This window comes from Myotis daubentonii, chromosome 5 (assembly GCF_963259705.1).
Source record: "Myotis daubentonii chromosome 5, mMyoDau2.1, whole genome shotgun sequence".
In the NCBI taxonomy this organism is placed as follows: Eukaryota; Metazoa; Chordata; class Mammalia; order Chiroptera; family Vespertilionidae; genus Myotis; species Myotis daubentonii.
Window position 1 is genome coordinate 22,398,362 of NC_081844.1, and position 72,089 is coordinate 22,470,450.

The 72,089-nt window shown below is 41.7% G+C and overlaps 4 protein-coding genes and 1 pseudogene across 4 annotated transcripts; 2 read left to right on the forward strand and 3 right to left on the reverse strand.

Annotated features, from left to right (window-relative positions):
• Nucleotides 1–2,641: 2,641 nt before the first annotated feature.
• Nucleotides 2,642–3,595, forward strand: LOC132234139 (olfactory receptor 7A5-like). Its single transcript, XM_059695189.1, has one exon. It carries the CDS (start codon nt 2,642–2,644, stop codon nt 3,593–3,595), a length of 954 nt encoding a protein of 317 aa, XP_059551172.1.
• An 8,528-nt stretch (nt 3,596–12,123) lies between these two features.
• Nucleotides 12,124–13,077, reverse strand: LOC132234140 (olfactory receptor 7A17-like). Its single transcript, XM_059695190.1, has one exon. The coding sequence runs from the start codon at nt 13,075–13,077 to the stop codon at nt 12,124–12,126; it is 954 nt and encodes a 317-aa protein (XP_059551173.1).
• Nucleotides 13,078–33,293: 20,216 nt separating this feature from the next.
• LOC132234141 (olfactory receptor-like protein OLF4) lies at nt 33,294–34,247 on the reverse strand. Its single transcript, XM_059695191.1, has one exon. The coding sequence runs from the start codon at nt 34,245–34,247 to the stop codon at nt 33,294–33,296; it is 954 nt and encodes a 317-aa protein (XP_059551174.1).
• A 19,055-nt stretch (nt 34,248–53,302) lies between these two features.
• Nucleotides 53,303–54,253, forward strand: LOC132234142 (olfactory receptor-like protein OLF4). Its single transcript, XM_059695192.1, has one exon. The coding sequence runs from the start codon at nt 53,306–53,308 to the stop codon at nt 54,251–54,253; it is 948 nt and encodes a 315-aa protein (XP_059551175.1). The 5' UTR covers nt 53,303–53,305.
• Nucleotides 54,254–69,947: 15,694 nt separating this feature from the next.
• On the reverse strand, nt 69,948–70,899 carry LOC132234143 (olfactory receptor 7A10-like; annotated as a pseudogene).
• Nucleotides 70,900–72,089: the final 1,190 nt, after the last annotated feature.

The window sequence follows — 72,089 nt, forward strand, 5'->3', positions numbered from 1 at the left end:
GAGATCAAAATTCAAAGCCAAAAAAAGCAAAGGAAAGATGCTATTGAGCCATATAAACACCAGAGTGATCTAAACATGGAATAGGTGCAGGAATCACAATTAGATCAGAGGCTGGGAGGACGCTGTGATGAGGTCAGTGGTGCAGTGAAGGTCCAGTCTGTGTGTGGTTCCTTGAGTCTGAGGTAACTTCAGCACCCACGCTGGCTCCCTCTTCTCGCTGCACCTGGCTCTCTGCAGGGGTCTTCACTCTTATTACTTTTCATTCATTAGTAGTAAATGGCCTTTTAAGCAGGTCTTGCATTGCTTGTGTTGAATTCCAGATCTGTTTTACTGTGTCTCAAAATAAGACATGACTTTTACATTGTGATCCAGCCTTTTTGTGCACACACACACACACACACACACACACGAGGAAAAAAAGGGAACCATGAAATGATTATGTATGTACCCTCACTGTGTATGACACACTCTAATGCTTTCTTTTGTGCCTCCTTGATTCCATTCTATTTCATTCTTACAACTGTAATCTGCAAAGGGCTCCTGATCTCAGAACATAGAGAACATTCCTCAAGCATGTCCTCCACACCTAACTTCATAGAATCCTGTCATAGAATACATGTTTATCAGCCACACTAAAGTAAATCTAAAGGGGGAGAGAAGGTGTTTGTATAACATGCTATATGCCTCAGGTACGCACAGTCTAGCAAGGAACAAAGACATGGGATTAAATAAAAAAATCTCACCATGGGTGCCCTAACACTTAGATTAAGAGCATGAGAAAGTGACCTTTTCCTGTGCTAATCTTAGAAAAAGAAAAGGTTCATGAAGGAGAGGATCCAGTCTCTCTGAAAGAGGAGTTGGAGTTTGGAGGATGGAGAGGGGGTGAAAAATTCCAAAAGACCAGTGGGGAGACCCCAAGCAGAGGAAAGCAAGCCCATAAAGGCTCTGAGCCCTGCAGCTGTGGTGTCAGGTGAAGTGGACTCAGTTCAATGTTTAGGAGACCAGTGGTAAGGAGGCCAGGGCTCTGTGAGGGTGGAGCTGGCCCAAAGTTCACAGACACTCGTGATTGAAGCTATAGAATTTTGGCCTCTATCTCCAGTGAGTTATCACTAGGGGAGGAATTTAAATCAGAGAGTTCAATGATCAGCTTTAAAGTTCTCTCTGAGTCAATGTGAATATTTGGCTAAAGGGGTGTCTGCCTGTTAGATGGGAGAGATGACAGGGAACTGAAATATGTCTGTGGAATTGGCGACCGAGATGTTAGGAAGCAATAAAGACATTTGAGAGGAGGAAGAAAATAATCAGCCTCATCCCATCAGAGTGGTAACCATTCATTTACCAACAAGAAGGAAGTACACCAAGTTCTTTACATACAGTATATTGATTATCTGTCCACCATCATAGGCTGTTGGATACTATAATCCTCATCATCAGGTGAGGTTATTAACAATTATTAAGCTGTAGCCCTAACTGGTGTGGCTCTGTGGATAGAGCATGGACCCAGGACTGAAGGGTCAAGGACACATTTCTGGGGTGAGGGCTTGATCCCCAGTAAGGGGTGTGCAGAAGGCAGCGGACCAATGATCCTCTCTGATCATTAATGTTCCTATCTCTATCTCCTTCTCCCTTCCTCTCTGAAATCAATAAAAATACATATTTGAGAAAAAGACAAGGGGAGAATCTTAAAAGCAGCAAGAGAAAAACAGTTAGTTACCTACAAGACAGCATCCATATGACTCTCAGCTGATTTTTCAGCAGAAAACATACAGGCCAAAAGGGAGTGGTAAGAAATATTCAGTGATGAATATCAAGGACCTATGACCAAGAATACTCTACCCAGCCAAGCCACCATTTAGAATTGAAGGTCAAATAAAGAGCTTCACATACAAGAAAAAGTTAAAGGAGTTCATCACCACCAAAACAGTATTACAGGAAATGTTGAAGGGTATTCTAAAGAAGAAGAAAAAGAGGAGGAAGGAAAAGAATAATGAGGAGGAGGGTCAGCAGGAAGAGGAAGAAGATGGGAGGAAAAAAAGGAGAAGAAAAAGATAGCAAATATGAAGAATAGAATGGCAATAAAAATATATCTATTAATAATTGAAACTAAAATCAAGGCAAATGAACAAGGAATCTAATGAACAAAATAAACTGATGAGTAAAATAGAACCAGAGGCATAGAAATATGGAACAGACTGACAAATCTCAGAGGGAAGGGGGAAGAGTAGGGAAGAGATTAACCAAAGAACTTATATGCATATATGCATTACCTCTGGACACAGACAATAAGATGGTGAAGGCCTGCATTGGGATGGGAACTGGGTAAAGGGGGTAATGGAGTTGAAAAAGGAGGACATCTGTAATACTCTCAATAATAAAGATTTTTTAAAAAAACGAACAACAACAACAAAAAAACCTGTGCAGTCCATGGCCACCTCGGGGAAAAGGTCTGAGGAGGACAGAAATTCCTAATCAGAATGTCATGGGTTAGGGTGTGTGTTGTAAGGGGATGATATGTTCAAAAAAATAGATATTGATTACTTTATTGCAAAGTATAATTGTAGCATTTCAATTATGTTAGTAATATTCAATGATTTAAGAATGATCATGCTACTTTTTCTTTTCTACTAGTCACCTACACCACATGGGACGAAACAATGATACCCCAATTTCAGAATTTCTTCTCCTGGGATTTTCAGAGGAACCAGCACTGCACCCCCTCATATTTGGGCTCTTCCTCTCCATGTACCTGATCACTGTGTTGGGAAACCTGCTCATCATCCTGGCCGTCAGCTCAGACTCCCACCTCCACACACCCATGTACTTCTTCCTCGCCAACCTGTCCTTGGTAGACATCAGTGTCACCTCCACCACCGTCCCAAAGATGCTAGTGAACATCCAGACACAAAGCAGAGTCATCACCTATGCAGGCTGCATCACACAGTTGTATTTTTTCATACTCTTTGCAGCACTGGATGACTTTCTTTTAGCCGTGATGGCCTATGACAGGTATGTGGCCATCTGCCACCCCCTGCACTATATGGTCATCATGAACTCCTGGCTCTGTGGACTGCTGGTTCTGATGTCTTGGATCATGGGATCTCTGAATTCCTTGTTACAAAGTGTGATAGTGTTGCGATTGTCCTTCTGTATGGACTTCAAAATTCCCCACTTTTTCTGTGAACTCAAACAGGTCATCCAACTTGCCTGTTCTGACACCTTTCTTAATAACATGGTGATGTATTTTGTATCAGTGCTTCTGGGTTGTGGTCCCCTTGCTGGTATCCTTTACTCTTACTCCAAGATAGTGTCCTCTATACGTGCAATCCCATCAGCTCAGGGTAAGTATAAGGCATTTTCTACCTGTGCATCTCACCTCTCAGCTGTCTCCTTATTTTATGGTACAGTCCTAGGAGTGTATCTCAGCTCTGCTGCTACCCACAGCTCACACTCAAGTGCAGCAGCCTCAGTGATGTACGCTGTGGTCACACCCATGCTGAACCCCTTCATCTACAGTCTCAGGAACAAAGACATAAAGAGGGCCCTGAAAAGATTCTATGGGATGGCAGGTAGAAAAGGGACAACCATCCTGAGGTAGAAAAAGTGCTCCAAGACTCAAAACCAGAAATTGAGATTCTTTCATCAGATTGTAGTTTTCAAACTTATTCCTTGTATTCTGTCCTTGAAATTCCTTTGTTTGTTTCAATTCTTCTATACAATTTAAGTGACCATTTTATTAAGCTTTCTGCTTTGTCTGTTATGTAGACAGTTGTTCCCTTTGTCGTTTTTTGTACCTTCACAAAGTTTTTTCCAACCCAGATCAGAAATGTTTGGAAGTTGTCATTTAATTCATTGGCAACATTGATGTCTTAACAATAATTTCTTCTCAAATGACTTATATCATTGTAAGTAATTTGTTCTGTGTTCTTCATGTGTCCTTCATTCTTTGTACATCGGTACCTTAACTGATCTTCCTGATACTGTAGATTTTATGGTTGTTCCCTATAAGTCTCAGTCTATTGATTGTGATGGAATAGGATAGGGATGCCTGGGCACTGGCCTGGGTCCTACCACTTGTTCCTCAGACCAGAGTCAATGTTGTGACTAGATGGATCTTTATGGTCCTTATGATTTCAACAGCCATCATGGAACTATGAACATGTAAGTTTTATTACTCACAGGTCCAGCTTGCCCAAATACCACACATGAGAGTTGGAATTAGAGCAGGAGGAGGAAAAGCAGGATCACCCCTGTGGTCAGTTATCCAGGTTACCCAGGGTTTTCTACAAGGGGAATTTTATAATATGTTAATCTTGTGTAAAAATCACAAAATTTTTGTGTTTAATTCCAAATAAACTTTGCTTCCTAGATATATCCATTTCTTAATGTGAATGTCCTTCCTTTGTTTATATTAAAATTGCTTCTAATTAAAAATAAGATTGCATATATTTCAAGTTCCAAATCAAATCCTATATAATAAAAGGTAATATGCAAATTTACCCTAACAGCAGAACCACTGAGAATGACTGGTCACTATGACACACACTGACCACCAGGAGGCAGATGCTCAATGCAGGAGCTGCCCCCTGGTGGTCAGTATGCTCCCACAGGGGGAGCTCTGCTGAGCCACAAGCCAGTCTGATGGCTGCCAGCACAGCGGTGGTGGTGAGAGCCTCTCCCACCTCCTCAGCAGCACTAAGGATGTCAGACTGCAACTTAGTCCTGCTCCCTGCTGGCAAGTGGACATTCCCTGAGGGCTCCTGGGCTGCCAGAGGGATGTCTGACTGCCAGCTTAGGCCTGATCTCCCGGGAAGTGAGCCTAAGCCAGCAGGTGGACATCCCCTGAGGGGTCCAAGACTGCTAGAGGGCACAGGCCGGGCTGAGGGATCCCTCTAAGTACACAAATTTTTGTGCACCAGGACTCTAGTTAAAAATAAAAGGGGAACTTCGTGGGTGGTGGCATCATGAGTGCTTATGTAGTAGCAGTGTCATACATCTGGCAATATGATTATCTGAGATGAATGTCTGTGAAAAAAAGCTTAGTCAGGTACTAGTGCTATAAAAATGCTACTGTATTTCATACATAATTTTCAAGTTTTACTTTCTTATTTAGCTGAGGGTCCACTTGTGGCAATTATAATAAGGACCAGAAGGGTCCATCTAGTCACATAGGGATTGGTCTCAGGAAAAAGTAGTAAGACCCGAGCCAGTGCCCAGGCATTCCTAACCTATTGCATCATTATCAATAGACTGAGATTTATAGGGAACAATCATAACTACCATAGTTAGTGGCAAAACTTAATTACCAAATATCTCTCTCCCAGTGAAGTCTACGTGGAAGCATACATGAGAGGTTCAGAGACAAAAAGAGACAGCAAGGTACCCTTTATATGACATTCTGAGCTAAAGATGAGGTAAAGCACCTGGAGCTACAGAAGGGAGGAAGGACATTGTAGGACAATAAGAAGAAAAGATGCTCAGTAATTAGAAATTTGCCCTGCCCTCGATATATGTCATAAAATGTTATCTCTGATGATAACTCTTATTATTGGAAAGACTCAAAATTTAAATTCTTTAAGGGAGAGGTAAAAGTTCCTATCTGGAAACTAAAGGGGAGCTCAGAGGGGTGTACAAAATAGAAGGTTTTTATAGGAAACAGGGAGGGAAAGAAGGAGCCATTAAAAACAGAGAGAAAAAAAGGATTATTTGGGGGCCATGACATCTTTTCTTTGGGGGAAGAGGAGAGAAAGGATTTCTATCAGACAGATTCCCTCTTGTTTCTGTGGGGGATGGGGAGACCCCACATGACAGATTACCTTACTGGTGCTTGACCAGAAATTCAAGGCTGGTTGATTAAAATTAAGCTTCTGGGAGAGGTGGAAACTTCCATTAAATCCAGTATGAAATCTAGATTTAGCATCATGGGTTTTTAACTGGAGTGATGCCAAATTGGGCATATGGTTTTCTCTTTGACAATAGTATGGACATTCACAATATTAAACACAGAATATCGATAAACTTGTCCACCAGGCACCATGAGATTTGTAGTGGAAAGATTAAATTCACTTTATTGGTAGCACTGTGCATGGAGAATGGGAAAGCTAGTGCTCAGAATATCTTCCCATTTATTTGTGCCTTTTTCAATATTTTTAGCAATGTTTTATAGTTTATTTCTAGGTATTTAATTCTTTTTGATGCAATTAGAAATGAAATTGTTCTCCAATTTCTCTTCTGACTGTTTATATAGATGCAAACAATTATTATGTGTTGATTTTGTATCATTATTAAACCTGTTTATTGGTTCTAAGAAAATTTTAAAATAATTTATTGGAGGATAATAACATAAAATAAAGTGAACATAGTTAACAGCAATATTTCTAAATTAAATGAGTTATACAAAAATTAAGAGTACGTACTGCACAGGTTCATATACATAACTCAAAAAACACAAAAGCTTTAATATCTTTGTTATAGAATTGTAAAAAATGTAATTAGCCTGATCCGCTGTTTCCTTATTTCTGCTGCTGATGTGGAATCATAAACCTAATTCCAGTAGATATTGGTAGAAATAAATAAAATGTTTTTTAAACATAGAGTATGTCTAATAACACTTCCATAGGTAGGAAGTATATATATATATATATATATATATATATATATATATATATATATATATACAAGTATGTACATTTGTACATGATTTTCTTTCAAATAAAAACACACAAAGACATAACACAGACACACTAATATTCTCACCTTTAATGTTGAAAGAAAATTTTAAAGAAATTTGGTGACAATAGAAATTAAAGGATGAATGATTAAATTAATATAAAACTAAAATATTAGAAATTTAGATGCAATGGTGTAACGTAGAAGGTTGACCTTAATTGTAGTAATAAATTACATTTCCTATATTAATGCACAAGGACCTCAAAGTCAGAACCACATTTACCTCCGTAACTGAAGAGTTTGTCCACCAGGCACCAAGTGAGTCACACTGAACATGAGATTTGTAGTAGAGAGATTAGATTCACTTTATTGCTAGCACTGGGCAAGGAGAATGGGAACGTTAGTGTTCAAAACTTGAACTCCTGGTTCTTTTACTGGCAATTGGTTTTAAAGGGTGAAATTGGGGGTAGGGGTTTTCAATGGGTGATCAGCTCATGGGTATATTCTGATTGGTTAGAGCTGGTGTTACAATGAGATATTTTAGGAGTTGTGATCATCAGTCATCCAATGTCAGCTAGCCTGGGATTTATGTGACTGTGGTCCATGAGAGTCAGTGGTTTTCTATCTGGTAGAAAAATTTAGTTCTTTTAAAACCAACTCAAGATATGTGTCTCTATGTTATCACAGATTCCAGATGGGGGACTAGTGCCACAAGACCCTGATTTATGTCTGAAAAAGTTACTTTGGTGAATATAAGGAAAAGGTACTCAGGTATGTTTCCTTGCAAATGAGACATTGGGGGGTAGAGGGTTTGGTTGAGAAGGGATTCGGCTTGGTTTCAATTTTATGAAATTGGGAATTCACTAGATCAGTTAATGGAGCAGAATCACCAAATTGACTTTGGATTTTTTTTTCTTCTACTTAATGTAAAATTTCAACACAAATTCCTTTACCAAAGAAAGTTAATAGAATAGATTAACAATGATGGGGACTGATTGCATCAATGACCCCTATCAATGGACTCCTTGTACCCTCTCACTTTCCAATATAACTTTCACCCCTATAACAGATTGAGTCTGTTTGCCCACTACTTGAATCTTATGGGTTTCTTTGACCAGAATAATGTGGTAGAAGTGATGTTGGGCTAATTCTGAACCTTGCACACATCTGTCTCTTGGAACTCTGCCATGGCTGTGTAAAGAAGCCCAGAACATCTGGAATAAGCCTCCAGGACCAGTGTTCCGGCTGAAGCCACTAGAAAAGCCAGCCACCAGTCAATCCAATACTTGTGTGAGAGACTCACCCAAGGTCAGCCGAACCACTGCCCTGACCAGACACATAAGAGATACCAGATCTACCAGTCATCCCTACATACACACTTTAAGTTATGGAGTACCCAGGCAATTTGATACACGAAAATCACTAACTGACACAGTAACTTTATTAAGTAAGATTGAGAAAATTGAGGAAGCAGAAGGTTAAGCAAATTGCCCAAGGTCACACAGCTAGTAAGTGCTGAAACTAGGGCACAAACACAGGCTACTTAGCTCCAGAATCTGCTCACCGAATCAGTATTCTATGTTCTGCTGCTATAGCAGTGCATGAACAAGTATTCTTATTTCTAAGATATTGTTCAACCAGTTATACACCCACATTTAGAGGCAGATTCCAACCTGGGGCAACTGATTGGCCCCTACTATGGCCACCTTGACCAGCTATGAGAGCAGCAAGATCCCAACCTGGCTGGATGTGAGGCACTTTATATTTTCAAGTCAGTAGCATTTAGAAATAGAATTCCACTGTCTTACACCTGAGGGCTGAAGAGTCATTTTTCACACAAAAAAACAAACGTAAAATTGGTGTGGAACTGCATAAGACCCTGATTAACCAAAGCAATTCTGAGAAAGCAAAACAAAGCTGGACTCAACCTATTCCCTGATTTCAAGCTATATTATACAGCTATAGTAATGAAAGCAGCATAGTACTGGCATAAAAACAGACACATAGATCAATGGAAAAGAATAGGGAGCCAAGAAATAAGCCCACACACATAAGGTCCTTAATTTAGGAGAAAAGAACCAAGAATGCTAAATGAGGAAAGGACAGTGTCTCCAATAAACTGTGCTGGAAAAACTGGACAACCACAGGCAAAAGAATGAAACTGGGTCACTATTGTAAGGGTTCAGAATGAGTCACCCCAAGACATGTACTTTGATTGATTTTGAGCTGAAGGCACCTGAGACCCTGGGAGTTCAAGAGAAACTTTTACCTCTCCCTTAAAGAATTTAAATTTTGGGTCTTGCCAATAATAAGAGTTATCATCAGAGTTACTAGTCACATTTTATGACCTGTATAGAGGGCAGGGCCAATTTCTAATTACTGACCATCTGCTCTTCTCATTGTCCTGCAATGTCCTTCCTCCCTTCTGAAGCCTCAGGAGCTTTACCTCATCTTTAGCTCAGAATGTCATATAAATGGTAACTCACTGTCTCTTTCTGTCTCTGAACCTATCATGTATATTTCCAAGTAGATTCCTCTGGCAGATAGATATTTGGTAATCAAATTTTTCAAGTAACTATGATAGTTTTTCTGGATGCTCAGCTAAATACAACACTGAAATCTGGAAATTAGGTATAAAATACAGTAATGTGTTTGAATAAGCTTTTATTTCAAATACATCCATCACAAATAACTGTTTTTCCAGGTGCATAACAAAGCTACTACATAAGCACGCATGTTGCCTTCACCCATGAAGTTTCCCTTTTATTTTAAACTAGGGGCCTGGTGCATGAAATTCATGCATAACAGCGGGGGCAGGGGAGGGGGGGAGGTCACTCAGCCCGGTTTGCACCCTCTCACAATCTGGGACCCCTCAGGGGATGTTCAAATACCGGTTTAGGCCCTGCAGGATCGGACATAAACCAGCACTCAGACATCCCTCTCACAATACGGGACCACAATCTCCTAACTGCTCATATGCCTACCTGCTCGATCACCCCTAACCACTCTGCATGCCTGCCTGATTGCCCCTAACTGCCACTACCTTGGCCCCCTCCACCACAGCTTCGTCCAAAAGGATGTCCAGAATGATGTCCATAAAAACGTTCGGATGTCTAAATTAATTACCATATTATGCTTTTATTATTATAGATTTCGTTGTTTTGTTTTGGAATAATTAATATATGCAATTTTATTTTTAATTAGAAGCATTTTTAAAACAAGCAAAGGGAGAAACTTTACATACAATGGATACATCTAGGGAGCAAAGTTCATTTGGAATTACACACAGGAACAGACCCAGAATTTTTGTGATATTGACACAAGAATTAACATGTTATAAAATTCCCCTTTTGAAAACCCTGAGTAACCTAAACAACTGACCACATTAATAACCCTGCTTTTCCTTCCTCTGCCTCAATTCCTGCTCTTAGGTTTTAAATAAAAAACAAACCCAAAATATATAAAGTACTCATACAACTCAACAAAAGGAAGACAAGCAGCCCAATCAGAAAATGGGCAGGAGACCTAAATAGACACTTCTCCAAAGAAGGACACACAAATGGCCAACAGTCATATGAATAAATCCTCAACGTCACTTATCATCAGAGAGATGCAAATTAAAACACAGTGAGGTGCCTCCTCACACCTGCCATAATGGCTGCTATCAATAAATCAACTAACAACAAGTGCTGGTAAGGATGTGGAGAAAAGGGAACCCTAGGACACTGCTGGTGGGAATGCAGACTGGTACAGCCACTGTGGAAACAGTGTAGAGGTTCTTCAAAATAATTAAAAATGGAACTGCCATTTGACCCAGTCATCCCACTTCTAGGAATATAACCTAAGAAGTCTGAAACACTAATCAGAAAGAATATATGTACATAGCAGCATTATTTACAATAGATAATATCTGGAGACAGCCCAGGTGCCCATCCATTGAAGAATGGATAAAAAAAAAACGGTGGTACATTTACACAATGGAATACTATGCAGTTGTGGAAAAGAAGGATCTCTTACCCTTTGAAATAGCATGGAGGGGCCTGGAAAGTATTATGCTAAGTGAAATAAGGCACTAAGAGAAAGACAAGTGTCACATGATCTAACTTAATTGTGAAATCCATGAACAAAATAAAGTGACAAACAAAATAGGCCCAGAGACATGGAAGCATGCAACAGAGTGTGAATCTTCAGAGGAAAGAAATGGGAGGGAAAAATTAACCAAAGAACTCATATGCATATATGAATAACCCATGGACACAGATAATAGTGGGGTGAAGGACTGGGGAGGGGAAAGGTGAGGGGAAAAGTGGGATCAATGGGGGGGGGAAGGAGGACATCTGTAATACTGTCAATGATAAAGATACATTTTAAAAAAAAACAAGCCCACAAAACCATAGCCATCATACCCTTGGTCCCCAATAGAGGCAGAGTCCTTCAGCCCAAGTCCATTTCTCTCTCTTTCGCACACACATGCATACACACAGCTTCCAGTGTGGCTTTTGGGCATACAGGACTGTGAGTAATAAACCTTACATTTTCATAGTTCCATGATGGTTGTTGTAATTATAAGAAGGACCACAAGAGTCTATCCACCCAGGACGTTGACTCTGATCTCTATCCCCAGGAGGGGGTATGCAGAAGGAACAAGTAGTAGGAACCAGGCCAGTGCCCAGGCATCCCTATCCTATTGCCTCACTATCAATAGATGGAGACTTATAGGGAACAATGATAAAATCTATAATATCAGGAAGAGCAGTTAAGGTACCAATGTACAGAGAATGAGGGAGACATGGTGAACACTGAGGTTTCAGATTTTATGAAATGAAATTATACAATGCATTAGGTAGCCAAGTGCAGTTTTTCTACATGAGTAATACTACTAATTACTATTCTACTTACAAAACAAGAACAAATTTTTTACAATGATATAAGTCATTTGAGAAGAAATTATTCTTAAGACATCAATGTTTCTAGTGAAGTAAATGAGAACCTCTCACTATTTCTGGCCAAGGTTGGAAAGACTTTGTGAAGGTTAAAAAAGGACAAAGGGGAAAACTGTCTATATAACAGACAAAGCAGGAAGCTTAATAAAATGGTTACTTAAATTGTATAGAGAAGTTAAAATAAACAAAAAGAATTCAAGGACAGAATAAAAGGGAAAAGTCTCGCCCAGTCTGTGTTTCTCAGTGATTGAGCAGCAACCTATGAACCAGGAGGGCTCCGTTGAATTTCTGGTCAGGGCATATGCCCGGGTAGTGGGTTTGATCACCAGAAGAGGGTATACAGGAGGCAACTGATCAATACTGTACTCTTACCATTGATGTTTCTCTCCGTCCATCTCCCTTCTGCTCTGAAATCAATAAAAAGATGTTTTAAAAAACAAAAGGACAAAAACACACACACAATGTGATTAATTTCTGGTTGTAAGTTCTGTAGTCCGAAAATCAAGGGCACTTTTTACCTCAAGATGATTGTCCCTTTTGTGCAGGTCATCCCATAGAATCTTTTCAGGGCCCTCTTTATGTCTTTGTTCCTGAGACTGTAGATGAAGGGGTTCAGCATGGGTGTGACCACAGTGTACATCACTGAGGCTGCTGAACTTGAGTGTGAACTTTGGGTAGCAGCAGAGCTGAGATACACTCCTAGGCTTGTACAATAAAATAAGGACACAACTGAGAGGTGAGATGCACAAGTAGAAAATGCTTTATACTTTCCCTGAGCTGATGAGATTGCACGTATGGAGGACACTATCTTAGAGTAAGAGTAAATAATACCAGCGAGGGGACCACCAGCCAATAGCACAGTTACAAAATACATCACCATGTTATTAAGAAAGGTGTCAGAACAGGCAAGTTGGATGACCTGTTTGAGTTCACAGAAAAAGTGGGGGATTTCCAAGTCTGTACAGAAAGACAATCGCAACACCATTAAACTTTGTAACAAGGAATTCAGAGCCCACATGATGCCTGACATCAGAACCAGCAGTCCACAGAGCTGGGAGTTCATGATGATCATATAGTGCAAGGGGTGGCAGATGGCCACATACCTGTCATAGGCCATCACAGCTAGGAGGAAGTCATCAAGTCCTGCAAAGAATATGAAAAAATACATCTGTGTGATGCAGCCTGCATAGGTGATGGCTTTGCTCTGTGTCTGGATGTTCACCAGCATCTTTGGGACGGTAGTGGAGGTGAAACAGATGTCTACCAAGGACAGGTTGGAGAGGAAGAAGTACATGGGTGTGTGGAGGTGGGAGTCTGAGCTGACGGCCAGGATGATGAGCAGGTTTCCCAACACAGTGATCAGGTACATGGAGAGGAAAAGCCCAAATATGAGGGGCTGCAGTGTTGGTTTCTCTGAAAATCCCAGAAGAACAAATTCTGACATCAGAGTATCATTCCCAAGTCCCATGGGGTGGAGGTGACTAGTAGGAAAGAAAAATTAGCATGATTAGTTTTTACACAAATGGCCATTACAAACATAGTTGAAATGCTACAATTACACTTTGTAATAAAGCAACAATATTTATTATTTGTACATCTCATCCCCCATGACATCTCTGATTAGGAATTGCTGTCTTCCTCAAACTTTCTTTCAAAGGTGGTCGTGGATTACACTGTTTTCATGAGAAATGCTTTCATGCACTTGAGGAATATTTATTGACATTTCCTACCTCTAGGGAAAGTGTATAAGATGCTCAGAAACAAAATTCCTAGAATAAAATGGTAGTGAAAGAACATAAACTACAAATATGTCATATACCAAGTTAGATGGTGTCATGTGAACAAAAAAAAGTAGGTACAAAAGAGAGTGGAATGGGTGATATTTTATATTGGGAGTTCAGGAAGCCCTGCCAACAAGGTGACAATTGAACAGAGACCTCAAGGAAGATGGGGGGGGGGGGTGACACAGGCTTAGCTGAGGAAGGAGGATTATGTAAGAAAAGAGGCAGTGTCAAAGCCCTGAGATGACACTGGTTTTAGGTATTAAAGGCTCAAAAAGGATCCAGAATGGTGAAAGAAAAAAGTCAAGAAGGCACAAAAGAAAATATGAGAGTACATTGTACATATTTAGGGTATATGGCTCCCTTTGTTCAGGTGTGTGTGTGTGTGTGTGTGTGTGTGTGTGCGCGAAGGCGCGCACGCACAAAAATTGTTGGATCACAATGTAAAAGGCATGTCTCATTTTGAGACACGGTAAAAATAATCTGGAATTCAATCAATAAATGTGAGAACAGTTTGAAAGGTCAGTTCCTGCTAATGAGGGAACAATAATAGGAGTGAGGAACCCAGCAGAGAGCCCAGTGCACTGGTCCTGGGCACTTGACCCCTGGCACCTGTTCCTCCATGAGCATTCTCTGAGATCTCCTTATACTCACTCTTGTGCTGATCAGAGAAAGCCCCACAGGATGTAAGAAAAGTTCCATGTCCATCAGGCACCAGCTGTAGAAGAGTGAATTAGAACTCAAAACTCCTGACGCTAAGTCAGTGCTTTTCTGCTCTGCAAGGCTGCCTCACTCTGTCATTGCTTCACAGCGAAAAGGAAATGCTAAGGTTGAAATAAAGCAGAATCCTGAGAGCTGAGCAGACAGAAGGGAGGGTCTGTTCCTGCTGTGGGAGGAGAGAGGCTGTGGAATTGTGCTCTGAGATGGTGAGAAGAAAGGGGCTGAGAAGGAATAATTTGCAAGAAAGCCCTTCAGACCTAAGGACATCAAATGTATGAGATCTTGAATCCATTCCTTTCACTATATCATCAGCCTGACTGTTCCCCCAGAAGACACGGTTATTAAAAGCTTTGCTTCTCCCCACGATGCTTTCCCACAGCGCTCACTCTGGCATCCCCTGTGGCATCACTCACTGGATTTGGCTCTACTGGTCCTTCCTTCCTTGGACAATTGATGTGGAAAGGGCAAGAAATGAAGGTCAGGTGCTCTTTATCCAGAGCAGATGAACATCTTAGAGAGGCACAGAGAGGATGCTCTTAGCCTGTGGCTGAGGAGCTGCACGTGAGTCTGCAGAGGGAGGTCCAGAGGCTGAATTCTCAGAGCTCCTCATTAAATGGACTGTTTTACTGTTGCTCAGTTCTCTAAGCAAGTCAGCTCCCTTGAAACCAAGGGACCATAAATAAAAGGCAACTTTTCTGCCAGTTTTGGTCTCCATGGGTTCACCTTGGGGGCCAGATGCATATCCCCTTCCCACTGATGGGTCCACCTCCCCTGGAATGAACATCTCCCCAGGGAATGTAAGTGCTCATGCAGGACACATGGACAGGATAACATCATGAGCTTCTGAGCTGCTGTGAGTCACATGGAGTGTCTGACCCAGAGATTTAGTGATCTCCCTGACCACACCCATCCCAAACAGGAACCTCCCAGAAACTTCCCCTTGACCTCAACTTTGAAAACCAGAGATCAATTCTGAAGATTCACTTGATGGGGGTTAAATTATGTTGGCTGCAGAGATAGAGTTTCCTTTGTTCAAGTTCCCCAGATCCGATTATTCAATTTTTTTCCTCTGGGGTAAATGCATTCACATCGTTAAACTCACATAGGTACATATTTTTTTCTGGCCAGCAAGGCTATTCAGTGCATTCCTTTACGATGGATGGGAAACAGTACTGTGAATATAAAACCAGTACCTGATAGTGACTTAGAGCAGTCACTGCCGAACATATGTGTAAAGAACTAGATACAGATTATTATTGGACCATCAGTGCTCTGTTGCAGCTACTTAACTCTGCCATTGTAGTGTGGAAGCACTGGTAGGCAATACCCACACAGATGGGCTTGACTGTAGATATTCATTTTCTGTGGATTCTGTAACAACTAAGCCCAAATGTGTGGCTTAAAACAACAGGAATTTATTTCATCAGGTTCTTGATGCCAGAAGTCTTTTCTCAGGATGTCAGAGAGGCTGCACTCCCCAGAGGCTCTAAGGGAGGCTGTGCTCCTTGCCACTTCCTGCTTTTCATGACTGCAAGCATCCCTGGGCTTTGTGGCGGCATCACTCCAATCTTGGGAGACATAGAGTCTTCTTTTCTCTGTGCCTCTCCACTGCATCTACACTAATAAAAGACAAACATACAAATTGACCTTACCTTCGCTATGCCTTAAGCCACGCCCACCAGCCAATCAGAGCGACTATATGCTAATTAACCCAACCAAGATGGTGGCCGGCAGCCACAGAGCTGGAGCAAGCAGGAGGCTTGGTTGTTCCAGTGATGGAGGAAGCCAAGCTTCCCGCCTTCGCGGCCAGCTCTGAGCTCCACTCAAGGCAACAAAGTTTCAATTATAGAAGATAAATATGCCGAAGCTGGTTTGGCTCAGTGGATGGAGCATCGGCCTGTGGACTGAAGGGTCCCAGGTTCGATTCCGGTGAAGGGCATGTACCTGGGTTGTGGGCACATCCCCAGTAGGAGATGTACAGGAGGCAGCTGATCGATGTTTCTCTCTCATCAATGTTTCTAACTCTCTATCTCTCTCCCTTCCTCTCTGTAAAAAAATCAATAAAATATATTTTTTTAAAAAAAGATAAATAAACCCCAGATACCTGCTTTCAGCCGGCCGTGGCAATGGAGCTGGAACAAGCAGGAGGCTTGGGTTGCCCCTGGCGATGGAGGAAGCCTAGCTACCCGCCTGCCCTGGCCGGCTCTGAGCTCCACTCAAGGGTACAAAGTTTCAATTATAGAAGGTAAATAAATCCCAGAATAAAAAAAAAAAAGAAAAAAAGGAGAGGTTGGGAGCTTCCATTGCCAGGGGGTTTGGCCAGCCTGAAAATACCCATCAGCCCCTCACCCAGGCTGGCCAGACACCCCAGTGGGGACCCCCACCCTGAAGGGGGTGTGACCAGCCTGAAAACACCCATCAGCCCCTCACCCAGGCTGGCCAGTCACCCCAGCGGGACCCCCACCCTGATCCGGGACATCCTTCAGGGCAAACCAGCCGGCCCCCACCCATGCACCAGGCCTCTATCCTATATAATAAAAGGGTACTATGCAAACTGATCCTAACAGCTAAGCGACTGGGAATGACTGGTCACTATGACACACACTGACCACCAAGGGGCAGATGCTCAATGTAGGAGCTGTTGTCCCCTGGTGGTCAGTGTGCTCCCAGAGGAGAGCTCTGCTCAGCCACAAGCCAGGCTGATGGCTGCCAGCACATTGGTGGTGGCGGGAGCCTTTCCCACCTCCTCAGCAGCACTAAAGATGCAGCTTAGGTCTCTGCTACCTGCTGGTAAGTGAACATCCCCGAAGGCTGCTGCTCTGCCAAAGGGATGTCTGACTGCCAGCTTGGGCCGGACCCCCAGGGAGCGGGCCTAAGCCAGCAGGTAAACATCCTCCAAGGGGTCCAAGACTGCAAGAGGGCATAGGCCAGGCTGAGGGACCCACCCGAGTGCACAAATTTTTGTACACCTGGCCTCTAGTATCTTATAAGGAGGCTGGTCATTGGTTTTAGGGTACAACTGGATAATCCAGGATGATTTCATCTTGAGACCCTTAATCTACACTAATAAAAGAGAAAAATGGTAATTGGCTTACGACGATACCCTTTTCATTGGCTAATCAGGGCTATATGCAAATTAACTGCCAACTAAGATTGGCAGTTAACTGCCAACTAAGATTGGCAGTTAACTGCCAACAAGATGGCGGCTAATTTGCATATGTAGGCACAATGCAGGGAGGCGAAAGGGAAAGCAGGAAGAAGCCCCCTGCCACAGAAACCCAGGTGGGAGCTAAGAGCTGGGGGGCAGGGCCGCCTTTGCCCTGCCCCCCAGCCATGATCGGAGAATCAGGTGCCTTTTCCGCCCTGGCCAGTGATAGCAGGAAGTAGGGGTGGAGCCAGCGATGGGAGCTAGACACGGTCGAAGCTGGCAGTCCCAGGAGCTAGGGGTCCCTTGCCTGGGCCTAAAGCGAAGCCCACGATCGCGGGGCCACTGCAGCTGTGGGTCCCCGCTGACCGGGCCGGACGCCTCAGCCAGAGGCATCCTGCAGGGGCAGGGGCAGAGCCCGCGTGATCGTGGCGCCCCCCGCTGCCACTGCAGTTCCCCGCTGCTCGGGCCGGATGCCTAGGCCAGAGGCGTCAGGCCTGGGCAAGGGGCCTATCCTGCGATTGGAGGGTGATGGGGGTCAACACCTGAGGGCTCCCAGTATGTGAGAGGGGGCAGGCTGGGCTGAGGGACACTCCCCCCAACACACACCCAGTGCATGAATTTCGTGCACTGAGCCCCTAGTTATAACTATAAAGAAACTTTTTTTTTTTTTCAAATAAGGTCACATTTATAGGTACTGGGGGTTAGAATGTAGACATATCTTTTACAGGGCTACCATCACCCTACTGATAAAGCCTCTTTACAAAAACAGGCTGTGGGTGGCATTTTCTCTTTGCGGAGTCCTTTGCTGACGAATGATTTAAGTGTGTAGATTCAGACATGGGGAGTTAGTAAATCAGATACAAAATGGTGACATTATAAGAAAATTTAAATCTGGCTTCCTTTTTGCTAGTGGGAAGGTCCAGGAAATCTATAGCACACAGGCTCTACTCAGTCTCCCCAGACCCTGGCTGATGTTAACTGTCAGACCAATCCACCATCCTTACTTTCTTCCCAATATAACTCTCCCTATGCCAGTGTCCATTAAAGTCTACCAGACGCACCTCAAAGCTTAGATATAGGAGAATTTAGCTGAATGGAGGCACAGCCAGGAGCTGTCCTTGGTTTCTGCTGATGGTTCTAGTAACCGGCAAACAATTCTCTTACTAAGGCACCCTTTGAATCTATAGGATAGTGTATGGAGTGCAGAATACCTGATTTAAATTATGAGCAGAAGCAATCCACCATGAAAACCACAAGCCTCTAATATTGATAATTTATTTATTATTTTAGAATAAATTAATAGAAAAATCATCTAAATATAATAGCATCATCAGAAAATATGCAATGATACTGTATAAAAACAGTTCTGAGGAAATGTTAGTAAGATTATTTCCTATCATAAAATAGTTTCCTTGATCATCAACTAATATATGACCTGAAAAGATAATATTTGAGGAATCTGCTTGAAGGTCAAACACAGGACAAATATGCCTGCTACTGTCATGTATGTCATCACTGTTCTGAAATTTCAAACCAATGCAACTAAAGAAGAAAAAGCAATCATAGGTTCATGTCTTGGGTAAAAGTAAATTTAATCACATTTTCAGATAATAAAATTGGCTACCTAAAAGGAATTGGAAGGCTATTACAACTAAAAGGTAATTTTAGTCAGGCTAGATTTAAAAACAACAACAAAAATTGTGTATTGCCCGGCCCGTGTTGCTTAGTGGTTGAGTACCAACCCATGAACCAGGAAGTCATGGTTGGATTCCTGGTCAAGGCACATGCCCGTGTTGCAGGCTCCATCCCCAGTAGGGAGCATCTAGGAGGCAGCTGACCAATGATTCTCTCTCCTCATTGGTGTTTCTATCTTTCTCTTCCTATCCCTTCCTCTCTCTGAAATCAATAAAACATATTAAAGACAAACAAACTCATATCATTTTCTTTTCTGGTTCCACAATAAACTAATACATAATAGGGGGAAAATTCTTTTCCAAATTGTATAAAAAAGTAGCATACACAGAAAAGGGTCTGGCTTGAAGGCCTCAGGAAATGATATAAATAGTAACTAATATTAGCGCTTACCAAGTGCAGGAACTGTGCTTATCGCTTCTCCTGAATGGACTCATTTAGTCTCCCTAGAAACAAGGTGGGATGAGAGGCTATCACGCGTGCCCATTGCAGAGACCCCTAAAGGTGGCTGTGAACACTTGTAAAATGTGTGAGTAAATGAGGAGTGAGGTCCCTCTGATGTGCAAGTGCTAGTGAAGTGCGCAGAAGGAGACTGGGCAGTGGGTAAGGTGTCAGGGGAAGCCCACGGTCACCAGGAGAGAACTAGGAGAGACAGTTCATGATGGGCAAGGAGAGGGCTGTGCAGATGATGTTCGAACAAGCCCAGAGCAAAGGAGATACTGAGAGAAAAGAGGCTGTGTTTTAACCTGAGGCTTCCTTCTTGGTTAGGCTCTTAAACTGTACAGAACCATTTTGAATCTGTAGATGTCCCCAATTTTCTTACTCCTGGCTAGAAATGTCTCATTCCTAACGTTGAGAGAAGAAGCATAAAGTAGGTTTCCTTGGAATTACTGATAATTTCTCTTTAACTTGACTATTTGAATTACTGTGAACCCTCTACCCATCCATCATACCATCCACAAAAATTTACTTGAACTGAATCTTAGATGTAAATGAAAGATGTGGTCTTCTTCTGATTAAATACCTTCAGTGGTTTTTCATCGTGTTTAATGAAATGTCTACATACTAATTTATCCTATAATCCCTTTTGCTTGCCTCCCTAATTGGACCTCTCTGTCCTTACAAACGGCCCTCTAATATTATTCAAAAATGGCTATCACTTGCTCATACCACATCAATATGTTCATTCCACCCTAACATGCTCATAGCAAACCAACAAACTCCGGGATGGTAGGCTCCCAACAGCCCAGGGGAGAAACCACAATATCTGTATCTATATCACATCATATTGGTGCCCCATCCATATCACTTGGATTCCTATCATTTCTGAGATTTTTCATCCCAATTGCCAACTGACAGCTCCTGGATCTCTTTGCCTAGAAACTTCATCTGACCAACAGAACTCCCTCTGCCCCCCTGCCTGGTTATCTGAGAGTTGCAGTGAGATGATACCCATACCCCCTGCAGAGGAATTTTGTCCTCACTGTAGCTGGTCCACACTTGGCCTTTAGAAATTAATTAAGATTTTACCTGAAATATTGTGCACTTGTATGTTGGCCCTGGGTTCTTCTCATGTTCTTTCCCAGGCAAGCTCTTCCTCCTATCCCTGTCTCTTGTTAGAGTCATCTCATTTTCCTTAGATTTCAGGCTATTTGGCTGCTCTGTGACCTCAGCTCTCTCAAGGGCTCAATAAAAGTTATGATTTCATAGATAATTTGTCTTTTTCTTGGTAGCATGGGAGAGATGTGCTTCCCAAGTTTCTACCTTCTAAGACGAAACTGGAATTTGCAACTTTCTATCAGTGGTTTAGAAGGAAAGAGAGAAAGAGAGTAGGAGAGGGGGAAGGGAGAGAGAGAGTATGAGGATTTTCTTCATGTCCAGTAGAAGGTATAGTACAAGTAAGTCCTCACATCCCAAACTACTTGACTCGCAAATTTTGGAAAGTGAGAGCTGTTTGAGTCCGGAAAACAAAGTATACATATAAATATTTGGAGTATTATTCTTATGGTTTTGTATTCAATTCAGTGGGAACTAAAATGGAATTGTCATAGTTACAGTAAAAAATATCTTTAAAGCCTTGAGCTCTGTTTTTACTTTGGAGTTTTAAACTTCCATACACAAGTCATCTGAAGATACAAACTTGAATAAGCCTGTATCCTGCAGTGTCTGTTCAGCTGTAGTTTAAAAATAAGTTATTATTAAGAATCACACAAAGGAGTGTATTAGTCATTTGGTAACAAGCCACTCTCCTTACACTATCTTCATATTTTTGGATTCTTTTTTCTTTTTGTTTTTCTGGTTGGATTTTTTTTGCTTCTTCTTATTTCAAATCTTTGACTTGGTTCTTGCGATCCTCTAGTCTGCCGTTAGAACACTGTATAATATTCATTATTTCAGTCAGTGTGTGCTTAATTTCTAGTTGGTGCTTTTTCATATCCTGGAGGGTCTCACTAGATTTCTTGAGGGTCTCACTAAATTTATCGGCGGTTTCTGGAAAATTCTTGAAAAACTTTATAAGTGTGGTTTTGAACTCTATATCCAGTAGTTTGCTTTCCTCCATTTCTGTCATTTGTGACTTGTTTCTTTGTCTCCGCATTTTTTATGCTTCCCTGTGTTGATAGAGTGGCTTTCTGTGCTAGGTGTCCTATAGAGCCCAGTGGCTCAGCCTCCCCAATTACCTGAGGTGGACACTCTTGGTGCACCCCTTTGTGGGCTCTGTGCACAGTCTTGTTGTAGTTTAGCCTTGATTGTTGTAGGTATCACTGGGAGGAATTGACATCCAGGCCAATTGGATGTGAGAATCAGCTATGTCTACAGTGGGAGAACTTCTGTGCTGGAGACACCCTTCTGGGCCAAGACTTGCTTCAGTGGGGCTTTGGTGCTCACTGAATCTGCCCCCTGAGTGTGTCCCTTATGGATCTGAGGAGTTGTAATCTGGATGGTCCCACTCTGACCACTGGGTACACTAGCTCTTGGATCTCTAAGGTGCTAATTTAGCCTCTGCCTTTGGCTACCCAGCAGGAGCTATGGAGAGATCTGCAGATTCCTCTTCTTTGTTTGGGGTTTAGAGGTGCCCAGATAAGACCCAGCTGTGAAGCAATACAAGCTACGGTGGGGCCTTGGGCCTTCTCTTGGAAGTTCTGGGTCTCCCTGACCCAGCTGCAGTTTGTTAGGTAATTTTCAGATTGCAAAGGCCAGGCCTTCCATATGCAAAAGCCTCTGGGCACAGCTTGGGTGGGGCGGGGTCTCAGGGAATCACCAGGGTGGAGCAAGCAGCTGTGGCTGATCCTCAGTCCTGCCCTAAGAGGCCCCGTGTCTCAGTGTCCTGGTAATCGCTGCAAGCACCTCTGAGAGAAATCCACCCTTGAGTTCCTACAGATGTCAGACAGTCCAATTTCTCCCAGTATGAGTCTGGGTCCCCAGAGACTCACCAAGAACTGGAGTTCAGAGCAGTTGGGAGCTTGAGACTCCCTCCCGATTGAAAAAGACAATGTCATCCTCAGTTGCCAGCCCTTTCCACGTGCGCCTCGGTACCTCTGCAATTTACTTTCGCACCTCCTAAGTCTCAGTGTGCTTCTCTCTTTCCTTCTAGTTGTAGAATTTCCACTCAGCCAGCCTTACTGTGGTACTGGACGATGTCTGTTTTGTCTTTTAGTTATATTTTTGAAGTGGTTGTGTGAGGCAGCAATTTCCAGTGTTTACCTATGTTGCCATCTTGGTTTCTCCCCTTCTATTGTTTTAAATGAAGCCCCTCCCCCTACTCTAAATATTGTCATAACCACTAAAGATATAGAAATGAACCATATTATTATCATCCATTATATAAACTAATATATGACCTATAGATATGTCACAGATGTACATAAGTGACCAAAGGATGACTCACTAGAGAGCTTGAATTCCTGTCCAGTTCTGTGATTCAGAGTCATACGTTTTGCACAAACATGCATATTCTTTCAACCTCTTCTGGTTAACTATAAGAGTCTAAATAGAGACACTTTTAATGCATTTATCTGAAATAAACTTCAATAACAGAATAATCATGAATGATATCTTCAAATATCTGTACAAATGCCTAGAATGGGAAAGAGGATCCTATATAATAAAGAGCTAATATGCAAATGATCATCACACCCTCATGCCCTCTTGCCCTCATGCTGGAACTGCTCAGACACTCAACACTGGGGAGAGAGGAATGGGGACCAGCCAGGCTGCGGCCCAGGAGAGGGACAAGCCACACACCCCGCGGTCCCAGGCACCAATGGCAGCATCTGTGCCTGCAGCCCAGGGAAGAGACAAGCCGCACGCCCCACAGTCGCGGGTGCCAGCAGCTGGGGTTGTGGCCCGGGAGAGGGACAAGCTGCCCACCCCGTGGTCCCGGGTGCCTGTGGCTGCGGCCCAGGTGAAGCCGCCGGCCCATGATCCCCTGCGGCTGTGGTGGGCCCAGGCGAAGCCAGCCAGGGTCCTTGGTGCCTGAGACTGGCCGGAGGATGGAATCCTTGGTCCTGGGTATGGGGCGAGGCAGAGTTGGTTAAGGGCGATCAGGCCAGCAGAGGAGCAGTTAGGGGCAATCAGGCAGGCAAGCAGAGGTGGTTAGGGGTGATCAGGCAGGCAGGCAGGTGAGCAGTTAGGAGCCAGTGGTCCAAGATTGCGAGAGCCAGTCGGACATCCATCGAGGGGTCCCGGATTGAAGAGTGTGCAGGCCGACTGAGGGACTGCCCCTCCCCCAGCATGAATTTTGTTCAGTGGGCCTCTAGTATTATTATAAGTGATCTCAGTTTTCTTTTCTGTTATTAGTGTAGCAGTTACCTATTTCTGCATAACAAGCCATCCTAAAAGTACTTGTTTTATTGTTTTTTTTCTTTATTGATTAAGGTATTACATATATGTCCTTATTCCCCATTTTCCCCCCACCCCCCACTCATGGCCTCACCCCCCAGTATCTGTGTCCATTGGTTAGGCTTATATGCATGCATATAAATCCTTTGGTTGATCTCTCCCCCTTACCCCTACCCTCCCCTACCTTCCCTCTGAGGTTTGACAGTCTGATCAATGCTTCTCTGTCTCTGGATCTGTTGGGGTTTTTTTCATCAGTTTATGTTGTTCATTATATTCCACAAATGAGTGAGATCATGTGATATTTATCTTTCTCTGACTGGCTTATTTCACTTAGCATAATGCTCTCCAGTTCCATCCATGCTGTTGCAAATGGCAAGAATGCCTTCTTTTTCGCCACAGCATAGTATTCCATTATGTAGATGTACCAAAGCTTTTTAATCCACTCATCTGCTGATGGCACTTAGGCTGTTTCCAAATCTTAGCTATGGTAAATTGTGCTGCTATGAATATAGGGGTGCATATATTCTTTCTGATTGATGTTTCTAGATTCTTGGGATATATTCCTAGTAGTGAGATCACTGGGTCAAATGGGAGTTCCATTGTTAATTTGGGGGGGAAACACTTGTTTTAATATAATGGATTTATAATCAAAATGGATTCTATGGTGGGAAGTAGTTCTGATCTATTCTGGGCCCATCATAAGTTGCTATATTATGTTTCTAAAGCTCTTTAATGATGTTTGTGCATCTGTATTACACTTCTTTCTTCAACCAATATATGATGCTTAATATGTGTGTGTACGTGTGTGTGTTGATCTTGTGGTTTATGTAAAAATGGTTTATCAAATGTGAATTGCCTTAATTTAATATCACAGTTCCTATATTTATATATGAGACCTAGCTTTCTTCCCAGTTATAAGATATATTTCCCACCACTATCTGATGTGACTCAGCTGCCTGTGCTCTTTATCTGACATGAGTTATACATCACTAGAATTTTTAATTCTAACTAATTTATTGGAGCATAATTACATGATCTCACTCATAAGAGGAACCCAGTGAACAAATAAACTGATGAACAAAATAGACCCAGAGGCATAGAAGCATGGAAAGACTGATGAATTTCAAGGGAATATGGAGATGGAGTGTGTTGGAGAGTGATTAACCCAGTAATTTCTATGCATACTAGAGGCCCGGTGCACAAATTTGAGCATCAGTGGAGTCCTTCAACCTGGCCTGCAGATGAGGCTGAAACCGGCTCTCTGACACCCCCTAGGGATCCCAGATTGCGAGAGGGCATAGGCCAAGCCAAGAGACCCCACCAGTGCACAGTCGGGAAGGGAGGGACACAGGAGGTTTCCAACCAGGGTGTAACTGCGGGAGAGCTCCAGGGCATGTCTGCTGAACCCCAGCAGCAAGCTAACCTACTGATCAGGGCATCTGCCCCCTGGTGGTCAGTGCATGTCATAGCGAGCAGTTGAGTGGCTTTAGCATATCATTAGCATATTACCCTTTGATTGGTTGAAGTGCTGACCAGACGACCAGACAACCAGACACTTAGCATATTAGGCATTTATTATATAGGATATGCAAAGCCTATGGGCACAGACAATAATGTTGTGAAGGTCTGGGAGGGAAGGGTGTGGGGTGGAGGAGTTCAATGAGAAAAATAACAAAGGGGACATCTATAATACTTTCAACAGTTGAAATCAATTTTAAAATAATAATAATTACATACAATAAATTGCGCATATTTCAAATGTACAATGTGCTGGATTAAAGAAGCCATACATAAATAAAGAGTTTAGCCCAGCCCAGCCAGTGTAGCTCAGTGGTTGAGCATCGACCTGTGAACCAGGAGATCACAGTTAAATTCCACTCACGGTATATGCCTGAGTTGTGGGCTCAATCCCTAGTGTGGGGCATGCAGGAGGCAGCCAATCAATAATTCTCTCTCATCATTGATGTTTCTATCTCTCTCCCCCTCTCCCTTCTTCTCTGAAATCAATAAAAACATAATTTTTAAAAGAGTTTATAGTGGATGGGTCCATTTGTATATAACTCAAGATGATGCACAATAAGTTTTAACTGCATTATGTTATTGTTAAAAATGTAATGCAGCCCTAGCTGCTTTGACTCAGTGGATAGAGCATCGGCTTGCGGACTGAAGGGTCCTAGGTTCGATTCCAGGTCAAAGGCATATGGCTGAATTGCGGGCTCGATCCCCAGGAGGGGACATGCAGGAGGCAGCCGATCAATGATTCTCTCTCATCATTGATGTTTCTATTTCTCTCTCCCTTTCCCTTCCTCTCTAAAATCAATAAAAATATAGTTTTTAAAAAAGAAAGAAAAGTGTGTAGATAGAGAGCTCTTGGTGCCTTTGCAGTGAGCATGCTTTAAAAAACAATGTAATCCATCTGACTTCAGTTTTCTTCTTTCTGAAGATAATGTGGAATAATAAACCTTACTTCGACTGTCTTTCAAAATTACATACACAGAAGACTCCTGGTGGAGAAGACCTAAAAGTACCTACAACAGACTCTGACCCAGAGCCACAGCCCCCCTACCCAAAGTGCGGTCCACAGACCAGGAGGACCTGCAGCATCAACATCACTTGGGAGCTTGTCAGAAATGCAGTCCCCTGGTCAGACTGGAAGTAAAATTAAAGTGGGAAACATACACCTGGATTTACCAACTGAGGTCCACCTGAGGAGGAGACATGTATCAAGGAAGGACAGAAAACACCTGGAGACTGGTATGAAGAGTGGGGTCATGAGAGGGCCTGTCCCAGCTGCCACAGGTGGCAGGCCAACAGTGAGGAGGGAGCTCCGGGCTACAGGAGCGTCTGTTCCCCCAGAAGATTGAGGCCCGGAACGCAGGCTGGGCTCCACCGCCCAGCGCATCTGAGTTGAGACCAGCAGCCCATGTAACATCCAGCCGTGAAAGGTGGCAGAGCTGCTGGGTGCTGCAGAGTCTGGAGCCGGTAGACCAGACCCCATAGGAAAGAAAGGCACAGTTTCTGGTTTTATTTTATTTTTGTTTTTTAAACCCAGAGCACAGGAGTTTTCCATAGCAGCGATTCACCCAAGGCTTTGGTGCAGGGAGGGTGGTGCTGATTGGCGGTGCCTAAGCAGAGGCTGGGGTGGGAAACATTGGGGGAGATGTAGAAAAGCAGCAATCAGAAGTCCTTCATTCAATGATCTCACTCATTCATGGATAATAAAAACCATTATAAACTTTTGAACAATAATAGATACAAAGGCAGAGCTGCCTCAAACAGATTGTCAAACTGCAGCGGGAAGGCCGGGGAGGGTTGGGGGGCAGGAGGGAGGGGGGTAAGAGATCAACTAAAGGACTTGTATGCATGCATATAAGCATAACCAATGGACATAAGACACTGGGGAATAGGGGAGGCTAGGGGACTGTCAAGGGAGGGGGGATAAAAAGGACACGTATGTAATACCCTTTTTAATACTTTAAGCAATAAAAAAATAAAAATAAAAAAAAAGAAGTCCTTCATTCAGTCATATGCCCCCAGAAGCAGTAATGAAGGAAAAGTGAAAAAAAACACCCTAGGTGATACAGCCCACCCGACCCTCAGAGACCAGGCCTGCTATACCCTTCATCTTGACCTTTGCAAAAGAGATAGCCACAGAGGCCAAGCCTATGGCTTTGTACAGTCTCAGGGAGCATCTGTGACTGGGTTGGGGATGGGGCCGTCTGCCCCACTATCCCAGGAACCTGAATGGTGCCTCCCAGATAGAAACTTCAGGTTTCCAGTTGATGCCACTGGATTGCAGAATAATATGCTGAGCCATTCACAGAGTAGCAGGTCTGGGACAGGGAAACATACCCACCACTTTCCCTGAAATCTAAACAGCACCTTCCCCATCATGGGAGACCAGAGGTATAGACTCCCGCTTCTACCTAAAGCCCTTTTGAGTGGTTATGATCGATAGCTGGCTGGCAAGTGATGGTGGGTGGAAGCAGAGCCTGGGGAACCTGGGGAAGCTTGCTGACCCAGCCCTGGGCCCCCTGCTGCTAACTAACCTGATGTAGAGGGCAGCTTGGCCCCTCCCGTGTGAAGCCAAGTCCTGTGGAGACAGACACCAACTGTGGATTTCTTGGAGCTTCAAGCAGGCTGCTGAAAGCCAAAGAGGACAGTTTCTGACAGTGGTTAGCACTAAGCACTTCCCGGGAAGCCCAGAACTGGCAGACAGAACAGTCAGCACAGTCATCAGAAAAGTGGGATCAAAAGGAAGCTCCCAGGAGGAACTAAACCTGGCTGAGATGAAAGCCCTTTACTTTTCTTTCTTTTTTTTCTTCTTTGCTTTTTTTTCTATTTTTCTCTTCCATTTCTTTTACTTTTTATTTATCTTCTTTATCTATCTGCTTTATTGATGTTATTATTTGAGTCTATTGTTTCATTCATATATCCAATTTTTCTCTCCCCCTTTCCTACAAGAAGAAGAAAAAAAGGCAACCAAATTGGAAAACAAGAAGTAAAACTGTCATTATTCACAGATGACATGATATTGTACATAGAAAACCCTAAAGACTCCATCTAAAAACTACTTGACTTAATAAATGAATTTGGCAATGTAGCACGATACCAAATTAACACCCAGAAATCTATGGCTTATTCATATACCAATAGTGAACTTACAGAAAGAGACATTTTTTAAAAATTCCATTTACCATTGCAACAACAAAATTAAGATACCTAGGAATAAATTGAACTAAGGAGGGGAAAGACCTGTACTCAGAAAACTACAGGACATTGGAAAAAAAGATAGAGAAGGCATAAACAACTGGAAAAATATACCATGTTCATGGATTGGTAGAATCAACAACATTAAAGTGTCCATACTACTCAAAGCAATCTATAGATTCAATGCAATCCCCATTAAAATACCAATGTCATAGGTCACAGACCTAGAACAAACTCTCCAAAAATTCATCTGGAATAAAAAGTGGCCCAGAATAGCTGCAGCAATCTTGAGAAAGAAGAACAAAGTTGGAGGGCTTTAGCTCTGAGGCTCCAGCTCTTAGGCCTCCGCTGCTGAAAGCAGGTATCTGGTTTGTTTCGGTTCTATAATCGAAACAATGTATAACTCCAGCTCTGAGATCCCGGCTCGGCTCGCTGAAAGCAGTTTCCTGGGGTTTTGTTTAGCTTCTATATTTGTTACAATGTTTCTTAAACTGCAGGCTCAGAGGCCGGCAAGACAGGCGGGGAATGTTGGTTTCCTCCATCACTGAATCAAGCAAGCCTCATGTTAGTTTCAAGCTGCCTGGCTGCCGGCCGCCATCTTGGCTGGCAGTTACTTTGCATATCGCCCTGATTAGCCAATGGGAAGGGTAGCGGTCGTACACTAATTACCATGTTTCTCTTTTATTAGATAGGATGAACAAAAATAGATACAGAGGCAGAGCTGCCTCGAACAGATTGTCAAACTACAGCAAGAAGGCCGGGGAGGGTGGGAGGGTAGAAGGGGGGGTGGGGAGTAAGAGATCAACCAAAAGACTTGTATGCATGCATATAAGCATAACCAATGGACATAAGACACTGGGGGATAGGGGAGGCCAGGGGATTGTCAAGGGCTGGGGGAAAAAAAGGAGACATATGTAATACTCTTTGTAATACCTTAAGCAATAAAAAAAAAAGAAGAAGAAGAAAAAAATCCAAAGTCAATTTGGTGATTCTGCTCCATTAACTGATCTAGTGAATTCCCAATTTCATAAAATTGAAACCAAGCCAGAATCCCTACTCAACCAAACCCTCTACCCTCCAATGTCTCATTTGCAAGGAAAAAGACCTGAGTACCTTTTCCTTATATTCACCAAAGTAACTTTTTCAGACATAAATCAGGGTCTTGTGGCACTAGTCCCCCATCTGGAATCTGTGATAACATAGAGACACATACCTTGAGTTGGTTTTAAAAGAACTAAATTTTTCTACCAGATAGAAAACCACTGACTCTCATGGATTACAGTCACATAGATCCTAGGCTAGCTGACATTGGATGACTGATGATCACAACTCCTAAAATATCTCATTGTAACACCAGCTCCAACCAATCAGAATATACCCATGAGCTGATCACCCATTGAAAACCCCTACCCCCAATTTCACCCTTTAAAACCAATTGCCAGTAAAGGAACCAAGAGTTCAAGTTTTGAACACTAACTTTCCCATTCTCTTTGCCCAGTGCTAGCAATAAAGTGAATCTAATCTCTCCACTACAAATCTCATGTTCAGTGTGACTCACTTGGTGCCTGGTGGACAAACTCTTCAGTTACGAAGGTAAATGTGGTTCTGACTTTGAGGTCTTTGTGGATTAACATAGGAAATGTAATTTATTACTAAAATTAAGGTCAACCTTCTATGTTACACCATTGTATCTAAATTTCTAATATTTTAGTTTCATATTAATTTAATCATTCATCCTTTGTTTTCTATTGTCACCAAATTTCTTTATAATTTTCTTTCAACATTAAAGGTGAGAATATTAGTGTGTCTGTGTTATTTCTTTGTGTGTTGTTTTTATTAGAAAGAAAATCATGTACAAATGTACATACTTGTGTATATATATATATATATATATATATATATATATATATATATATTTCCTACATATGGAAGTGTTATTAGACATACTCTATGTTTAAAAAACATTTTATTTCTCTATGTTGAAAAAACATTTTATTTATTTCTACCAATATCTCCCTGAATTAGGTTTATGATTCCACATCAGCAGCAGAAATAAGGAAACAGCGGATTAGGCTAATTACATTTTTTACAATTCTATAACAAAGATATTAAAGCTTTTGTGTTTTTTGAGTTATGTATATGAACCTGTGCAGTATGTACTCTTAATTTTTGCATAACTCATTTAATTAAAAAATATTTCTATTAACTATGTTCACTTTATTTTGTTATTATCCTCCAATAAATTATTTTAAAATTTCCTTAGAACCAATAAACAGGTTCAATAATGATACAAAATCAACACATAATAATTGTTTGCATCTATATAAACAGTCAGAAGAGAAATTGGAGAACAATTTCATTTCTAATTGCATCAAAAAGAATTAAATACCTAGAAATAAACTATAAAACATTGCTAAAAATATTGAAAAAGGCACAAATAAATGGGAAGATATTCTGAGCACTAGCTTTCCCATTCTCCATGCACAGTGCTACCAATAAAGTGAATTTAATCTTTCCACTACAAATCTCATGGTGCCTGGTGGACAAGTTTATCGATATTCTGTGTTTAATATTGTGAATGTCCATACTATTGTCAAAGAGAAAACCATATGCCCAATTTGGCATCACTCCAGTTAAAAACCCATGATGCTAAATCTAGATTTCATACTGGATTTAATGGAAGTTTCCACCTCTCCCAGAAGCTTAATTTTAATCAATCAGCCTTGAATTTCTGGTCAAGCACCAGTAAGGTAATCTGTCATGTGGGCTCTCCCCATCCCTCACAGAAAGAATAGGGAATCTGTCTGATAGAAATTCTTTCTCTCCTCTTGCCCCAAATAAAGGATGTCATGGCCCCCAAATAATCCTTTTTTCTCTGTTTTTATAGCTCTTTTGTCCCTCCCTGTTTCCTATTAAAACCTTCTATTTTGTACACCCCTCTGAGCTCCCCTTTAGTTTCCAGATAGGAAATTTTACCTCTCCCTTAAAGAATTTAAATTTTGAGTCTTTCCAATAATAAGAGTTATCATCAGAGTTAACATTTTTGACCTATATTGATGGCAGGGCAAATTTCTAATTACTGAGCATGTTTTCTTGTTATTGTCCTGCAATGTCCTTCCTCCCTTCTGTAGCTCCAGGTGCTTCACCTCATCTTTAGCTCAGAAAGTCATATAAACGGCACCTCACCATCTCTTTCTGTCTCTGAACCTCTCATGTATGTTTCCAAGTAGATTCCACTGGGAGAGAGATATTTGGTAAAGTTTTGCCAGTAACTATGGTAGTTATGATTGTTCCCTATACATCTCAGTCTATTGATAATGATGCAATAGGACAGGAGTGCCTGGGCACTGACTTAGGTCTTACTTCTTTCTCCTGAGACCAATCCCTGTGTGACCAGATGAATCCTTGCGGTCCTTATTATAATTGCAACAATTGGACCCTCAGCTAAATAAGACAATAAAGTCTGGAAATTATGTATGAAATACAGTAGCATGTTTGTATCACAAGTACCTGATTAAGCTTTTTTTCAAAGGCATCCATCTCAGATAATCATATTGCCAGATGTATGATACTACTACTACAGAAGCACTTATGATGCCACCACTCATGAAATTCTCCTTTTATTTTTATCTTTTATTTTTTAAAAATTTCTTTATTGATTAAGTTATTAATATGTGTCCTTATCCCCATTTTACCCCCCATTCTCCCCACTCATACCTTCACCCCCTGTTGTCTGTATCCATTGGTTAGGCCTATATGCTTGATTTGGAACTTGAAATAAATGCCATTTTATTTTTAATTAGAAGCCATTTCAATACAAGCAAAAGAAGGAAATTCGCATTAAACAATGGATATATCTAGGAAGCAAAGTTTATTTGGAATTAAACACAGATTTTGTGATTTTTACACAAGATTAACATATTATAAAATTCCCCTTGTAGAAAAACCTGAGTAACCTAGATAACTGACAGCAGGGGTGACCCTGTTTATCCTTTCCCTGCCCTAATTCCAACTCTTATATTTTAAAGAAAAAGCAAACCCACAAAACCCTAGCCATCCTGTCTTGGGCCCCAATGCAGGCAGAGCCCTTCAGTCAAAGTCCATTTCCTATCTCTCTGTCTTTCTGTCTTTCTCTCTTTTTTACACACACACACACACACACACACACACACACACACACACACACACTTTTCTGTGTGGCATTTGGGCATGCTGGACTTGTGAGTAATAAAACTTACATGTTCATAGTTCGATGATGCTTGTTGCAACCATAAGGACCATAAGGATCCATGTAGTCATAGCATGGACTCTGGTCTGAGGAGCAAGTAGTAGGACCCAGGCCAGTGCCCAGGCTTCCCTATCCTATTCCATCACTATCAATAGATGGAGACTTATAGGGGAGAATCATAAAGTCCACAGTATCAGGAGGATCTGTTAAAGTGCTGATGTACAAAGAATGAGGTACACATGGGGAACACAGAACAAATTACTTACAATGATATATGTCATTTGAGAAGAAATTATTGTTAAGACATCAATGTTGCCAGTCAATTAAATAAAAACTTCTAAATATTTCTGATCAAGGTTGGAAAAAACATTGTGAAGGTAAAAAAAAAAGACAAAGGGAACAACTGTCTATATAACAAAGCACAAAGCTTAATAAAATGGCTACTTAAATTGTATAGAGAAGTTGAAACAAAGGAAATTCAAGGACAGAATAAAAGGACCAAGTCTGAAAACTACAATGTAATGAAAGAATCTCAATTTCTGGTTTTGAGTCTTGGAGCACTTTTTCTACCTCAGGGTGGTTGTCCCATTTCTACCTGCCATCCCATAGAATCTTTTCAGGGCCCTCTTTATGTCTTTGTTCCTGAGACTGTAGATGAAGGGGTTCAGCATGGGTGTGACCACAGCGTACATCACTGAGGCTGCTGCACTTGAGTGTGAGCTTTGGGTAACAGCAGAGCTGACATACACTCCTAGGATTGTACCATAAAATAAGGAGACAACCCAGAGGTGAGATGCACAGGTAGAAAATGCTTTATACTTCCCCTGTGCTGATGGGATTCCACAAATGGTGGACATTATTTTAGAGTAAGAGTAAAAAATACCAGCAAGGGGACCAGCACCTAATAGCACAACTGCAAAATATATCACCATGTTATTAAGAAAGGTGTCGGAACAGGCAAGTTGGAAGACCTGTTGGATTTCACAAAAATAGTGGGCAATTTCAAAGTCTGTACAGAAGGACAGCTGCGATACCATTACGCTTTGTAAGAGGGAATTCAGTCCACTCATGATCCAGGACACCAGAATCAGTAGTCCACAGAGCCGGGGGTTCATGATGACCATGTAGTGCAGAGGGTGGCAGATGGCCACAAAGCGGTCATAGGCCATTATGGTCAAGAGGATATCATCCAGCCCTGCAAATAGTATGAAAAAATACATCTGGGTGATGCAACCTTTATAGGTGATGACTTTGCTCTGTGTCAGGATGTTCACCAGCATCTTTGGGATGGTGGTGGAAGTGAAACAGATATCTACCAAGGACAGGTTGGAGAGGAAGAAGTACATGGGTGTGTGGAGGTGGGAGTCAGAGCTGACAGCCAGGATGATGAGCAGGTTTCCCAACACAGTGATCAGGTACATGGAGAGGAAAAGCCCAAATATGAGGGGCTGCAGTGCTGGTTCCTCTGAAAATCCCAGGAGAAGAAATTCTGAAATTGGGGTATCATTGCCTCGTCCCATGTGGTGTAGGTGACTAGTAGGAAAGAAAAAATAGCATGATCAATTTTCAAACAATTGGCTATTACTAACACAATTGAAATGCTACAATTATATTTTTCAGTAAAGTAATCAATATCTGTTTTTTTAACATATCATCGCCTTTAAGACACACACCCCAACCCATGACATCTCTGATTAGGAATTTCTGTCCTCCTCAGACCTTTTCCCCGAGGTGGCCATGGACTGCACAGGTTTTTTTGTTGTTGTTGTTCGTTTTTTAAAAAATCTTTATTATTGAGAGTATTACAGATGTCCTCCTTTTTCAACTCCATTACCCGCTTTACCCAGTTCCCATCCCAATGCAGGCCTTCACCATCTTATTGTCTGTGTCCAGAGGTAATGCATATATGCATATAAGTTCTTTGGTTAATCTCTTCCCTACTCTTCCCCCTTCCCTCTGAGATTCGTCAGTCTGTTCCAAGTTTCTATGCCTCTGGTTCTATTTTACTCATCAGTTTATTTTGTTCATTAGATTCCTTGTTCATTTGCCTTGATTTTTACTTTCAATTATTGATAGATACGCTTTTATAGCCATTCTAGTCTTCATATTTTCTATCTTTTTCTTCTCCTTTTCTTCCTCCCCCTTCTCTTCCTCCTTCTCCCTCCCCTTCCTCCTTGTTCTTCTTTTCCTTCCTCCTCTTTTTCTTCTTCTTTGGAATTCCCGTCAACATTTCCTGTAGTACTGTTTTGGTGGGAATGAACTCCTTTAGCTTTTTCTTACATGTGAAGCTCTTTATTTAACCTTCAATTTTAAATGTTGGCTTGGCTGGGTAGAGTATTTTCGGTCTTAGGTCCTTAATATTCATCACTGAATATTTCTTACCATTCCTTTTTGGCCTGCATGGTTTCTGTTGAGAAATCAGCTGAAAGTTGTATGTGTGCTCTCTTGTAGGTAACTGTTTTTCTCTTGCTGCTTTTAAGATTCTCTCTTTGTCTTTTTCTAAAATATGTATTTTTATTGATTTCAGAGAGGATGGGAGGAGAGAGAGATAACATCAATGATGAGAGTGGATCATTGATCAGCTCCCTTCTGTGCACCCCTTACTGGGGATCTAGCCCGCACCCCAGAAATGTGTCCTTGACCCTTCAGTCCCAGGTCCATGCTCTATCCACAGAGCCACACCAGTTCGGGCTACAGCTTAATAATTGTTAATATCCTCACCTGATGATGAGGATTATAGTATCCAACAGCCTATGATGGTGGACAGATAATCAATATACTGTATGTAAAGAACTTGGTGTACTTCCTTCTTGTTGGTAAATGAATGGTTACCACTCTGATGGGATGAGGCTGATTATTTTCTTCCTCCTCTCAAATGTCTTTATTGCTTCCTAACATCTCGGTCGCCAATTCCACAGACATATTTCAGTTCCCTGTCATCTCTCCCATCTAACAGGCAGACACCCCTTTAGCCAAATATTCACATTGACTCAGAGAGAACTTTAAAGCTGATCATTGAACTCTCTGATTTAAATTCCTCCCCTAGTGATAACTCACTGGAGATAGAGGCCAAAATTCTATAGCTTTAATCATGAGTGTCTGTGAACTTTGGGCCAGCTCCACCCTCACAGAGCCCTGGCCTCCCTACCACTGGTCTCCTAAACATTGAACTGAGTCCACTTCACCTGACACCACAGCTTCAGGGCTCAGAGCCTTTATGGGCTCACTTTCCTCTGCTTGGGGTCTCCCCATTGGTCTTTTGGAATTTTTCACCCCCTCTCCATCCTCCAAAGTCCAACTCCTCTTTCAGAGAGACTGGATCCTCTCCTTCACGAACCTTTTCTTTTTCTAAGATTAGCACAGGAAAAGGTCACTTTCTCACGCTCTTAATCTTAGTGTTAGGGCACCCATGGTGAGATTTTTATTTAATCCCATGTCTTTGTTCCTTGCTAGACTGTGCGTACCTGAGGCATATAGCATGTTATACAAACACCTTCTCTCCCTCCAGATTTAGTTTAGTGTGGCTGATGAACATGTATTCTATGACAGGATTCTATGAAGTTAGGTGTGGAGGACATGCTTGAGGAGTGCTCTCCACATTCTGAGATCAGGAGCATTTAGGGTATCAGATTACAGTTGTAGAAATGAAATAGAATGAAATCAAGGAGGCACAAAAGAAAGCATTAGAGTGTGTCATACACAGTGAGGGTACATACATAATCATTTCATGGTTCCCTTTGTTCTCTCATGTGTGTGTGTGTGCGTGCAAAAATGCTGGATCACAATGTAAAAGGCATGTCTTATTTTGAGACACAGTAAAACAGATCTGGAATTCAACACAAGAAATGCAAGACCTGCTTAAAAGGCCATTTCCTGCTAATGAAGGAAAAGTAGTAAGAGTGAGGAGCCCAGCAGAGGGCCAAGTATAGAGAGGAGGGACCGAGCGTGGGTGCTGGAGTTACCTCTGACTCAAGGAACCACATGCGGACTGGACCTTCACTGGGTCTCTTGCATCATCACAGCATCCTCCCAGCCTCTGATCTAATGGTGATTCCTGCACCTATTCCATGATTATTAGAACATTCTGGTGTTTATATAGCTCAATAGCATCTTTCCTTTGCTTTTTCTGGCTTTGAATTTTCGTCTCTCTTGTGACACAACTGATGGGTGGGCACTAGTCCTGGTTCTGTTCCTTGTCAACCTGCAAATCATCCCCAAACATTTTTTTTTTATAAAATCCTGCTTATGCCACAGCAATTGATACCCTTTCTTCACATATTTATCCCTGAGAATGTGATGTCATAGCACATTTATTTCATTGTACTGGGCCTTCTTTGTATAATGTGAGGTTAAATGAGCAGGGAGCTCACTGATTTTGTTCACTTATGTAGTTTTATAAATATTTGTTTTCATATGGAAAAAAGTTAAGGTATGGAATATTCATAATATAAAAATGGCCGGGAAAATAAACACAGTTAAATATTGTGTATTCAAATAATGGCATTAATAAAATTGAATAAAATTTTAAAACTAATTTAAAAAAAGCAACCCGCCGCACCCTACCCCGAAAAAAAACAAACAAAATTTTAATTACATCAGTATGGGTCTCAAATCCTAGATATGTGGGAATGATGTGGAAAAAAATACAAAGATATACTTTTAAAAGTCAGTGAAGAAAGCAGTATCTACAGTTATAATTTCTACCTATATAAACATCAATAGATTATGCTTAGAAAATGAATGGAACAGATCATTAATTGAATGCAAAATAATGTTTTTGCCAAGGTGAAAAATGTAGAACTGTTTATGTTTAAAAGTAATTGGTGAAGATACAATAGGACAGACTGATAGAATTGATCACACAAAATTAATACATTTTCATCCATTCCCCTAAATACATCTATACATATATAAAGAAATTTTATGCCAAACAGCAATGTTTTTAGGAGAAAATGAATTTAGCATACTAAATGTATTAACTGTATATTCGCCTACCTAGCAAACAGATATGGTCGTCTCTCAGCTCTGAGCTGACCTGGTTAGGCTCTCAGGTTACCTCAGGGAGATATTCTGGGATGCACTCCTTGAATCTTCCCACAGCATCTGCTGCACTCTCAGACTCACCTGGATGGGGGTCTCTGAAAGGAAGGGCTCCTTGTAGAAGTCTGAATTGCTCCCTGGATGGTTATGTTGGAGACTGAAGCTCTGGTCTCAGACAAAAGAGCAGGGAGGAGTCAAGCACTAGTTCCAGAGTCAGACTTAAGACCCAATAGAAACAAATACGTTCTGTTCCAGCCTAACGTTGCACATGTGGGGAGTCTGCTGCAGAGGAGATATTACTCCTCCTTTATCTGCTCATTAGATGTTGTTTGCACTGTTGCTCCCACCTCTGAGCACCCGGTTCCCCTGTGGACACACTGGTCTGAACAGATGGAAAATGTTCCTGCTGATTCTTTTTTCCCAAGGGACCAGGTGAGAAGTTAAGTGAATCCTGTTTTTGTTACTCCTTCTCCATGACCCTCTTGAGTCTCATCTCCCAGCACCTTTCCCAACTTTGAATTACATTTTATCAAAAGTCCAAGACTGAGAAAACTGACTTGATTAGGAACTTGGATTTTCAAAGTACTGACCTGTCGTGGGGCACAAGCCATGATACCTCCAGAAAGTTGCTATTTCTCTCTTCAATACGGGAGAGAACTGTGTGACTTTGATGTAAAGCTTGGGCACCGCCCTCCTTGCCTTCATGACACCTTTTCCAAATCAATGAGATATTTCATACTTGTATCAGATGATAAGAGCTGCTATTTAGTCCCACATTATAAGACCTTTGTTAATTATGAGACATAATTATATAATTGTGTGCTATCCAACCTGAGTTTAGTACCTTATATGCATTGTTTGATTTAAATTTTATAAAAGTTCTTTCTCTGAAGTGATAAAATTATGAGCTTCATTCTCCATTGCAGAAGTGGGGCTTGAAGAAGTTTAGTGACCAACCCAACATTATCATCAGAGTAAGGAATAGGTTTTGATTAGAATCTGTCATGATGCTTTCAGTTCTCCAACTGTGCAGTGGTTCCCAAAGAGAGAATATCTGAAGGTAGACTGGTAAATACTTGCAATACCAAGTACAAATAATTATGTCATATTTAGAAGGTAAAAATTCCTAGTCTAGATGAGACCTTCTCCAACTTCACAGTGCATATTATTGACTAAAAAATACTGTTGCCTAGGTGTTTTATCACCAAGATGATGTATTCAGGAAAAAAGAAAGTATTGTAACCCATGCATGCAGACATGACAAGCCACATGCACACTAGCCTGTGTCCCAAGAGGGAGGGGTACTTATGGAGGGGGGAGGAAGAAGGAAGGGGCGGTTAGGACCATGGGGTTTTATAAACATAGAGTTCCTCTTGTAGGGCTGTCACAATTGCATACAGTGTGAGAAATTCCATTAGTGCTATCCCCTCCCATAGACCCTCATGACTGGTTATGTTTGCTTAAATTGCGGTTAGTCTTTATCAATATGAATTACCCATGATTCTAGTTCAAGTTCAAATACTGATTCAGGAGATGCTGGTGGGCCCAGGGTATCTGCATTTCTCATAAGTTCCAGGAAAATGCTGATTTTGAAGTCCTGGTCTGAGGACCACTCTTTGAGTAGCAAGTTTTGGTCCAGTTGTGGAGTAAGGGGTAGGTAGTTGTAGGTCATCTTCACCAAAAATTGTGTTTGCTTAAGATTTTGAATGAAAGATGTACAGTCATGCACTGCTTAACAAACAGGGACATGTTCAGAGAAATGCATCCACAGGCTATTTTGTCATTGAGTGTGAATCAGAAAGTGCACTTATGCAAACCTACATGGTATTGCCTTCTATTTCCCTAAGCTATATGGTACAGCCTGTTGTTCTGTAGGGGCGGAGAAATAATTTAACCTATACCTTTCTGGGTTCTTGGCTTACACATCCTACATAATAAAAGGGTAATGCAAATAGACTGAACCATGAAACAACCAGTAGCTATGGTGCACACTGACCACCAGGGGCCAAACACGCAAAGCAGGAGCTGCCCCTGGTGGTCAGTGAGCTCCCACAGGGGGAGTGCTGCTCAGCCAGCAGCCGGGCTCATGGCTGGCTAGCATTGCAGCGGTTGAAGGAGCCTCTCCCGCTTCCATGGCAGAGCTAAGGATGTCCACTGCGAGACATCCCCTCCCACACCCCCGCCAGGGCTTCCGGACTGCAAGAGGGCGCAGGCTGGCCTGAGAGACCACCCGCCCCCTCCCACTCCCGAGTGCATGAATCTTGTGCACTGGGCCTCCAGTCTTTGTAATAAAAGACAGATTGACAGGAGAAAAACAAACAAAGGTTTAATAACATGTATGCCTCCTATATATGTGGGAGAGAACTAGGAAAACGAAGTAACTCCTCAAAATACCACCTTCACCACCATCATTAACTGAAGACAGAAAAAGGTGTTGAGGGAAGGGAGTCAGATATGGGAGGTTACCAGGGAAAACATAGTAAACAAGGTAAGGTTGCTATGCAAGTTCAAGTAATTATCTTTTGCGTTGATATGAGTTTCTTGAAATAAGATCACTGCCTCCTCATTCCTAGTACAGGCTCAGACAGCACACTCCTTTGCGGGCTGTGAGCTCAGACAGGATGGCAGGGGGGCCAGGAGTGTGGGGCTTGTGCAGGCCTCTAGGCTGATGCAGATTGGAGGGGAGTGCTTGCCCCAGGAAAGATGGCATTGGTCTCAATGTGGCTCCTTCTGCAAATATTTGGTTGTGAGAATTCTGTTCAGCTGTTTTCAGTTGGTTATTTAGGTTGATTTTTGTATAATTCAGTTGTGATTCCAGTTCAGGGCTGGGAGGAGGAGAGAGCAACTTCCACCAGCTCTGCCACCATCTTCCTCAACAATTCTACTTTAAATCTTTGTGTCTAAATTTTTACTTTATTTTAGTTTCATGTGAGTTTAATAATTTGTTCTTTTAACTTCTATTCTCTCCAGTGTTTTCAAGTTTTCTTTAAACATTCAAGGTGAAAATATTAATGAGTCTGTGTTGGACATATATGTCTATGTGTTTATTAGAAAGAAAATCATATAAAGTGTACATAGATGTATGCATACATAGACTCCATATCTGTGAAAGAGTTCTTAGACTCACCAAATATTTTATTTATTAATGAAATTGATTGAATTAGGTTTATCATCTCACATCACCATCACAAATAAGGAAGCAGAGGATCAGGGTGATTATATGTACTCTTAATTTCTGTGTGGCTCCTTTAATTCAGAAAAGTTTGCATTTTAAATACATTCAGTTTATTTCATTCATTCACTCCAATAAGTTATTTAAAATAAAAACAATCTGTTAGAACTAATAAATGAATTCAGCTACATTGTGGGATAAAAAATGAATTTACAGAAACCTGTGGTGTCTCATAACAAACTTTTGGAGAGAGAAATTAAGAAAATAATCCCATTTACAACTGCATTAAAAAGAATAAAATACTAGGAGTAAACATAACCTAGGAAGTGAAAGGCCTGTACATTGAAAACTAGAACATATTGCTTGATGTTATTGAAGAAGACACAAAACAAGGCCCTAGCCAATTTGGCTCAGTGGCTAGAGCGTTGGGCTGCAGACGGAAGGGGCCTGAGTCCAATTCTGGTCAAGGGCACATGCCTGGGTTGTGGGCTTGATCCCCTGTAGGGGATGTGCAGGAGGTATACTCTGCTCACTAATTGGAAAAATTAATATTGTTATGCCATACCACAGGCTCAAAATGGCATCACTCATGATAAAAGTCCAGGGTGCTAAACCCAGATTTAATACTGGACCTACTGGAAGTTTCTACATCTCCCAGAAATACATTTTTAAATATATATTTTATTGACTTTTTACAGAGGAAGGGAGAGGGATAGAGAGTTAGAAACATCAATGAGAGAGAAACATTGATCTGCTGCCTCCTGAACACCCCCTACTGGGGATGTGCCCGCAACCAAGGTACATGCCCTTGACCAGAATTGAACAAGTCTGCAGGCCGACGCTCTATCCACTGATCCAAACTGGTTAGGGCCAGAAATACAATGTTAATCATCCAGGTTGGAATCTTTTGGTCAAGCACCAGTAAGGTAATCTGTCACATGGGCCCTCTCCATTCCTGTAGAAAGAAGAAGGAATCCCCATGATAAAACGCTCTTTTCCTCATCTCCCAAACAAAAGATGTCAAGCCCTCCCCACCCCACCCCGAAAATTCTTTCTTTTCCGTTATTAGTAGCTCCCTTATGCTACTCTTTTTTTTTTTCCTGCAAAAACCTTCTACTTTTGTACAACCTTTCAGAAATTTCTCTTAGTTGTTAGCTGGGATGCTGTCTGATTCATGAATCACTTAATAAAGCCAAATAGATCTTCAAATTTACTAGATTGAATTAAAAAAAAATACCCAAAGCAATCTATAGATTCAATGCGATCTCTAGTCAGTCCTTGTTGTTGTGACCTCTAACCATTGTAGGGGGTTTCCTGCCATAAACTGTTTTCTGTTTGATCATGCCAGGAACTGGGGGCTTTGGTTTCTTTCTCTCCTGCCTCATATCCATATAGAAGCCACTGGGACACATATACTTGATAATCGATGTTCCCAAGTATTATTGTAGGTATTCTGGACACAGAATTGAATAAGATAATAAAACTAGGAGATTAGTTATAAATCCTAGTAGCATGATACTAGTGTAAATACCTGACATTAAACTTTTGATGTATGTGGCATGTGTTTCAAAGACATCTATCTCAAATAATCCTATTGCCAGCTTTATGACAAGGCTACTATAGAAGTTGTCAGTTCTCCCCTCACAACTCAACCTATTCTCTCTCTCTCTCTCTCTCTCTCTCTCTCATTTTCCTCCCTCCCCCATTCTGAGACCTTCTGACGTGGCCCTTAGGAGGCTGTGTATCCTCCAGGACCTGTGGGTAATAAACCTTGTGATTTCATAGATGCCTCATGATTGTTGCAATTTTAATAAGGACCACAAGAGCCCATCCAGCCACAGCATTGACTGTGGTCTGAGGAACCAATAGCAGGGCCCAAGGCCAGTGCCCAGGCATTTTCAGCCTATAGCATTACCATCAATAGGCCGAGACTTATAAGGAATAATGATAGAATCAACATTATCAGGAAGAGCAGTGAGAGTACTGGTGTATAAAGAATGAGAAACATAACAGTTAAAATTTAGGTGTCAGATTTTCCTGGAATGAAGTTATATAAATAGTGTGAGTAACCAAGCAAAGTTTTCCCAGTGAGTAATAAAAGTTATGCTATTCTATCTATAAAATGGGAACACTTCCTTACAATGATGTATGTCATTTGAGAATAAATTAATCTTCAAAAATCCATATTGTCTATGAAATAAACTGGAATTTTCATTCTGATGAAGGTTGGAAATCACTATGTGAGCTTAGAACAAAGGAGAAAGGGAAAGACTCTCTGTATAACAGACGTGGCAGAAAGTGTAATAAAATGGTTACTTAAATTTTACAGAGAAGTTGACCTCAAACAAAAGGAAATTCCAGGAAATAAATAATAGAAGCAAGTTGTACAAACACAATCTGATTAAAGGTTCTTAATTTCTGATTTTCATTCTTGAAACCTGGAAATTAAGTGCACTTTTTCAGACTCAGCACAGTTGTTTTTTTTAATAGCTGCCATCCCAAAGAATCTTTTCGGGGCCCCTTTTATTCCAACAAAGTCCACAAAAGCTTTCATTGCTTTGTTATATGACTGTAAACAATGAATCACCATGATCCTCTTTACCTTATTTGTGATGGTAGTGGGATAATAAACCTAATTCAGATAAATGTTGTTAAAAATAAATGAAATGTTTGGAAATACCGTTAAGTCCATGAACTCTCTTACAAGTAAGAAGTATGTGTAGGTGCATACATGTGTGCATTTGTAGATGATTAAAATAAGCACTCACACACATATATACAAAGACTCATTAATAATCCCATATTTTATGTAGAAAGAAAATTTGTGAGAAATTTGGGTAGGATAGAAATTAAAAGAATAAATGGCTGAAGTGAAATAAAGGAATGTAGAAATTCAGGCACAAAGACACTATAGGGCAGGGGTGGGCAACCTTTTTGTGAGTGCATGCCCAAACCAGCAAAATCTCTGACTCAAAATCCTTCTGATGTCAACCCTAATTTTTTGAGAACATGTTATGCCTGCTTGATATGTCTTAAGGTGTACGTATGTGAAGAACCTTGAAGAAATAATAAAATTCATTCGAGCGACAAAAACAGTATATGATGATGAAAAATACATTTATTTTTTAATGTATACATGTACACTGATAGTCCGAGAGAAAACTTTATGACTCCGTTTGATATTATCAGTGGGACTTTTGCTGCTGCATCACAGATGACAGAGATTTTACATCAGGTTTTTATTTCGTGACCTTCAGAGATATGCAGGAGCTACCACTTTCATCCGTCAGGCTATTCCTATTATGAGACTTAACAAAATTCATCACTGAGAACAAAGGCTCACAAGCGTATGTGGATGAAACCAAAACACGGGTCGGATCTAGCAAGGCAGGGAGAGTTAAGGCACAGGCATAGAAATTGCTCTTCCCCTCTCTCGTCAATCCATGTCTATGGTCTTCAAGATAACTTGTTATGTAAAATTATTTATTTGTCTAAGATGCACCTACACTGAATTTATCTGAAAAATAAAAAAGTCGATATTAAGATAAAAATTGTAAATGGAAGATTATAAGAGAGGGTTTCACGTGCCAGCATAAGTTACTGGTGTGCCATGTTTGGCACGCATGTCAGGGGCTGCCCACCCCTGCTATAGGGAATTCACGGTACCAACTAATGGGGTATAATCTTCAAATTGACTTTAGATATTTTACTTATACTTAAATTTAGATTGTAACACAAAATATCCTTAATCAAGGGAAGCTAGGTGAATTAATTGAGAAGCTACTATCCTGTTTCCTCCAGAAAAAAAAAAGTTTGGCCCGGCCAGCATGGCTCAGTGGTTGAGCTTGGACCTATGAACCAGGAGGTCAAGGTTCAATTCCCGGTCAAGGCACATGCCTGGGTGCAGGCTCCATCCCCAGTGTGGGGCATGCAGGAGGCAGCCAATCAATGATACTCGCTCATCATTGATGTTTCTATCTCTCTCTACCTCTCCTTTCTGAAATCAATAAAAATATATTTTTTACAAAATAAAAAGTTTGGGTAAATGTCTGTGTTATAATAACACAGCCCTCTGTGGCTGTTGTAATAAAATACTGAAATCGGTGGCATAAAAGAAACACATTTATACTCTTCATTGTTTTGGAGGTCAGAAGTCTGAAACAAGTCTCAATGGACTAAAATCAGGTTGTCTGCAGGGCCAGTTCCCTCTGCAGGCTGCAGGAAAGAATCCGTTTCCTCTTCTTTCCCAGGTTCTCAAGGCCACAGCATTCCTTGGCTCGTGGCCCCTTCTCCATCTCCACAGACAGCAGTGCAGACCATCTCCAAAAACCCCTCTGATTCCAACCATTTTTCCTTTTTCTTCTGCATTCTAGGACCATAGTGATTACATTAGTCCCATCTGCATAATTATGTTCCAACTTCTAATCTAAAAGGAAGATCATTGTACTATTGTTGTTCTATCTGCGGGGATTAAATGTGGACATTAAAGACATAAACATTTTTTTAAAGTCAGCTGATTAGCAAAATATTCCATCTTCTAACTTAATTCCCCCCTTTAATATAAAAATAATATATTCAAAGTTTCTGGAATTGGATTCAGACATCTTTTGGAGGCTGCTATTTATCTGCTACACAGTCTTTTTCAGAAATACATTATTGGATGTCCCTCTAGGGCCTTTATTTTTAAAATGCACAAAGCCTTTCTCAGAAGATGTTGCGCAAGAACTTTAATTTTTTTTATTCTTTTAATATATTTTTATTGATTTCAGAGAGGAAGGGAGAGAGATAAACATCAATGATGAGAGGGAATCATTGATTGGCTGCTTCTTGCACGCCCCCTACTGGGGATTGAGCCCACAACCCGAGCACATGCCCCTGACCAGAATCAAACTTGGGATGCTTCAGTCCACAGGCTGACGCTCTATTCACTGAGCCAAACCAGCTGAGCATGGACCTTTATATACATGAACCAAATGCAGAATTCATAACAGCTTCTGGAATAAGAAAATATATTATTCATTCAAATTACATAGAAATAGCCCAACCAGTGTTGCTCAGTGGTTGAGCATCGACCCAGGAACCAAGAGGTCATGGTTCGATTCCTGGTCAGGGCACATGCTCGGGTTATAGGCTCCATCCCCAGTGAGTGCATGCAGGAGGCAGCTGATCAATGATGTTTGTCTCTCATGAATGTTTCTATCTCTCTATCCTTCTCCCTTCATCTCCTTCTAAAAATCAATAAAAGCCTTTTTTTTAACTACACAGAAATAAAGTTTTGGTTCAGAAGACCTAAAACTACCTACAACTTGCCTCTGACACAGAGCCACAGCCTTGGTGGTCACAGAGTGGTCCTCAGACCAGGACCAGCAGCATCCACACCTCCTGGGAGACATGGATTTTGAGAATCTCTGGGCCCACCCAGATCTGCAAAGGAACTAGAATCCTGAATGATTCATATGCACATTGAAGTATTGGAAGTGCTGGACTCACTAGGTTTTCACCTTTCACTTGCCAATTGAGGCAGGATAACATTTGTGTTGGCCATTAGAGGTGTTCAGCGGCATCCCTCCAGACACGGACAAATATCCCCTCGGGAAAATCATCTCAGGTTGAGAATCACTGGCCCAGCCTTTGAAAACTGAAAGCAACGTGACAGATTCCAATCGAGGCCCATCCCTTACTCATCTTGTAACTTTGAGCAGATCACTAAACCCCTTCAAGCCCCATTTCTGCAAAGGGGAATAGAGTTCATAATAGAACTATCTTATAGAGTGGATTTTTCAAAAAAAAAAATGATGCCTATAAGATGCTAAGCGCAGGTTATGTGGCATAAGAATATCTACATATATGTCCTATTTCACATATATTTTATAATGAGGGACTTAATGACAGCCTTTAACTTGTGAAATAAGTACAAAATCCTTAATCATTTTGACAAATGTGTCCTGAAGCCAAAGACTGTGGAGTCAGAATTGCAATTGCCTATCAAAAGAACACAGCTCTCCCCTTGTTGAAGAGGAAGATAGCAATTCTCTGGACACATCAGGGCTGTGTCCCCACCAAAGATCGGTGTTGTAGGACCAAAGGGACTTGGTCCTGGCAGGTTTCTCAGACATTGGGGAAAATATTATCTCAGCTTAGCAGTAACTCAGAGTAGGAGGTCAGCTCTTTGGAAAGCAAGAAGATCAAGGTCAAGGGAAAATAAAAACTAAATGTACTTGACTTCTAACCTGGTCCCTTAAGATCAGAGAATCATTAGGAAAATATTGCTTTCTGTATATTCCAGAGGCCCACAGGGAAATCATGTGCTTAGATGTTAGAACAACACAAGGGAAATGTGCCTGATGAGCAGGTATAGAGAGAGCTATAGATATCTCCTCTGTAGTCCTCAGCTTGTACAACGCTGGAAGGCAGCACATGGCTGTTGCTTTTTATTTCTAAGCTGGTTCAGGAACTGATGCTTCACTCCTTCCTGCTGTTTCGTGTGGGGCAGAGCTTCAGTCTCATCATCAACCTTTCAGGGAGCAATTCAGACTTCCACACGGAGACCTTCCTCTCAGAGATCCCATCCTGGTGAGTCTGAGAGCCCATGAGGTACATTAGGAAAGGGTCAGACAGGATGGAATCTCGTAACTTTTACCTGAGTCACTGTGACCCTAATCAGCCCAGCCCAGAGACCAGGTATCTCTGTTTGTACGCTTGGTTAAGTAACTAATTTATTCTTAATTTAATTAATATGTTAATAAGGATGTTTCTCTTTGAATCTGAAATACAGGACCCAAAGTTGGCAATTAGGTGGTGGGAACAGGAATCCAGTTTGATGACACTGTAGAATGAGTGAGATGCATAAAATGATTGCAGTAAAATGAAAACATATCTGAGGAGTTCTGTTGTTCAGGGAGAAAGAAATAGAGATTCACTGTGGAGGATAATGCAGTGACGTGAGTGTTTGTGTTAAATTTCCAAGATGAGGTGTGTTTGAGCATGTTTTGTATTTATTGAAAAGACCCTGCCCAGTGCAGGGAGACGGTACCTTGCAACAGCAGTTGGTGAGACGTGCATTGCAGCATCTGCTCTCATGCTGGGTATTCACACGAGAAAAACTATTTAAAACTCAAAGAGGAATACTAAATACTAAATTGAAAGACAAGCTTTGCCATATAGTAAATGTTCATATACATTGAGACCTAATTCCGGAATCTTGAAATGAATAGTAACTGAGCATCTGCTATGTGCCAAAACATTCTGGGAACTTTATGTATTATATTCTTCTAAATCTACAATTTAATTATTAACCCATGTTGATATCATTAAATTATGTCTTCTTTAAGTTAGTGTTTGATTCTTCATTCAATTGTGTTTATTATGTTTGTTTTGAAACTACTCGTTTTCACCTGGTTTATTATCCCTTCTTTCTTTCCATGTTTTGTTTCTATGTATGTTCGTATCTATGCACATACCTTTGTGAAAAACTCAAAATGTGAACAAAGCAGGTAAAGTCCCTGCTCTTTTTTTTTTAATTGTTTAAAGTATTACAAATAGAAGAGCATATGTCTCCTTTTTCCCCTGTTGACCTCCCCCTGGCAGCACATGCCTTCACCTACCTAGTGTCTGTGCCCATTGGTTATGGTTCACTTTTGATCATGCAGTGAAACAGTGAGGGCAGAGAATAATGAAATAAATGTGTGCTTAAAATAATGTCCTCAGGAAGATTCACTTGAAGAAAGCTATTCAGTGTAAAAATTGTCATGGTGTGGGCAGGATGTGTAAAGCATGGTCTGGGGAGGTTTTGCATGTTGGACATAGACCTGAACCAGGACCAGAGGGTGCCCCATGAGTTTGTCACAAAAGAGGTCAAAACCCAAAGCCCAAGAAATAATAGAAAAGGTGCCACTTCAGAAAAGGAAGAAAGGAGCTTATCCTCCCTCAGACCAAATAAAAATGAACTGGTCAAATAATTATGAAATAGCTCCAGAAAAAACAAGTCTTCAGTGCTTGATATTTAAAATGTTCCCCTTGATATTTTCTTCTGTGAAGTGTTGGTTTATCCCTTTGCTTTGGGTATACAATATGTAAAGTGACACCATAAAGATATCACCTCTTTTGTCTCTTAGACAAGTTTCTTTTTGTTCTCTTATTATTTTGCTGGGCATCTGGGGAATGTGTTTAGGGTTCAAATGCTGCCGGAACCAAGGAAGATTTTTCTTCCTCACACCTGAGCTTATTAGAGCTGGACAAGACGCCTAATGAGCCAATTAGTTTAGGAGTCATTTATTGCGCACGGCCCAGAAGGAGGTGTCTCTTTCCAAATCTCTGAGCAACCCATACAGGACTTTTTTTGTATTTATACTTTCGAGCCTCATTGCAGATATCAAAAAGGGCTCTATGTGAGTTATTGTTACAGACAGTTGTAACCTTGAATACATAATGAGTTTGCACTTGGCATAATTATTATCAGTAATAGTGTATTACATTGGATGGCTGGCTTGCAAGGTCAGACAGTTAATTTTATCTTTTTCTATTATTTGAACTAAAAACAGTGTCATTTTATAGAATAACAGACTGTCTTAAAGTGACAGAGTTTACAGGACTAGGGACTACCTAACAATAGCAGAGAGTTTCAAACAGCAGTTTTCTATACAAGATGGAAGTTACTATGCTTCCATTTCATTCCTTTTTCTCTCACTCTGTTTATTCAACAGGATTTTTATACAACTACAACTATTATTTTATGTTTCATTCTTTATTAAAGTATGCTTAGCATACAATATTATATTAACTTCAGGTGTACAACATAGTGATTCAACAGTTAAATTCTTACAATGTGGTCACCACAGTAAGTCTAGTATACATCTGTCACTGTGCAAAGTTATTAAGATATTATTGATTATATTCCTTGTGCTATACACTACATATCATGATTTATTTATTTTATAACTCCAAGTTTGTACCTTGTATTCCCCTTCACATTTTTCACCCATTCCCTCACCCCCTTTTTCACCCATACCCTCACCCCCATCTGTTTGTTCTGTGTATCTATGAGTTTGTTTTTCTTTGGTTTGGTTGTTTGTTTGTTTTGTTTTGTTTAAGATTCTACATGTCAGTGGAATTTTATGGTATTTGTCTATCTGTCTGACTTATTTTACTTAGCATAATGCTCCCTAGACCTGTCCCATGCTGTTGCAAATAGCAAGGCTTTATTCTTTTTATTTCTGAGTAATATTCTATAGTGTATATACCAAGTAGAGCAAAAGTAAGTTTATAGTTCTGAGTACACAGAACACAGTTTATTCTTGTTTTATTACTTTTTAATTATTGTATTACTAGAGGCCCGGTGCACTAATTCGTGCATGGGTATGGTCCCTAGGCCTGGCCTGTGATCAGGTCCATCTTCCCCAGCTGGCCACAGCCGTCCCCAACCCCCACCACCACCCACTGCCCAACGCTACCCACCCCTGGTTCCCTGTTCACCATCAGGCAATTGGAGCCTCCAGGCTTGGGGGAGGGACCAAGAGGTTGGCCATTCTGCCCGCTCCCTGGCCCTGCCCCCCACCCCAGTTTCCCAGTTTCCATTGGGCGATTGGAACCTGCCAGGGAAATGGACCAAGAGGTGGTCAGTGCGCCTCATAGTGACTTGCAATCCAAGGCTTGCCTGTGTCTCAGGCCAGCCCTGGGCAGCTGGGGGGCTGAGGGGACTGGAGGACTCTGGAGGCAGGCGTGTGGAGTGGCCGAGCCCTCCTTGCCTCACGCCTGCTGCCCAGGCGGGACTGAGGAAACTGAGCAACGAAATCTTGTGGCTGTGGGCACCGTTATCTTTGAGGGCATGGCAGTCAATTAGAATGTTCCCTCCCTTCTATTTTAAGATCTCTGGAGTCAAGCATTTAAGTATTTATTTAATAATCTTTCCACCCTCATGCTACAAAAACACCCAAGTAAACAGTTTAGTTTTTAATAAGTATGCTTGTTTCTCTGAAACTTAGGAAAGACAGATTATTAAGTCTAGAAACAGTACCAAAAAAGAGCAGAATAACAGCATAAATCTGTTCTCTACCTGTCACCTAGTATTTTGCCAGAGCCCAGTTCCCCTACAGAGGAGGGAAACCATGAGGAAGGGTTCTCCTTCCTTAGTGCCTTTTAAGTACCGTTTTCAAAACTTTTCTGGAAACTGTGCAGGCACCAGCACAGGCTGCGGACCTGATGCAGCCATGGCTCAGTAGGAGGCTCCATCAACCTTCCACTCACTTGTTGTGAATAATGTCCACAATGTAGTTCTACAGAATAGAGAAGACCGTATAGCACTGCCTCTCCCTTTGTGAGTAGAGCGGATAATAAGCCTGTGTCATTAGCCATCACATAGCCACAGACTGCAGAAAGAAACACCTTAGTCTTGCCAGACGTACATAAGTTCTTCTCCCTTTATCAGTCACTCCCCATCTCCCAATAAAATGGGCTACTCTTTGTGTCTCCCTGTTCCCTTCAATAATGCAACCATCAGTTTACAACACACTTTTTCTACCAAGTAATCTTAATGAATAGAAGAATAGAGCCAACAAAAGTAGAATATTTCATTCCTTCTCCAAGCCTTTTACATCTCTAAATCTAGATTGTTGACAAAATTTTGGCATGGTTGCATGTTTTGTTTGTTTTGAGCTGTTTTTGCTTTCTGATTTCATTTTGTTTGTGGTTTCTTTATTTTTTCAAGACATTGTTACAGTGAGCTGTCTTCTGTACTAATGAGGAAAAAATAAAACTGATATTTAAAAAATGGGGGGGGAAAAGAATATTCCCTCCTTATTGGCTGTGGGTACTGCCATCTTTGAGGATGGAGAAGTCAATTACCATATACCCTCCTTATTGGCTGGGGGTGCCACGATCTTTTGCAATGGTGTGAGGGCCATTAGCATATTACCCTTTTATTATATAGGATTTTCCATGTGAACAACTGTAAATCTACTTTTGCCCCTGTGTGTGTGTGCACCATATTCTTTATCCATTCATTTGTCGATGGACTCCCAGCAATGCTACTTCTGGTATTTATCTGAAAATAACAAAATAACTAATTCAAAAATATATGGCCACCCTGTGTTCACTGCAGCTATATTTACACTAGTTAAGCTATAAACAGATTTTTTAAATGTTTGTTTAAATATACAGCAGAAAACTGGCCATCCCAAAATGGAGCCCAAGTTTATTTGTCTATGGGAGGGATACGAATTGGAATTCCTAGAAACCATTTCTACAATATACACGTGAACAATATGGCCAACTTAGGTTAGAGCCACTCCTTGTCAAATCAGGCTGAGAAAGGCATAGAATAATACAAGCATGTAATAGTGTGTCTGTGTGTGTGTGTGTGTGTGTGTGTGTATGCCCTCATGCGCGCAGTCCTCAATACAGGAGGACTAGGGATCATATGCTTCGAGGTAACGCTAACAATACAGGAGCCAGAACTCGATCAAGAGAAGGTACTGAGTGAGGAGGGGATCTGTTCCCATCCATGGGGCACGTTTGCACCAAACTGCAAGAGGCAGTGTGAATGAGGAAGTCCCAGTGTCTGAGGTTTCAACAGTAGCAGAGAGGCCCCAACTTGTCTGACACCGTCTCTCATCCTCTTCCTCATGCTCATTCACCTCCAACACTGGTTTCCTTTTTTGGCTGAACATGAAAACAAACATCTTCCTCGGGACCTTTACCCTGGCTATTCCCTCTGCCCAGCACACACTCTCCCACAGAACCTTGCATCTCCCCCTCTTACTTGAGATCTCTTTACAAATGACATCTTGTTTGTAGGTCTTGCGTAAACACCCATGAAAAATGAAACACACTATTCATTTCTTTATACCTGCTCTCCTTTTCTTCATAACACCTGTCACCATCTGAAATGTTATATATATAGTTAATCCTCACATGAGTCAATGTTTTCCATTGATTTTCAGGGCTAGCAGAGAGAAACATCCATGTGAGAGAGACACACCAATTGGTTACCTTCCACACCCACCCTGACCCACAGCCAGGGATTATATCCATCATTGAATTGTAGAAACTTTGTTCTTCAGCACCCTATATTTACAGCATGTACAGTGCCTAAAATTGGTTAGCATTCAATTTATATTCTTGAAACAAATGAAAAATGTCTCATTAAAACTGTAGAATACATAATACCTTAAGGAAAAAAGATGATTGATACAAAAAGCTTCATATAACAGGTGACCAGGGGCTTTCCCAAAAGGGGACCAGATTCATACACAGTATATTAAAATTAATTCTTTCTCTACAAATACAACTGTTAGCATTTCAAATATGTAATACAAGTTTTTGTGAATTAGTCATATTATTTCCCTCTTTCCTAGTAGTCACCTCCACCATATGCAACCAGGGAATGGTACACAAACTTCAGAATTTATTCTTCTGGGATTTTCAGAGGACCCAGAACTGCAGCCCCTCATATTTGGGCTTTTCCTCTCCATGTACCTGATCACTGTGTTGGGAAACCTGCTCATCATCCTGGCTGTCAGCTCAGACTCCCACCTCCACACACCCATGTACTTCTTCCTCTCCAATCTGTCCTTGGTAGACATCTGTTTCACCTCCACCACTGTCCCAAAGATGCTGGTCAACATCCAGACACAGAGGAAAGCCATCACCTATGCAGGATGCATCACACAGATATATTTTCTTATACTCTTTTCAGTATCAGACGTTTTTCTCCTGACAGCGATGGCCTATGACCGGTTTGTGGCCATCTGCCACCCCCTGCACTATTTGGCCATCATGAACCCCCAGCTCTGTAGACTGCTGGTTCTGATGTCTTGGATCATGAGTACCCTGAATTCCTTGTTACATTGCTTAATGGCATTGAGGCTGTCCTTCTGTGCAAACTTGGAAATCCCCCACTTCATCTGTGAACTCAACCAGATGATCCAACTTGCCTGTTCTGACACCTTTCTTAACAACATGGTGATGTATTTTGCAGCTGTCCTGCTGGGGGTAGGTTCTTTCCTTGGGATCCTTTACTCATATTCTAAGATAGTGTCCTGCATACGTGGAATGTCATCAGCTCAGGGGAAGTACAAAGCATTTTCTACGTGTGTGTCTCACCTCTCGGTTGTCTTCTTATTTTATTGTACACTGCTAGGCGTATACCTCAGCTCTGCTGCTATCCAGAGCTCACATTCAAGTGAATCAGCCTCAGTGATGTACATTGTGGTCGCACCCATGTTGAACCCCTTCATCTACAGTCTCAGAAACAAAGACATCAAACAGGCTCTGAAGACATTCTTTGTGAAGGAAACTACAAACAGGAAGTTGTCCTAAGACTGAAGATGTACCCCTGATGGCAGAGGTCAAAGTCTCAGATTCAGACATAGAAGCATGGAACAGACTGTCGAATCTCAGAGGGAAGGCCCGGCGGGGGGTGGGGGGGGTGAGTGGGTGGGAAGAGATCAAGCAAAGAACTTATATGCATATATGCATAACTCCTAACACAGACAGTAAGGTGGTAAAGGCCTGGGTCAGGGGGCAGGAGTGGGCTAGACGGGGTCAATGGGTGAAAAAGGGGGAAATATCTAATACTTTGAACAATAAAGATTTTTTAAAAAATAAAATGCAGTTTCTGAGTCCCACTCCAGAAGGGCCCAGTAATCTGCATTTACAATGATTAAAAATGATGTATAAACAGGTTGAAAATGAGCACACCTAGATAGTGGATGTCATTGCACAGATTATTAAGTTATTATTAGTTTAAAAACAGGGTGAGGATCTGTATTAATGGAAATACTATGATTTAATACATTTTTACTTAATTACCAGCAAATTTCTTCTTTAACTGATATTTTTCACATGAAAATAATTTAAGCTTATCAGCAATGCTTAAATCCATTTATGATTATAAATATAGCTTTGTAAATAAGAGAATTTGAGCTATTCACTCATGTTACAAATTGCATGAAAAGTAGGAATAAAGTGTGTGTTTGGATTCATTAAAAAATAAGGCTCAGAATCAGAGACTGCAATTATCTTCAGACTGTGGAAGTATAGCCTTCTCTTATTATTTATTTCCTGGAATTTCCATTGCTATTACCTTAACTTCTGTATTCGATTTCAGTAACTCACTTTATTAAACTTCCTTCTTTCTCTTATATCCCACAGTTTTCTCCTTTGTTGTTCTTTTAGCTTCCCAAATTTATTTCCAACATGGCCATTTACATAAAAGAGAAATCATGTATTTTTTAGAATACTTTTTCTCAGGTGACAAATTTTGTACCAAATGTTTTTGTTTGTTTTTTTTACTAAAATAATCATCCAGATATACAAGGTGGCTGCTGACAGGACAGCAGGCTGCAAGAGAGTATGTGAGTGAGAGAGCAAAAGGAGAGTGTGTGCATGTGCAGGGAGTACCTGTTTTTGTGAGTGAGGGACAGTTGTATTCCATAGGACTGTTGGGGACTGGAAGAGAAAGCTTCCTTGGCTGGAGAGCCTATACTACTGCTGAAATCTCTCCCATAGCAGTCGGCTCTGCCACAGAGACCATGACATCTTGAAGGGGAGAGTGGCTGTGTTCGGAAGTTCAGCCTTACCTTCAACCAGGGAGACCTCAAATATGTCCCTGGACCCTACAACCACAATTCCCAGGGCCTATCTGACTCAGCTATTTACCCACGAACACAAATTCTAGAGCCTCCCCAACTGTGGACGCCTAAAAATTTTGTCCTGGGGGACTCAAAGTGCCCTGCACCTTCTCACAGAGCAGAGAGAAGGGACAACTGAATTGAATTACATCCACCTGGAATTGGCAAATTAAAAACAGCTGATGAGGCAATCCATGTACATAAAGGTCAGAGATCGATCGCTTAGAGCAGTGGTTCTCAATCTTCCTAATGCCACGACCCTTCCTAATGCCACAACAGTTCCTCATGTTGTGGTGACCCCCAATTTCATTGTTACAATTGAACATAATTAAAGCATAGTGATTAATCACAAAAACAATATGTAATTATATATGTGTTTTCCAATGGTCTTAGGTGACCCCTGTGAAAGGGTCGTTCGATTCCCAAAGGGGTCGCGACCCACAGGTTGAGAACTGCTGGCTTAGAGAGAGTCAATGCAGTAGAGAGAGAGCTACATGAGCAGACACCCTGAGAGGAGAGATCAAGGGGAGACAAAGAAATAGCCCGCATAAAAAAGAAAAGGAGGCATCACCAGAAAAATAAGTAAAAGAAATGGAAGCAAGCATTATGTCAGAGAAATAATTCAGATAAAGGTCATAAGTTCCCTGAAAACTTATGTAAGAACCAAGAGGAAATGAAAAATGACACCACTGCAATAAAGAACTGAATAGAGAGTATCAACAGTAGACTAGAAGAAGCAGAAGACTGCATTAGTGAGCTAGAAGACAAGGTAGGAAAAAATAACCAAGCAGAGTGCATCTAGAAAAAAACAGTAGGAGAGCTTAAGGAAACTTTGGTACAACACAAAATGAAACAACATCTGCATAATAGGGGTCCAGAAGGAGAGGAAACTGAGCAAGGAATAGAAAAACTGTTTGAAGAAATAATGGCAGAAAACTTCTCTGATTTTGGAAGAAAAAATTCACACAAATCCAAGAAGCTCACAGAGTTCCTAAAAGATTTTGAACCCCCAAAAGATTGATGCAAAGGGACATTATAATTAAACTAGAGGCCCGGTGCACAAAAATTTGTGCACTCGGGTGGGTCCCTCAGCCCACCCTGTGCCCTCTCGCAATCTGGGGCCCCTTGGGGGCCCCTTCCCCTGGCTGCTGGCACCAGTTTTCCTCCGGCACCCGGAACCCAGGCCTTCGCTCTTCGCTGGGAGGGGCCCACACGGTGGGCGAGGGGCTTAGCTCTTTTAAAAATACTTCTGAATGTTTGGTAAATAACCCTGTAGGAATCTACTTTCTGAAACATGCTGGTTGTTAAGGGCTGATTTGGGTAATCAACAAAATGTATGTTAAAATCCTAATCCCCAGAACCTCAGAATGTACCTGTATATGGAGATAAGATCTTTAAAGAGGGGATTACATTAAATTGTGGCAGTTCCAGTGGGACCCTTAGCCCATCTCACTGAAGTCCTTATAAGAAGAGAAATGTTGGGGTCCAGCCCCAGCAGGTCCAGGGGTTCCCAAAGAAGGAATGACACAGAGGCAGCATTCAGGTTATCATCATAGCCAGGTTCTCTTTTTATTGTCCTGTTACATCTATATTTATACTATTTGATCCTATAAACATGCCTCTGTAAGCCTTTTTTTTTTTTTTTTGCATCGGGTCCATTTATTGGGGGGTCAGTCAAAGGGGGAGCTGGTTAGGGTGGGGTAGGGCAGCAGCTTGTCTGGCCCCCAAGAAACCCAACTTAAGTCCAGAGCCTCGAGGGCTTAGAAGCCAAAGTCTTCCTCCACCTTTATCTGCACGGGGGCCAGCTCCGGAGTCAGCGGGACTCCTGCCCAGTGCCCTTCCTATGGCACTCGCCACCTCTTCCAACTGCTTGGCCCCTCGCCAGGGGCCGGGCTGCTGGCTTCTGTGGGCGCTGGCATCCTCCTGGGCGAGGACAGCCCCTCTTTCTCTGGAGGCTCGTTCTCAGCATTGCCTGGGTTGGGAGCGTCTCTGCCCTGGCTGCCCTCGTCCTCCAGTAAGATGGTGAACTGGCTGGCCCAGTAGTTGTCACCGTAGGAGTCCAGCACCTTCATGAGGAACCTCTGCTCCTGCTGGAGTCTCCATGTTATCCTCTATATCTGATGGAGCCTGTTCAGGACCCCCTCCTTCGCCTGCTCAATCTCCCTGCAGCGCCGATCCAGTGCCTGGTACTTCCTGCGATTGAGTTCCTGTTGGCACCGCCCTTGCTGGCCTCAGGCTGCCTCCTCCTCTTCATCTCGCTCCTGGAGGCTGGAGCTGCCCAGACCCCCAGACACGAACTCCACTTCGGCCTCAAGCTCGCTCTCCAGGATGTGACCACCTTCAGCGGAGGCAGCGCCAGCTCCCAGCCGGGAGGTGCTGAGAACTCCTCAAAGCCCACGGCTGCCATGGACCCCTCTCTCTGCTCCAGCTCCATTTCTCCCTGGCTCCCGACGCAGAACTTCCAACCTTGCAAGCCTCTAGTTTAAAGTGGCTTGTGAAGAGAAAGAAACTCAGTTACCTACAAGGAAGTACCCATACGACTGTCAGCTGATTTCTCAACAGAAACTTTGCAGGCCAGAAGGGAGTGGCAAGAAATATTCAAAGTGATGAATACCAAGAACCTACAACCAAGATTACTTTATCCAGCAAAGCTATCATTCAGAATTGAAGGTCAGATAAAGAGCTTCACAGATAAGGAAAAGCTAAAGGAGTTCATCACCACCAAACCAGGATTATATGAAATGCTGAAAGGTATCCTTTAAGAAGAGGAAGAGGAAGAAAAAGGTAAAGATACACATTATGAACAACAAATATGCATCTATCAACAAGTGAATCTAAGAATCAAGTGAATTAATAATCTGATGAACAGAATGAACTGTTGATTATAATAGAATCAGGGACATAGAAAGGGAATGGACTGACTATTCTTGGGGGGGAAAGGGGTGTGGGAGATGTGGGAAGAGACTGGACAAAAATCGTGCACCTATGGATGAGGACAGTGGGTGGGGAGTGAGGGCGGAGGGTGGGGCGGGAACTGGGAGGAGGGGAGTTATGGGGGGGGAAAAAAGAGGAACAAATGTAATAATCTGAACAATAAAGATTTAATTAAAAAAAATAATAAATAAAGTGGCTTGCGAAACTACAGCCCATCCGATTTCACAGCCAGGCACCCAGGCCCTGGCCACTAAGCCTCCTGGGAGTTGTAGTTCTCTATTTCCGGCTTGCCTCCCTCGCCCCACCCCCACCCCAGTCTCAACTGAAAGGCCCTGCTGGCTGGTCTAACCCTGTGGCCAGGCATCTGAGTCACCTCGGGTCTTTATTCCTGTCCCGACACCACGCCATCTGACCATGGAGACTCTCCTCTTGCGAGGCCCCTGGGTCTCCTTCTGGGTCTCCTCAGCCCAGGCACTGGATTGCGTACCACAGCTGCAACTCAGCCCCGGGCCCTGGGTCTCCTTCTGGGGCCTGGCTGCGTCGCCCCTGGGGTCCAGATGGTATCCCCAGGCAGCTATGCAGCCTGGCCTCTGGCCCCGCCTCTGGGTGTTCTCCCATCACTGGTGATCAGTGATCTGAGAAGCCAGGCAGACATCCGCTTCTTCCCTGCCCCACCCAGCTTCTCCCATTACTGGCCCAGGGCCGGCAAAGGCGGCCAGGTTCTCTTATCACAGAAGCCGGCAAAGGAGGCCTGGCTTCTCCGAGCAAAGGCAGCTCGGTTCTCTGGCTCTTGGCTGCCGCCTGGGTTTCCGATTGCAGTCAGCGGCAGGCAGCTTCTTCCCTCCTTCCCCTTTCGCCTCCCAGCATTGCGCCTATGTTGGCAGTTAACTGCCAGTCTTAGTTGGCAGTTAATTTGCATATAGCCCTGATTAGCCAATGAAAAGGCTATCGTCGTACGCCAATTACCATTTTTCTCTTTTATTAGATAGGATTGGCAAACACCAACAACAAAGTAAGAATCTTAAAGGCTGCCAAGAGAGACAGAAAGTTACCTACAAGGGTCTACCATCAGACTATCTACTGATTTCTCAACAGAAACACATCAGGCCAGAAGGGAATGGAATGAAATATACAGTCATGCAAAGCAAGGGCCTGAGTCCAAGAATACTATGTCCAGCAAGGCTATCAATCAAAGTTGAGAGTGAAATCAGAAGCTTCACAGACAAAAAAGGATAAGGGAGTTTATTACCACCAAACCAGCAATGCAAGAAATGTTAAAATGTCTGCTGTATAAAAGAAGAAATAGGAAGGGAAGAAGGAACACAAGCATAAAAAATAAAAATGGGAGGAAGATGGTGACTGGCAAGAAGGTAGGGAGGGAGAATGTGTGAGAGATTGAGGGAGAGATAGAGGAGTGTGTGGACATGTATGGTGTGTGTGTGTGTGTGTGTGTGTGTGTGTGTGTGTGTGTGTGTGTGTGACAGCTAGGGACAGTTAGATACTGCAGGTCTTCAAGGGGGCTGCCATACCAGGCAGTCTTAGACAGCAAAACCCTGCTGCCACTGCAAACACTCCAGGAAGGACACCGCCGGCACAGAAAGAATGCCAGCTTGAAGAACAGAACTGCTTGAGGCGAAGATCCTAGCCTCACCACCTAGACTGGTCTCAGACACAACCCAGGACCCTACAGTCACATGGGACAAAGACCTGTGACCACAGCTGCAGACCCTCAGACACCAAGACTCCTGGCATCCCGGCCGTGTATTTCTGTGAGTCACAGAGTTCATCCCCCTCCCAACCGGCCCACTACAGTGGCATAGGAACTGCTACATCCGTTCCGCGCAAGCAGGCCTCCTGCCCACACAGGGCAGCTGCTCTACCTGAATTTGAGCCTGGGAGCATGGACACATTGAGTCTGCTTCCTGCAGCATTCACCCACATGATCAGACCCCACACCCACATAGGGAGGCTGTGCCACCTGACTTTATCTGAGCTACCGCACACAGAAGTCAGTTTCCTGCAGCACAGGAGTAGACCTCCTGCTGACACAGGGTGACTCTGCAACCTGGTCCCCTAAGCAGACCAGGGATCCTGACTCTCCAAGCAAGAGGCACCACTGAGCACCAGTGACATGACTCTGTTTCTCATCATCACCTGTGCACAAGATCCCTGATTCCCAGTGCACACACACTAAGACTCCAACTCTCGGAGCATGCATACACAGGGACCCTAATTCTCGGCGCAAGGTCACACCAAGCAACAGAGACTCCGATACTCAATTCTCGGCATGGGAAGAAGGGGACACTGACTCCTGGCATGCATTAGGCGATTCTGATTTTAGGCACACACCAGTGGGGTCTCTTTTTCAGCCTGGCGCAAGCAGGGTCCATGATTCTAGGTGGAAACATGAGGCCCTACTGAGTGCTGGTGACTCTGATCCTGGGTAACCATGGCTCCCACAGACCCACAGCAGCCAAATGTCTTGGAGTCGGAGCTCTTCAGTGACATTTAGGTGCCACAAAGATCCCACTGCACACGGCCCAAGCACCCACAACTCAGCTACTGTACCTTCTGGTGGTAGTTAGAATAGGGAGACAATGAAACAATCTCCAGAGGGGGAAAATAAAGAGGAATTGCCAAGAAAAGAAATAAGAGAAATGGAGGCTTGCAACATGACAGAAAAAGAATTTAGAGTAATGGCCATACAGTTCATAAACCAGATGGACAAAAAGTGAACAACCTATGCAAAAACAAGGAAGAAATCGAAAGTAATATAGCTACAATCAAAAACACCATGGAAGGTTTCAACAGTAGACTAGAAGAAGCAGAGGACTGAATTAGTGAGTTAGAAGATAAGGTAGAGAAACAAGCGCAACCTGAACAGCAACTGGAGAAAAAAATTAAAAAGCAGGAGGAGAGCCTAAGGGAGCTTTGAGACAACACAAATCAAAGTAACATACATATAATAGGGGTGCCAGAAGGACAAGAGAACAGCAAGGATTAGAAAATCTATTTGCAGAAACAATGACAGAAAACTTCCCTGATATGGGAAGAAAACAGTTACACAAGTACAGAGAGTCCCAAGCAAGATGAATCCTAAAAGAGGCACACCAAGACACATCATAATTACAATGGCAAAAGTTAATGACAAAGAAAGCATCTTAAAGTCTGCAAGAGAGAGAAAGAGATTTACCTACAAAGGATCCCCCATTAGTTTATCAAATGATTTCTCGCCAGAAACACATCAAGCTAGATGGGAATGGAATGAAGTATACAAAGTGATGCAAAGCAAAGAAATGAATCCAAGAATACTCTATCCAGCAAGACTATCAACTAAAATTGAAGGGGAAATCAGGAGCTTCACAGACAAAAAAAGGCCAAGGGAGTTTATCACTACCAAGCCAGCAATGCAAGAAATGTTAAAGGCAATGTTGTAAAGAGAAGAAATAGAAAGGAAGGAAAGAACACAGGCATAAAGTACAGAAATGGCTACAAACAAGTACCTATCAATAATAACATTAAACGTAAATGGATTAAATGCTCCAATCAAAACACATTGAGTGACTGAATGGATAAGAAAACATGACCCATATATATGCTGTCTACAAGAGACCCACCTCATAACAAGGGACTCACACAGACTGAAAGTGAAGGGATGGAAGAACATCTATCAAATTTTTAAAAAGCTCGAGTAGCAATACTTATATCTGACAAAATAGACTTCAAAGTGAAGACCATAACAAAAGACAAGGAAGGCCATTTCATCATTCTAACGGGATCAATATTGCAAGAGGATATAACTGTGGTAAACACTTATGCACCCAATGCAGGAGCACCCAAATACATTAAAAAATAACTTCTGGAAGGTATCATGGAAGAGATTGACAGCAACACAATCATAGTGGTAGACTTTAATAGCCCATTAACATCACTGGGCAAATCCTCTAGACAAAAAAATTAGCAAAGAAACCTCAATCCTAAACGACTCACTAGATCAGATGGACTTAATCGACATCTTCAGAACACTCCACCCCAAAACTACAGAATATACATTCATTCTTCTCAAGTACACATGGGACATTTTGAAAGACCACAGAATGAGACACAGGCAAAGTCTCTCCAAATTCAAGAGGATTGAAATCATATCAAGCATCTTCTCAGATCACAATGGCATAAAATCAGAAATCAACTACAGTAAAAACAATCACAAAAATTCAAACATTTGGAGGCTGAATAGCATACTATTAAAAAATGAGTGGGTTACCAAAGAGATCAAAGAAGAAATAAAAAACGTCCTGGAAACAAATGACAATGAAAACACAACAATCCAAAATCTTTGGGACACAGTGAAAGCATTCCTGTGAGGGAAGTTAATAGCATTACAGGCCTACCTCAAAAAAAAAAAGAAAAAGAAAAAGAAAAACTGGTAATAAACCATCTTACTCTGCAACTTGAAAAACTAGAAAGAGAGCAACAAGAAAAGCCCAGTGTGAGCAGAAGGAAGGAAATAATAAAGATCAGAGCAGAAATAAATGACATAGAGACCAAAAAATCAATACAAAAGATCAATGAAACCAAGAGTTGGTTCTTTGAAAGCATAAACAAGATTGATGAACCTCTAGCCAGACTCACCAAGAAGCAAAGAGAGAGGACTCAAATAAAAAAATTAGAAACAAAAGAGGTGAAATAAGAACAGATCCCACAGATATACAAAGAATCGTAAAAAAATACAATGAGCAACTCTAGTCCAACAAAATGATCAACCTAGGAGAAATGGACATATTCCTAGAAAAATACGACCTTCCAAAACTCAACCAGAAGGAATAAAAAAATCTGAATAGGATGATAACTATGGAGGAAATTGAAGCAGTAATAAAAAACTGCCAGAGAAACAGAAGCATGGAACAGACTGTCAAATTTCAGAGAGAAGGCAGAGGTCGATGGGTAAAAAGAAAGAGATTAACCAAAGATCTTGTATGCATATATGCAATACCCATGTGTGAAAATAAACAAATCATCTTTTTTTTGTCAAAGAACATTTTAGACAGCTGCCATTTTTGAGTAGGTGACTTGGCAGCTGCCATGTTGGCCACATGGCTTGCAGCTCCCCTGGGGGTCGCCATCTTGAAACAGCAAAGGCCAGCCCCTTCCTTTTAATTAGCCAATCACAAAAGACTGTGCACCTGAACTCCAATCACGAGCAAGGGAGAGGTCAAGTGCTCCAGGGATTATAAACCCAAGCAGCCCACCTCCTCGGTGTGTGCAATCTTCCAGACCATGTGTGCGAACCCTTCTATGTAGAAGGAAGGATGTTTGCCTTGCTGCCTGGTGTGCTAGGGGCAGGGGCCTGGCAGAGAAGAATTACTGAGTGGGCTGAGGAGCAGGGACCATGGCAGAGAAAAATTGCTAATTATCTCGCTAGAAAAGCAATGTGTTATGATTAAACCCAGCCAGGTGTGACCCTGCTCATAAATTTTATGTGAACTTTTTACCCTGCCAGTACCAGGGTAAAACCAATGCGGCTAATGAAGCGCATTGCAGTTTGTTTTTTCTTTTCTTAAAAAAATACTTTGTAGTGTTGCAGATAAAAGGCTTTGCTGTACCCTCGGTCGCTGCTGCAGGACAAGGCTCCCAGGCAAGGAGAGACGTGCTGTAGTCAGCTGGCCAGCTTAATAAAGGCTCTTAAATTTAAATTCTGAGTTGGTGGTCTATCTCGCTGATTGAACCCATAACACCTGGCTCCAATGTATGTTTTGTGTTCTACCAGGACCCCTGACGTGGGGGGCTCACCTTATTTCTAACACATGGACTGAGACAATAGTGTGGTGAATGCCTGGGACAGAGGGCAGGTGCAGGCCTGACAGGGTTAAAAAGGGAAAAAGGGGGGCATCTGTAATATTTTCAACAATAAATATTTTTTAAAAAATTTAAAAAGCATATTACAAACCAATATTAAAAATAAAGTACAAAATTTGCTGGATTAAAAGAGCCATGAAAAAATTAAGAATGCATGCTGCATGAATCTGTGTCAGTATAATTCCAACAAAGTCCACAAAAGCTTTCATTGATTTGTTATATAACTATAAACAATGTTATCACCCTGAGCCTCTTTACCTTATTTGTGATGGTAGTGGGGTAATAAACCTAATTCAGATGAATGTTGTTAGAAATAAATGAAATGTTTAGAAATACCAGTTAAGTCCATGAACTCTCTTACAAGTAAGAACTATATCTATGTGTAGATATAGTTATCTATGGGGGCATTTGTAGATAATTAAAATAAGCGCACTCACACACATATATACATAGACTCATTAATAATCCCATATTTTATGTTGAAGGAAAATTTGTGAAAAATTAGGTAGGATAGAAATTAAAAGAATAAATGGTTGAATTGAAGTGAAATAAAGGAATGTAGAAATTCAGGCACAAAGACACTGTAAGGAATTCACTGTACCAGCTAATGAGGCATAATCTCCAAATTGACTTTACATATTTTACTTCTACTTAAGGTTAGATTTTAACACAAAATATCCTTAACCAAGGGGACCTAAGTGAATTAATTGAGGAGCTAATATTCCGCTTCCTCCAAAAAAAAAAAAAGAAGAAAGTTTGGCCCGGCCGGCGTGGCTCAGTGGTTGAGCGTGGACCTATTGAAACAGGAATTTGGGGGATAAAATAGGACAGGTTTAAGAAATATTAGAAATTTCAGAAATTAGGGGCACTATGGAGAAAGCACAGGGCTGCAGAGCAGCAGAAGGTATATTTCCATCAAATGGGGGAGCTGGAAAGCTGCAACAAGTACATTTCCATAGAATGAGCAAAAGGTCTATATTTACAAAATAAAGAGAAGAAAGCCCTTCACTCAGAAGGAGAAGAAGAAAGTTCAAAGGGAATAGGAAAACAATAGGGAAGGAGGTGGGGGAAAGAACCCCACATGTCCCATGTGAGACTCAACCTTTGAGTCCAGGAGTTAGTATAGTAACAAGTCTAAGGGAATAGTGATGACCAATCAGAGGGGATATCAAGGCACCAGGGTCTGCAGCCTTTATAAGCCATAAGGAAAAGGAACTCAGTTGGGACCCTTTCCCCCTCCCTACATGAGAGTCCATTCTGTGGGACTCTTTCCCTCTCCCCATGTGGGAGTCTGTATATTCTTCAATAAATTTCCACCCTTGCTATACCACTTTCTGTCTGTGGATTCATTCTTCGATTCCAGCGGACAAAGAATCCTGGTTCCAGTCCAAAAATTCGGTATCACCATGAACCAGGAGGTCAAGGTTCAATTCCCGATCAGGGCACATTCCCAAGTTGCAGCCTCGAACCCCAGTGTGGGGCATGCATGAGACAGCCAATCAGTGATTCTCTTCCATCATTGATGTTTCTATCTCTCTCTACCTCTCCTTTCTGAAATCAATAAAAATATATTTTTTAAAAAATAAAAAGTTTGGATAAATGTCTGTGTTACATTCCTGTGGCTGTTGTAATAAAATACTGAACTCGGTGGGATAAAAGAAACACGTTTATGCTCTTACTGTTTGGAGGTCAGAAGTCTGAAACTAGTCTCAATGGACTAAAATCAGGTTGTCTGCAGGGCCAGTTCCCTCTGCAGGATGCAAGAGAGAATGTGTTTCCTCTCCTTTCCCAGGTCCTCAAGGCCACAGCATTCCTTGGCTCGTGGCCCCTTCTCCATCTCCACAGACAGCAGTGCAGACCATCTCCAAAAACCCCTCTGATTCCAACCATTTTTCCTTTTTCTTCTACATTCTGGGACCGTGGTGATTACATTAGTCCCATCTGCATAATTATGTTCCAACTTCTAATCTAAAAGGGAGATCATTGTACTATTGTTGAAGGATAAGAAGGGACAGAAGGATCTCTTACCCTTTGAAATAGTATAGAGGGGCCTGGAAAGTATTATGCTAAGTAAAATAAACCAGTCAGAGAAAGACAAGTATCACATGATCTCACTTATATGTGAAATCCATGAACAAAATAAAGTGCCAGACAAAATAGAGCCAGAGACATGGAAGCATGCAACAGAGTGTGAATCTTCAGAGGGAAATTGGGGGGAATTAACTAAAGAACTTATGTGCACAATGGAATAGAATAGAGAGCCCAGAAATCGGCCCGAACCAATATGCTCAATTAATATTTGACAAAGGAGGCAAGAACATACAATGGAGCCAAGATAGTCTCTTCAATAAATGGTGCTGGGAAAATTGGACAGATATATGCAAGAAAATGAAACTAGACCACCAACTTACACCATACACAAAAATAAACTCAAAATGGATAAAGGACTTAAATGTACGACAGGATACCATAAAAATTCTAGAAGAATCCAAAGGCAAGAAAATCTCAGACATATGCCAAAGCAATTTCTTCACCGATACAGCTCCTGGGGCACTTGAAACTAAAGAAAAAATGAACAAATGGGACTACATCAAAATAAAAAGCTTCTGCACAGCAAAAGAAACCATCAACAAAACAACGAGAAAACCCACTGTGTGGGAAAACATATTTGCCAATGACATATCTGATAAGGGCCTAATCTCCAAAATTTATAGGGAACTCATACAACTTAACAAAAGAAAGATAAACAATCCAATCAAAAAATGGGCAAAGGACCTAAATAGACACCTTTCAAAAGAGGACATCCAGAAAGCCAAGAGACATATGAAAACATGCTCAAAGTCACTAATCATCCGAGAGATGCAAATCAAAACAGCAATGAGGTACCATCTCACACCTGTCAGACTGGCTATCATCAACAAATCAACAAACGACAAGTGCTGGAGAGGATGTGGAGAAAAAGGAACACTTGTGCACTGCTGGTGGGAATGCAGACTGGTGCAGCCACTATGGAAGACAGTATGGAGTTTCCTTAAAAAACTGAAAATGGAACTCCCATTTGACCCTGTGATCCCACTTCTAGGAATATATCCCAAGAAACCAGAAACACCAATCAGAAAGGATATATGCACCCCTATGTTCATAGCAGCACAATTCACCATAGCTAAGATCTGGAAACAGCCTAAGTGCCCATCAGTAGATGAATGGATTAGAAAACTGTGGTACATCTACACGATGGAATACTATGCTGCTGTAAAAAGCAAGGAACTCTTACCATTTGCAACGTCATGGATGGAACTGGAGAGCATTATGCTAAGTGAAATAAGCCAGTCAATAAAGGAAAAATACCACATGATCTCACTCATTCGTGGACAATAGAGACCATTATAAACTTTTGAACAATAATAGATACAGAGGCAGAGCTGCCTCAAACAGATTGTCGAGCTGCAGCGGGAAGGCCAGGGAGGGTTGGGGGGCAGGAGGTAGGGGGGTAAGAGATCAACGAAAGGACTTGTATGCACGCATATAAGCATAACCAATGGACATAAGACACTGGGGGATAGGGGAGGCTAGGGGACTGTCTAGGGCGGGGGGATAAAATGGATACATATGTAATACCCTTTGTAATACTTTAAGCAAAAAAAAAAAAAAAAATATGAAGGAATGAAAGGAGACTGTAAGATAGGAGGAGGGAGCTAATGTGTATTGGAAATCCACTCTGTGCCAGGTGCTGTGATTAAAACCTCTGACAAATTGGTCACTGTGAGTTTTTAATGCATCAGCTTTGTAAAACTGAACATTTTTTTCAGGTTATCTATAATGTTTGTCTTTATTGTTTTACTTGGGACAATTTGTTCTCTCATATTTTATTTTACCTTCCATTGACTCTAGTTTGACTTATTATGTAAGAATAATTATGCTCAGGATGAATTCCCATTTGGATGTTCTATATATAAACATACTCTTGTGTACCAGCAAAAAAAAAAAAAAAAAAAAAAATTTAAATAAGGTAATGTGTAGATAATAGCACAATGGAATACTTTTCAACAGTGAAAAAAAGCAACTATTCACTTATCCACTTAACCGAATCTTAGATTTTTAATATTGAGTTGAAAAGGCAAGGTACAGCATGGTAGCATATCCAGAATGTTCACAATAAGCATGTAATAAAATGTATATTTATTGTAGATAAAATATTTGTTGTAAAAATATTAAGAAAACATGAAATGAAATGAAAAATTGTGGTGAGCAAGATAATTAGAGGGAGCTCCTAATGATTATTAATAATATACTTTATTTATTTGTGTAGTAAATTAATAGATGTTCATTTTATTGTTTTTTAAATAAATTATACAAATAATATGGAAAAAAAAAAAAGAACTTATGTGCATATATGAATAACCCATGGACACAGGTAAAAGTGGGGTGAAGGCCTAAGGAGGGGACGAGAAAGAGGAGTGGGGGTCAATGGGGGGTGTGGGGGGAAGAAGAACATCTGTAATACTTTCAATAATAAAGATAAATTTTTAAAAAACAAAACCATAGCCATCCTGCCCTTGTTCCCCAATACATGCAGAGTCCTTCAGCCCAAGTCCATTTCACTGTCTTTCACACACATGCATACACACAGCTTCCTGTGTGGCTTTTGGGCGTACAGGACCTGTGAGTAATAAACCTTATGTGTTCATAGTTTCATGATGGTTATTGTAATTATTAGAAGGACCACAAGAGTCCATCCACCCAGGACATTGACGCTGGTCTGAGGAACAAGTAGTAGGACCCAGGCCAGTGCCCAGGCATCCCTATCCTATTGCATCGCTATCAATAGACTGAGACTTATAGGGAACAATGATAAAATCTATAATATCAGGAAGAGCAGTTAAGGTACCAATGTACAGAGAATGAGGGACACATGGTGAAAACAGAGGTTTCAGATTTTATGGAATGAAATTATACAATGGATTAGGTAGCCAAGTGCAGTTTTTCTATATGAGTGACACCACTTATTACTACTCTACCTACAAAACAAGAACAAATTACTTACAATGATATATGTCATATGAGAAGAAATTATTCTTAAGACATCAATATTTCTAGTGAAGTAAATGAAAGCTTCTCACTATTTCTGACCAAGGTTGGAAAGATTTTGTGAAGGTTAAAAAAGGACAAAGAGGAAAAGTGTCTATATAACAGACAAAGCAGGAAGCTTAATAAAATGGTTACTTAAATTGTATAGAGAAGTTAAAATAAACAAAGGAAATTCAAGGACAAAATAAAAGGAAAAAGTCTGGACTGGCCTGTGTTTCTCAGTGATTGAGCATCAACCTATGAACCAGGAGGGCTCTGCTGGATTTCTGGTCAGGGCATATGCCCAGGTAGAGGGTTTGATCAGCAGAAGAGGGTATGCAGGAGGCAACTGGTCAATACTGTACTCTCATCATTGATGTTTCTCTCTCTCCATCTCCCTTCCTCTCTGCAATCAATAAAAAGATGTTTTTATAAAAACAAAAGGACAAAAAAAACACACACTGTGATTAAAGAGTCACAATTTCTTTTTTTAGGTTCTGTAGCCCCAAAATCAAGAGCACTTTTTACCTCGAGATGATTGTCCCCTTTGTACCTGCCATCCCAAAGAATCTTTTCAGGGCTCTCTTTATGTCCTTGTTCCTGAGACTGTAGACGAAGGGGTTCAGCATGGGTGTGACCACGGTGTACATGACTGAGGCTGCTGCACTTGAGTGTGTGCTGTGGGTAGCAGCAGAGCTAAGATACACTCCTAGGCTTGTACAATAAAATAAGGACACAACTGAGAGATGAGACACAAATGTAGAAAATGCCTTATACTTCCCCTGAGCCGATGAGATTCCTCTTATGGAGGACACTATCTTAGAGTAAGAGTAAATGATACCAGCAAGGGGGCCACCAGCCAGTAGCACAGATACAAAATACATCACCATGTTATTAAGAAAGGTGTCGGAACAAGCAAGTTGGACGACCTGTTTGAGTTCACAGAAAAAGTGGGGGATTTCCAAGTTTGTACAGAAAGACAATCGCAACACTATTAAACTTTGTAACAAGGAATTCACGGTCCCCATGATGCATGACATCAGAACCAACAGTCCACAGAGCAGGGGGTTCATGAAGATCATATAGTGCAAGGGGTGGCAGATGGCCACATACCTGTCATAGGCCATGATGGCTAGAAGGAAGTTATCTAGTCCTGAAAAGAATATGAAAAAATACATCTGTGTGATGCAGCTTGCATAGGTGATGACTTTGCTGTGTCTGGATGTTCACCAGCATCTTTGGGACGGTGGTGGAGGTGAAACAGATGTCTACCAAGGACAGGTTGGAGAGGAAGAAGTACATGGGTGTGTGGAGGAGGGAGTCTGAGCTGACGGCCAGGATGATGAGCAGGTTTCCCAACACAGTGATCAGGTACATGGAGAGGAAAAGCCCAAATATGAGGGACTGCAGTTCTGGGTCCTCTGAAAATCCCAGAAGAAGAAATTCTGAAATCAGAGTATCATTCTCAGGTCCCATGGGGTGGACGTGACTAGTAGGCAAGAAAAATTAGCTTATTAATTTTTACACAAATGGCCATTACAAGCATAGTTGAAATGCTACAACTGCATTTTGTAATAAAGCAACAATATTTATCATTTGTACATCTCATTCCCCCATGACATGTCTGATTAGGAATTCCTGTCTTCCTCAAACTTTCTTTCAAAGGTGGTCGTGGATTACACTGTTTTCATGAGAAATGCTTTCATGCACTTGAGGAATATTTATTGACATTTCCTACCTCTAGGGAAAGTGTATAAGATGCTCAGAAACAAAATTCCTAGAATATAATGATAGTGAAAGAACATAAACTACAAATATGTCATAGACCAAGTTAGATGGTGTCATGTGAACAAATAAAAAGTAGGTATAAAAGAGAGCGGATAAGGTGTTATTTTGTACTGGGAGGACAGGCAGCCCTGCAAAGAAAAGAGGCAGTGCCAAAGCCCTGAGATGACACTTGTTTTAGGTATTAAAGCCTCAAAAAGGATCCAGAATGGTGAAATAGGAAAAAGTCAAGAAGGCACAAGAGAAAATATAAAAGTGCATTATACATAGTTAGAGTATATGGCTCCCTTTGTTCAGGGGTGTGTGTGTGTGTGTGTGTGTGTGTGTTTCTGTGTTTGTGTGCAGAAATTGCTGGATCACAATGTAAAAGGCATGTCTTGTTTTTGAGACACAGTAAAAACAATCTGGAATTCAATACAATAAATGCGAGAACAGTTTAAAAGGCCAGTTCGGCTAATGAGGGAACAATAATAGGAGTGAGGAACCCAGCAGAGAGCCAGGGGCACTGGTGCTGGGCACTTGACCCCTGGCACCTGTTCTTCCGTGAGCATTCTCTGAGATCTCCTTATACTCACTCTTGTGCTGATGAGAGAAAGACGCACAGAATGTAAGAAGAGTTCCCAGGTCCATCAGGCACCAGCTGTAGAAGAGTGAATTAGAACTCACCTCCTGACTCTGAGTCAGTGCTTTTCTACTCTGCAAGGCTGCTCGCTCTGTCAGTGCTTCACAGAGAAGAGGAAATGCTAAGGTTGAAATAAAGCAGAATCCTGAGAGCTGAGCAGAGAGAAGGGAGGGCCTGTTCCTGCTGTGGGAGGAGAGAGGCTGTGGAATTGTGCTCTGAGATGGAGAGAAGAAAAGGGCTGAGGAGGAATAAATTGCAA

Coding starts and splice junctions, on each gene's coding strand:
- LOC132234139 (XM_059695189.1), top strand. CDS start 2,642: ATGGGACGAAACAATGATACCCCAATTTCAGAATTTCTTCTCCTGGGA.
- LOC132234140 (XM_059695190.1), bottom strand. CDS start 13,077: ATGGGACTTGGGAATGATACTCTGATGTCAGAATTTGTTCTTCTGGGA.
- LOC132234141 (XM_059695191.1), bottom strand. CDS start 34,247: ATGGGACGAGGCAATGATACCCCAATTTCAGAATTTCTTCTCCTGGGA.
- LOC132234142 (XM_059695192.1), top strand. CDS start 53,306: ATGCAACCAGGGAATGGTACACAAACTTCAGAATTTATTCTTCTGGGA.